The sequence below is a fragment of the Prionailurus bengalensis genome, chromosome D1, assembly GCF_016509475.1.
Source record: "Prionailurus bengalensis isolate Pbe53 chromosome D1, Fcat_Pben_1.1_paternal_pri, whole genome shotgun sequence".
NCBI classification, from domain to species: domain Eukaryota; kingdom Metazoa; phylum Chordata; class Mammalia; order Carnivora; family Felidae; genus Prionailurus; species Prionailurus bengalensis.
In genome coordinates this window covers 60,789,104-60,861,192 of record NC_057346.1, presented here as the reverse complement: position 1 = coordinate 60,861,192, position 72,089 = coordinate 60,789,104, and the positions used below count along the sequence as shown (strand labels likewise).

General features: G+C 38.0%; 3 protein-coding genes and 2 pseudogenes across 3 annotated transcripts; 4 read left to right on the top strand and 1 right to left on the bottom strand.

Annotated features, from left to right (window-relative positions):
- The first annotated feature begins 9,301 nt into the window (after positions 1-9,301).
- On the top strand, positions 9,302-10,351 carry LOC122483429 (olfactory receptor 52R1-like). The gene has a single exon (XM_043580434.1). The coding sequence runs from the start codon at positions 9,407-9,409 to the stop codon at positions 10,349-10,351; it is 945 nt and encodes a 314-aa protein (XP_043436369.1). The 5' UTR covers positions 9,302-9,406.
- An 18,334-nt stretch (positions 10,352-28,685) lies between these two features.
- On the top strand, positions 28,686-29,703 carry LOC122484244 (olfactory receptor 51F1-like). The gene is given in 2 exon segments (XM_043582237.1): positions 28,686-29,617; positions 29,619-29,703. Coding segments are annotated over 2 exon segments (1,017 nt in total).
- An 11,379-nt stretch (positions 29,704-41,082) lies between these two features.
- Positions 41,083-42,067, top strand: LOC122483428 (olfactory receptor 51F2-like). The gene has a single exon (XM_043580433.1). It carries the CDS (start codon positions 41,083-41,085, stop codon positions 42,025-42,027), a length of 945 nt encoding a protein of 314 aa, XP_043436368.1. The 3' UTR covers positions 42,028-42,067.
- An 8,744-nt stretch (positions 42,068-50,811) lies between these two features.
- On the top strand, positions 50,812-51,755 carry LOC122484243 (annotated as a pseudogene).
- Positions 51,756-68,366: 16,611 nt separating this feature from the next.
- LOC122483427 lies at positions 68,367-69,500 on the bottom strand (annotated as a pseudogene).
- Between the last annotated feature and the right edge of the window lie 2,589 nt (positions 69,501-72,089).

Sequence of the window (72,089 nt, the reverse complement as noted above, 5' to 3'; positions counted from 1 at the left end):
GTTTCCCTTGGCCTGCGTCTTGTGCACAATTAATTTGCTAGGGCAACTCATAGCACTCAGAGAAACATATTACTTACTAGATTACCAGTGTATTATAAGAACATAACTCAGGAGCAACCAGAGGGAGGAGATGCATAGCGCAAAGGATGGGGAAAGGGCACTGAACCTATATGCCTTTGCCAGGGGTACTATTGTGAGAAGTAAGGGAGATGATTCATTTTCAGAAATACCAAATAAAAACTGTGCTGTATAGTTAACAGTAGGTTTACAACCTATTGGAAATATGTTCAATCTCCCTCCACAGTGGAGTCTGAAACTCTTGGACACTCTACTTCCTGGTTCTTCTTCCCCTCTCCTTTTCAAGGGCTTATTTTTGTAGGCTTTGCAATGAGCATGCACCAAAAAACACAAGGAGGAGTGACTAAAAGTCTCTGCCTCACTTCAGGGAATGTACATTTGTTCCAATCACACTAGTTTTTGCCTTACATGGGCATAGGCAACACCTGGGTAGGGCTGAAACCTTTGTAGTACTTAACCAATGAGGAACTAGGGGAGGGACTTGCACACTAGGAAATAAATTGTTTGCTATAACTGTCCCTAGTGTGCCTGTCCATCAGACACCTGCTCTTGCAAGAATGTTGATTAAAGCCTGGCTTCACTGTGTTCTGAGTCTCCACATCCCTCCTTTGTTTGGGTCGGTGGGCTTTTTCTCACACAATTCTCTCCACTCTTCAAGTATTCACCAACATTGAAGCTCTCAGAACCTTGTCCTTCTGGGTTTTTATGGAGGCTCCATTACATAGGCATGATTGACTGATGCAATCATTGGCCATTGGCAATTGGTTCAAACTCCAGCCCCTCTCTCCTCCCTGGAGGTCTATTGGAACTGAAAGTTCCCACTCTCCAATCACGTGGCTGGTTCCTCTGGCAAGTGGGCCCTATCCTTGTGTGGGGTCAGAATGTCATGTCATTGACATAATAAAAGACACCTTAATGGCTCTTATCACTTAGGAAAGTCCAAGAGTTTTAGGAGCTCTCTGCCAGAAAAGTAAACAAAGACCAAATATATATTTATTATTAATCATAACTGTCACACCCTCCTTTCTTCTATCCATTTTTTTGATTTTTCAAATTTATCTTAAGTAATGTTTCTAAAACAGAAGAGTATTCAGATATGCCCATAGGCATCATGAAAACATAGTATCTTTCTTTAGATGCAATTGACTTTTATGAGCAGAAAAGGACAGGGATTAACATAGCATTTACTGTGATTCATTTCCATTTGGAGATTTAATATTTGAAGTGTTTATTATTCATTCTATATCTGGGCATGTGATTTATAAACACAGCCATCAGGAGAAACAGGATAACTCAATTTTTCTTTAATTTAGTTTAGGAAAAATATGTGTATTTATAACATATAATTAGTGTTTCTTGTTCAGACAATTTTCTGGTCACTCAGCTCTCATAGTTCCCAGCCTTCTCAAAAACAGCATGTTTATTACTTGCTTAGTCTCTTTAGAGGATAGTTTCCTTCCCCATCAGCAGTGATCCTCTGATGCCACCACCAGGGACTGGCGCCAACCCACTTCCTGTGTCTTTCCAAGATGGGAGGATTCTCAATTCTGGATCTGCTTCCTGTTCTAGATCAACTATGCTATGGTTGTGGTGAAACAACTCCCTTCTTTGATGTGGCCTGCACTGGCTACCTCTATGAACTATGTATTTCTTCCTAGCCCTTACAGCTTTCATAATAGAGGTCCTCTTGATGTGGTTTTGGAGTTGGGGGGGGGGGGGAAATGGGGTGAGCAGGGATCTGGAGTGGAGGCCAGGAAAGAATTCTTGAGATGTCTTTGGTTCAAAACATTGAGTTTTTAAAAAATTATTTATTTAAGTTCAAGTTACTTACTATACAGTGTAGTACTGGTTTTAGGAGCAGAACCCAGTGATTCACCACTCACATATAACACCCAGTGCTCATCCCAACAAGTGTCTTCCTTAATGCCCATCACCCATTAGCCCATCCCCCCCACCTACCTCCCCTCCAGCAACCCTCAGTTTGTTCTCTGTATTTTAGAATCTCTTATGAAATTTGCCTCCCTCTCTGTTTTTATCTTATTGTTCCTTCCCTTCCCCTATGTCCATCTGCTTTGTTTCTTAAATTCCACATATGAGTGAAATCATATGATATTCGTCTTTCTCTGATTGACTTATTTTTGCTTAGCATAATACATTACTTCCATCCACGTTGTTGCAAATGACAAGATTTCATTCTTTTTAATCACCAAATATTATTCCATTAAATATATATACCACATCTCTTTTTCCATTCATGAGTGGATGGACATTTGGGTTCTTTCCCTAATTTGGCTATTGTTGATAGAGCTGCTATAAACATTGGGTGCACGTGCTCCTTCGAATCAGTATTTTTGTAGCCTCTGGATAAATGCCTACTTGTGCAATTGTTGGGTCATAGGGTAAATTCTATGCAAAATGGTGATTTTCTTCAAGCACATGAATAGGACCCATGGACTGAAAGAGCTGCACTGGGATTGTGATTTTATGTTTGGGAGTTGAGGGAGTTAAGGAAAAAGAAAGGCTTCCAAAAGGACTTTCATGTGCCAATTTGGACTCATAAGATCCTGGAGGCCTTACTATTGTTGAGCTAAAGTTATTTTTCTCTCTTGTAAGGCATTAACATTAAGACAAGACAGTTGGGAGTTTTTTGGAGGAATGTTATACTCTATCTCAAGTATTTGTCAAAGGGCCGCAGGTTATAAATAAATTTAATTTCGTCTACATTTTCTCCTTGCCTATGTTCCCCACATCATTATGGAGGAGAGGGTGATGTTAGGGCTCTAAGAAATTGAGTCTATGGGGTTCTGGAGATTTCTCTTTTCCTTGTAAATTATTAAGACAGTCATTTCTGTCTTAATTCCTCTGTCCTGAGGAATGTCACACATAACCCACCCTGGAAGGGTCACAGGTGGGGGGAGCAGCTCTTTCTGCTCATGGGTCCTGTCAACAGGCTATAATAAAAACACCCTTTTGCACGAAAAACATCTCAAGAATTCTTTCTTGACCATTCACTCTCAGACCCCACTCCAACTCACTTCATTTTGGCATCCAGCATGGGGCCTGAGTCTTCTCATCTGGACTCCAAGGCTCAATGAAAATTGGTGAGTAATCCCTCCTCTCTTCCTTTATGTTCATTTCAGAGGCTTTTGAAAGGAGTTGGTCTTCTTTGTTCTCACTTCTCTTCTCTCTGATAGAGTCCTGTGAGGGCAAAGTCATATCTTCCTCCCACGAACAGCAGGTAAAGATACAAATAAAGGAGCAGAAGAGGTGAAGAAGAACCAAGGAGGCAGAGAGGTGGAGAAACTGGAGTAGAAATTTGAAAGAGGAAATACTATCTCTTTTCTTCCTCTCTAGGCTTTGCAGAGTAAAGGGAGGGAGATGGAAATGAGAATGAATGAAGGGACAAAATATCCTGCAAAAACTCTCTAGAAGTTTGAAACACATATGAGTGTTCAAACTTTCCCCTGAAACTCAGAATCATGAAAGTGCTCATGGCCTTATTCATATTAAGATGGAGATACACCAAGGACAATTGCTAATAGCCAACAATACTTTGAGGAGAGTAAAATTACAGGGATTCAATAATTCAGTAACTAGGGGTGCCTGGGTGGTTAACTCAGTTAAGTGTCAACCTCGATTTCATTTCAGGTCATGATCTCAGGGTCATGAGATCAAGCCCCACATCAGAATCTTAGATGGACATTGAGCCTGCTTGGGATCCTCTCTCTCCATCTTCCTGTGTGTCTCCCCCGGGACTTGCGCGCGTGCTCTCTCTCTCTCTCTCTTAAAAAGAAATTATGTTTAAAAAATTTTAATGCAATATTTTTATAAAATAAATTATTTGGGGGGTGGGCTAGTGGTGCCTGAATGGCTCAGTTGGTAAGCTACAGACTCAAGATTTTGGCTCAGGTCATGATCTCATGGTTTGTGAGTTCAAATCCCATGTGGTCTCTGCACTGACAGAACAGAGCCTCTTGGGATTCTCTGTCCTCCCCTCTCTCTCTCTCCCTCTCTCTCTCAAAATAAATAAATCAAGTTTAAAAAACATAAATAAAATAAAATAATTTGTATTCCATGATTCATAAAATATCAAAATTTTAAATAAAAAACAGTGCCATGCCAAGCTGTATTAGAGCAAAAGGAAAAAAAAAATGTGCACTAGTACTTTTTATGGAAGATAAATTATTGTTACTATTTTAAATATGTACTTGGGGCCTGGCTGGCTCAGTTGGTTAAGTGACTGTCTACTCTTGGTTTCAGCTCAGGACATGATCTCACTGTTCATGAGTTCAAGCCCCACATTGGGCTCTGCAGTGGCAGTGTGGAGCCTGCTTGGTATTCTCTCTCTCTCCCTCTGTCTCTACCCCTACCCCACTCTCTCTCTCTCTCTCTCTCTCACTCAAAATAAATAATTAAACTTTAAAAATAAATAAATAAAGTAACTAAGTATGTAAGTACTTCTTTGCTTATGTCATTTCAAAAAGTTACCATGTTGGAAGTTTTCTTGTGAGTAAATGAGGATACTAAATAATTTTTATTTGACTTTAGATGAAATATAAATTTTAATTTATTCTATTTTGGTATTAATAAAATACTTAAATTGAAAATAATGGCGTGGTATTTAATATAATTACTTTTCAATGTCTCAAATATTTTAATGTGCAAGAAAACATTAAGTATCAAAAATACATAAAAATATGTACATAGGGGTGCATAGTTTGCATTTTGCTACAGGACACTGTTGCTTGGCACAGCTCTGGTCTTTAATGAGAATTTTGATATTCTGTTCATTACAGATTTTTGCATCAATTTTTATTTCTTAACACACTGCATAAAATGTTATTTATCTGATTGGTGGGTGAGTTTTTTATAGCACCCTTCTTTTATGCCCAAGAGAAATATGTTCCTTACCTCACCTTAGTTTCAGCCCTAATACTCATAACATGTGCAAAGTATGATATAGTAGGAAAAGTGACATCTTTGAGTCAGAAAGACTTGCCCTTTACTTGTATTTAATGAAGTAACTTAACCTAGCTAAACCTCTATTTATTTATATGTAAAATGCAGAAGATAGAACTACCTCTAAAGTAGCTGTTAAGACTACATGATGTAGAATAATTAAAACAAGTATTATGTCTCTGCCTGACAGAGAGTAGTTTTGACTCAGTGAAATGTATCATCGCAGGAACTTGCTGAAGTTGAGATGGAGACAAAGACAAAGGAGAAGGAGAAAGAGAGGACAATCAGAACAAGAATAAGAGCAGAAAAAGAACAAGAACAAGAACAAGAACAAAAGAAGGAAGAAGAAGAACCTGGCACTTCTTTCTCTTCCATTACACCAAGTGTTTAATCTCTGACAGCTAAAAGAAACAGACAAAGAGAAAAATCTGCAAACAGAGATAACTCCAAAATTACAATGTCAGCCTGATCCCCAGGATAATAAAACCTTGACTATTTCCTCTACACCTGGACTCTCTAACAAAAACAGTTGTAGTCAGATTTTTGTTATGCTAATGTATTAAAATAAACCATGACCTTTGTGAACATAATGATTGCAATTCACCATAAACAGATTGCTGTAAACTTGATACTCTTGGTGAATTTTTGTGTGATTTGTTTCCCTGTAAATGTATGTTGGATTTTGATTTGGTGAGGCATAGCTTCTGAAGTCTGACAGCTTTGAACTCTGCAAATAAAGCCTTACCCTCTGTTTTTAAATAATTGCTGTCAAGTCTTCATTTGACCTATCGTATACCAGGGAATGCTAAGAAATAATAAATAAGAGAATACCAGCAAGGCTCTACACAGGGAGTGAGAGGAAGTTCTGCATAGGCTTAACTGTTTGGGCTAAGTGAGAAGGACTTTCCAGCTTCACAAAGGGGAATTTACTAACAAAAAATACATGCATACTGATAAGCTCATACTCCTGTAATCTCAACAACACACACTTTTGTGCATCCATTCAAATACGCTGCCTTTGCTTATGTGTATACAGAGGAGAGAGGCAAGTTAGGGGTTAATGTTTCCAGTTTTATTCTCTAATCTCAGAGGAAGCCAGTATATGAGGCAGTGGGTTCCAAGAGGAGGGAAAGAATTAATGCTTGGGGAAGAGAGGGGCCATACTTTACAGGTCTTTAAACAGGTCTTAATCTACAGTCTCTGTGAAAAGCTGAGTCACAGAGGAGTCAGTTAAGCTGCTTATGGTCAGAGATAAAGCAGAGCTCAAGGTGAGTGGTCGGTCCCCTGTGCCTCAGTCATCTCTGCCCTTCCCAAAGAACAGTAGGACTCACAGAGGCTCTAAGAAGCTGAAAGATAAGGCAATACACTTTGAAGGATGGCATGACTCATGGAGGCTCCAGGTCAAGAGATCCATGACTGTTGGATTTCTTTCTGAGATGGGGAGATAATTCGCTGCTCACATTGTGTCCTCCAGGAAAATTCTAGAAAAGTAGGAAGCTTGCCTCATAGGACGCTGGATCTGAACTCTGCCTTCCTCTAGCATTCTTGTTCCATGCCTTAGTTTTAGATACCCCAAAGTGACAGAATAGTCTAAATTTCCCTGCAGCTATTCCTTAGCAAGATCTCAGCCCGTTTTTCCTCTACCCTTTCAGGCTTGAGCAACTTGGTTAAACTGATGGACATAACTATTTCCACATAATGAGTGGAGTAATGGAAGCTAACAGAGGTAATGGCATCAGCACTGGATTCAAACCTATACTCACAGATGAAAGCTGAGCTCCATTAGTGTCAGAACAGAATCCTTGAACCAAAAGCTATGCCAAGTTCTTACAAATTAGATTGTATTCTGGAGAAAAGAAAAATTGAATCTGAAGTTCATTGTATGATCATCTTAGGTATTATGTTGGAAAAGATGACTTTATTTCTTCTTTCAGTATGCACTATGCTCACAAGAGCTGTAGCACATAAGGGCAGGGACAGGGACATATTTAAAAGCAGGGAAAGGGGGAGAAATTTTGAGCAAGAAGGGAAATTACATTGCTCTTCCTTTTCCTACTCTTTAGGAAATGCAAATTTCCATCCCTCAACCCAGCAGCAAATTGATAACCTGTGTCTCCCCCACAGAATTACTATTGAAAACCTCATACACTGCACAAAATGATACAAGACTAGTTAACTCCCTGTCCACTCCATATGACTTGTAACCTTAACTCTGTACATGTTGGGTTCATAAGTCTGAGGGGGAAAAAAGACTAAGGAAATGCTGATAGTGAGGACACCAGATTCCATGGGAATGTAAGTGCAGAAAAGAACGAGAGACACCTGTCAAGAGGCCCCATCTGCTATCTCAGACTTGGGTCCCTGGTCACCACCAAGAAGAGTCACCACTCCAAATGGAGTATGTAAAATATGTATGTTCTCCATGAAGGCTGATGGGCAGAAGTGTGTGAGAGTTAAAAACAATAACATGTAAAGGCATATAGTGTTATATTTATAAAAACAGCAATGCCTATCATAATTAATTAGAATAGCATACCTTTTGTTAAAGTGTAGTTTTCGCCAGTATCTTTACCAGTGCCCAGTGCAGGAATGAAGATGGTCTAAGTGCTTTTCCAGGTGCCTATGAGCCTCGGTGACTTCATCCTCACAAATGGAGGCTGACTTACAGAGCACAGAAAAGAAGGAGAAAGGAAGACTCTGATTCAAACAGAATATTTCACTGGAAGACCAAGCCAGGCTGAAAGGGATGAAACAGAGCCTTAGACACTAGACAATGTGTGTGTTTCTTAATTTTTTACTGTGGCTTGGATAGGAGCATTTGGTTTGAGCAAACCTATAGCTATTGTCTAGGTAGAATAGTAAAGTTTCCAATTTAGAGTAAGATTTATAAGTTCTGAGTCCCATTTCTCTCATAATGTTATAAATCTAGTGAAAATCAGAGAGTTTAGTCTATTTGGGATCTCAAAGAAACCCTTGTTAGGAACCACTAAGTCTGGTTGAATGAAACATTTCTTAGTCCCCAGATATAAATGATTAAGGGAAATCTGAAAAGATATTCTTCATCTCTGGGTGTTACTGTTATGGAGAAGAAAGAATGAATGTGTTCAAGAAAAGGCTCAGGTCAAGTGAGATTAAAAAGTGGAAAGGTGTTAAGAACCAGGTAAGCTTTTGTGTCATTGACTCTCAGGTAGGTCATAGTCACCAGAGAGACCAGACAAGAACAACCATGTATGCAAGTATCAGCAGAAGATGACATTTACGTCTTTCAATGGACAGGAGGTCAGACTCTAGTGTGAGAAATAGATATAGCTGTCTTGTGACATGGCATCAAAGTAGTGTTTAGAAGGTTCTGTCAAGACATTTTAAGAAAGGCTAATTGGTTGAAAAGTCCATTGCCCTTGAACAATGACACATATTTCTTGTTTGCTTCAGCAAATATTTATTAAATCCCTGTTCTATGCCAAATACAGAGGTGCTCATGTTGGTGCACTCTTCAGGGCTGATATCATGAAAATTTATCATATAGGAGAAGAATTAGTAAACTACCACCTGAAGACCAAATCCAGCTTCTAGTCTGTTTTAAAAATGAAATTGTATTGGAATGTAGCCACACTCACAAATGTCTGTATTGACTGTGGCTGCTTTCATGCTACAATCGCTAAACTGACTAGTTGCAACAGAGAATGTATGGCTCATGAAGACTAAAATATGTGTGATCTATCTGACCTTTTACAGAAAACAGTTGCTGGCCCCTAATCTAGGAGGAGACATCCACTATAGATAACAGGTTTAATTTCAGGTGTACAGTCTGTCAGTCTGTCATCCTCCAGCCCAAATTCTCCTGGTAACTCCTAGAGTCAAAGATAACTCATCATCACTACATACATTGTTATGAGCCCTCAGCCAAAATGTTTTCCAAATTGGTTTCCAACCCTGAAAAGTTGCCTAACTGGCTTAAACAAAGGGCTGAAAAGGACCTTGGGAAAGGTAAAACATATCAGTTCATTCTAAAGAATAGAAGTGCAAGAATTACTATTAGTGACGTTATTTGTCAAGATAGTCTTCCCTTGGCAGATTCTACTTTCAAGAAAAATATTAATTCTTATACAGAAATTACAATTGCAGCTAGCATGTTCTGACCCCATTTGAATGACATAAACATGAATGAAGAATAAAGAGTAGCATTACTTTAAGTTGCAAAAATGTAGTTATTAAAATAGTTGAAATTATTCCAGCTTACCATTAAACATTATTGCCCTATTATTTAACTGCCTCTTCCAAAAGATTATAAATAATAATGATAATTTATTATTATCATCTATAGATAGTACCTTACCTTCTCAGGGGAGAACAAATTAACCATCCTGTGATGTTGGCTTCAGGGAACCACTCATCTTATCCTGTGTCCTTCATCCTACTTGGGATCCCAGGACTCGAGAATTCCCAATTTTGGATTGCCTTTCCTCTCTGTGCCATGTATGTTGTGGCTATAATTGGCAATACCACTGTCCTCCATATAATCCGAATTGACCACACTCTGCATGAGCCCATGTACCTCTTTCTAGCCATGCTGGCTATCACTGACCTGGTCCTCTCGTCTTCCACCCAACCTAAAATGCTGACTATACTCTGGTTTCATGCTCATGAGACTGAATACCATGCCTGCCTCATCCAGATGTTCTTCATCCATGCCTTTTCCTCTGTGGAGTCTGGGGTACTCATGGCTATGGCCTTGGACCGTTATGTGGCCATCTGCTTCCCACTCCGTCACTCAAGTGTCCTGACCCCAGCTGTAGTGGGTAAATTGGGAGCAGCTGTGATGATGAGAGCATTGCTGTTGGTGAGCCCCTTCTGCATTATGGTCTCCAGGATGCCCTTCTGCCCCAACCAGATCATTCCCCAGCCATACTGTGAACACATGGCTGTGCTAAAGCTGGTGTGTGCAGATACTAGAGTAAATCGTGCATATGGGCTCTTTGTGGCCTTCTCTGTGGTTGGCTTTGATATGATTGTCATCAGTGTATCCTATGTGATGATTTTGAGAACTGTTCTGGGGTTGCCTTCTGGTCAAGCCCAGCTCAAGGCTTTTGGCACATGTGCATCCCATATCTGTGTCATCTTGGCTTTATATATCCCTGCCCTCTTCACTTTTCTCACCCACCGCTTTGGACATCATGTGCCCCGAGCAGTACATATCATGTTTGCCAATCTCTATCTCCTGGTTCCTCCCATGCTCAACCCCATCATCTATGGAGTTAGAACCAAGCAGATCAGGAACAGGGTTATTCAAGGTTGTTGTGGAAAAGATCCCTGAGCCAAGGGTCATGGCAACATAGCCAACCCACGCCCCACCCCCCACACTGATCCAGGAACATATAGATGCAGATAGTTTGCCAGGCCAGCACAAAGTCTTTTCTGTGAACAAAAGGTCCAGAGGTTAGCAACCTTCTAGAGGAAAAGGACCATTTTTTAGAATGCCCATAAAAGCTCTCTGGGAAATGTGATTGATCATTAATCCTGAGTTGACCAATGCCCATCAACACAATAAAATATTAAAATAATAAAAAATATGTCCACCTATCAAATTAGTGAAGATTTAAAAAGAATGCCATCTTCCACAGATCACAAAGTTGAAAATACTTTTAAACTGTCAGTAGAAGTATAAGTTGGTATACCTTGTTTAAAAGGTGATTACAAACTTCCACCAAAACAGGGGCACATGCAGGTTCAGTCAGTTGAGCATTCACCTCTTGAATTTGGCTCAGGTCATAATTTCATGATTCCTAGGATCCAGTCCCACGTACGGCTCCATGCTGACAGTGCAGAGCCTGTTTGGAATTCTCTCTCTCCCTCTCTGTGCCCTTACCCCCCTCACACATGTGCTCTCTCTCTCTTTCTCTCTCTCTCAAAAATAAATAAATAAATAAATAAATAAATAAATAAATAAATAAATAAACAAACAAACTTAAAAATTGTTTTCCCACCAAAACAGTTAAAAAGTACATATTTTTCCTCACATGGATTCTCTTTTATAAAAATAGAATTTGAGGATCACCTGGGTGGCTCAGCTGGTTAAGCCTCCAGCTTTTGATTTCAGCTCAGGTCATGATCTCACAGTTCATGAGATAGAGCCCACATCAGGCTCTGCACTGACAGCACAGAGCCTGCTTGGGATTCTCTCTCTCCCTGCTCTTTCTCTGTCCCTCCCTGCTCTCTCTCTCTCCTTGTCAGAATAAATGAATAAACATTTTTTTTAAAAATAGGATTTTATTTTATAAGTAAAAAAAATGTATAGATTCATTATTTATAAAACAAAAAAAAGAGGAAAACATTCATATATTGATCTATAAGACCCAGACGAAGACAGAGCAATTGAATATCATATATCATTTAACTAATGTATTTGCAAAGAGTATGTAAAGATGTAAAAAAAAATGGACAAGATAGAATATTAAAGAAAAAATAAAAATAACATTTGCCCATAGGGGTGATACCAGTTCTGAAAAGAAATACATAAGCATAGAAAAATACTCTGGAAATTAATCCAAATACTAATAATAGCAACTCAGAGGAGTGAGAGATTTATGACATTCTAATTTTCTTTCTGCATTTTAATGTATTTAAAAAATTTTTTAATGTTTATTTATTTTTGAGAGACACAGAGACAGAGAGACAGAGTGTGAGCAGGGAAGGGGCAGACAGAAAGGGAGACACAGAATCTGAAGCAGGCTCCAGGTTCTGAGCTGTCAGCACAGAGCCCTACGTGGGGCTCGAATTCACCAACTGCGAGATCATGACCTGAGCCAAAGTCAGAGGCTTAACCAACTGAACCACCTAAGTGCCCCAAATTATTTTTTAAAATTATCCTTGGTTGATGAGATTTAATTTAGTATGAGAAAAAGGTAATTGAAACAACAACAAAAGTGTACAGAAAAGGTTAATTCAGTGCCAAACCCTAGGGGAATGGAGGGGACAATCTAAAAAGATGAAGGACTCCTGAATAGGATAACTTCCCGAAAAGCTTGAAAATCCAGATATGAAATTGGTGCCAGAACCACAACTTTCAGAGACCAGTAACCATGAGTATTAGGTATGCTGAGTGTTGGTCTTTCCTTACAAAAATTTCCTATTCCCAGATGACAATGGATTTTCAGAATGAAGAAGTTGTGGAAAAGAATGAAAAAGATTTTCTTCTGAGGATAACTATATTTATGGGAATGAGAAAGTCACAAAGAGTTTTAGTAATTGTAAATATTTAATCTCCTTTTAAACTGAAATTTCAAGTTATTTTAGAAAAATGTATTTTGCTTACTTTTTCTTAGTCTTTCAGCTTTATAGAGTATACTTATAAAATAGGTATACATATTTATTTATACATCAATATATACATTTATATGAGTTTGGATATATGCATGCATACATAATACCATCACACAAACAAGGTAAAAAACATCCAATACAATTGTCGCATTGGTCTTTTTATCATCCTGCACACTCTCCCATCAAAGCCAACAGTGAAGAGGGTCTAGGAACTCAGGCTTTTATGATACGAAAACCAACATCAGTTGAAAGTACTTTAAGAAGAATCAGAAACATGTTTGCTTCCCCCAGAAGAAACACTATTAGAGACTAAAAGTGTCCCCAGAAATGAATAGGTATTCTGAAGGAGCATTTTCATGATTCCCAAATTTTAGGGTTGTCAAGGGATTGTGATACTGTTATCAGCAAATCAGTTAGTGATTGTGAGTGCCTCTTCCTCTTTTTAAAATCAGCTTTGTTGTTGTATAACTTGTGACAATAAAATGTAAGTATTTTAACACACAGTTTGAAGAGTACTGACACATATAAATGCCTCTGTAGCTACCAGCCCAATTAACACATAGAACATTTCCATCACTTCAGAAAAGTTTCTCTTGCCTCTCTGGAGTCAATCACCACCTCTGTACCCAAACCAGGAAAACCCTGATCTGATTTCATTCACTATAGATTAATTTCTCTCTCACTAAAACTTTCATAAATGAAATAATAAATAATACATTCTTTCGAGTCTGGTATCTTTCATTCAGTATAAATATTTTCAGATTCAGTCATACTGTTGCATTTTTTATAAGTAATCCATTTCCTATTATTGTTAAGTAGTATATTCTGTTTTTTCAACATACCAGTTTTTACCTTTTTCCAATGCTTCTGTCCTTTCTATTCTTCCTCGAAATACATTCACTTCTTTTTTTTTAACTTTTTTTTTTACTTGTATTAAGTTTTCAGAGACAGAAAGAGCGCGTGAATGGGGGAAGGGCAGAGAGAGAGGGAGACACAGAATCGGAAGCAGGCTCCAGGCTCTGAGCTATCAGCACAGAGCCTGATGTGGGGCTTGAACTCATGAATCGTGAGATGATAACCTGAGTTGAAGTCGGACGCTTAACTGACTGAGCCACCCAGGTACCCCTCACTTCTTTTTTTTAATATTTTTAAATTTATTTTTTATACAAAAATATCTCGTTTTGAGAGAGGATCCAAAGCAGGCTCTGTGCAGACAGCAGAGACTGATGCAAGACTCGAACTCACTAACCGTGAGATCATGACCTGACCCAAAGTCGGATACTGAACCTCCTGAGCTACTCAGGCACTCCTCAAATATATTCACTTCTTATCTGTTTTAGTGCTTTGACCTAAATCTTCCCACTTCCTCCAGCTGTCATTTTCTAGAATATTCTATCTTCCTCTCAACACCGTTTAGATCTCAACTAATACCACTTTCTCAGTGAGGTATTTCTTAACTCACATACTTCAACATATCTTACGTATCAACTTACATATCATCAATTTTCTTTCAACACAAATATGTTATTTCCAACTTATTCACCATCTGTTCCTCTTACTTGAATATAAAATTATACATAATTATTCACTATTCTTTCCCAAACTTAGCTGACTATAAAAAAAAAAAACAACAACAACAACAACAACCAACCTACTTGCATGAATGAATGATTAAATTTTTACATGTGCCTGCTACCCTCGTCACAACAATTCCACTCCTGGCCAAAAGATGGCATTGGCAGGTCCATTTTTGCCTCCTTCCTCCAAAATGGGATACAAGACATTTCAGTCCTAAGGCCTCCTTTCATTATTCCCATGGAAACTTTGAAGGTTGTTATCTGTCTGATAAGATCCTTTGACAGATAAATAACAATTTGTCCCTCACTCACTTCTTTTTATTTACAAATATAAAATATGTGGAACATTTTACATTTCTCTTCAAGAAATACCTATGAAGTGATTATGTTACACCAAATATTATTCTATAAGAGGATGGGACTACCATAGAGACAGGAGAAAATGGCAATCAGAGAACCTAGTTAGTATGAAACGATCAAATGAAGCACACTGAATTCCAGCTCCAGTAGAGAACCTACTTACTTAAACTGTGCAGCTCTATCATGACTAGAAGTACCCTTAAGTATCATGAATCAGTGAAAATAGAAGATTGCCTTCATTACAACCTGAAGAACTAGTGGGTCCAGGATATCAAATCTGTAACTAACTCCAGGCACGTTTACTCATTTCCAAAAACTATCAAGTGAGTACTTTGAGCAAGAGACTTGATTTCCCATTTGTACATGGGCAGAGTCATCCCAGTGCCTTTCTTCTTTCAGCATACACCTCTAAGGTGACCTAATGGCTAAGAGAAGCCAGTCAGAACTTAATAAAAGCAGGTCAGCTTCTCCTGGTTTTTAAACATTATTCAGGGCTGAGATCTGCTGTCTGAGCTCAGTTCTACAGTAACTTCAAGAGGAGAATAATGCATCATCAGTATTGTCTACTCTGCACGGAGCCAAACACAGTGTTATTAGTATGATGTATTTAATGCTCAAAGTCAACAAGCATTTCTTCACCACTTACTATGTGCCAGTACTGTGTTTAGTGCTGGGGTTATGAACATAACAAGTTCATAGTTCATCCTAAAATCCCCTCCTCCAACCTCTTCCAGCACCTGCTACAATCTACAGTCATCACCCTCACTCACTTATACCCTGATGACCTGACTATGTATTTATTATTGATTCTCTGCTACATCTGTTATGCCTGAGGTCACTAACTAATCTTACTCTATCTTTGAGGCTAGAGCTCAGAAAGCAGAAGAAGAAAGGCCCAAGGAGGTACGATGCCTCACTTAGCAGAGCCTTGTCCTTATCCCCAATCCCAGGTAAACCTGGAGTCTCACTCAGTCTTTGATTTCCAGTTCTCAATGTGTGTATCTTAGATATGGACCATCATGGAAGAGTTTTGGGATTCACTAATCTCTAGAAGCCCTAGTTACCAGCCATGTTATTTCTTTTGGTTTTTTTTTTTAAGTTTATTTATTTATTTTGAGAGAGAGAGAGAGAGAGAACTTGAGAGGGGAAGAAAGAGAGGAAGAGAAATAATCCCAAGCAGGTTCTATGCTGCCAGTACAGAGCTCCATGTGGGACTAGATATTGACCTGAGCTGAAATCAAGAGTCAGTCTTTTCATGTGCCTGTTGGCCATCTGGATGTCTTCTTTAGAGAAGTGTCTATTCATATCTTCTGCCCATTTCTTCACTGGATTATTTGTTTTTCAGATGTGGAGTTTGGTGAGTTCTTTATAGAGTTTATATACTAGCCCTTCGTCCGATATGTCATTCGCAAATATCTTTTCCCATTCTGTCAGTTGCCTTTTCGTTTTGTTGATTGTTTCCTTTGCAGTGAAGAAGATTTTTACCTTCATGAGGTCCCAATAGTTTATTTTTACTTTTAATTCCCTTGCCTTTGGAGATGTGTCAAGTAACAAATTGCCGTGGCTGGGTCGGAGAGGTTTTTGCTGCTTTCTTCTCTAGGGTTTTCATGGTGTCCTGTCTCACATGCAGGTCCTTCATCCATTTTGAGTTTATTTTTGTGAATGGTGTAAGAAAGTGGTCTAGTTTCATTCTTCTGCATGTTGCCATCCAGTTCTCCCAGCACCATTTGTTAAAGAGACTGTCTTTTCCATTGGATACTCTTTCCTGCTTTGTCAAAGATTAGTTGGCCATACTTTTGTGGGTCCAATTCTGGAGTCTCTATTCTTTTCCATTGGTCTATGCGTCTGTTTTTGTGCCAATATCATGATGATTACAGTTTTGTAGTAGAGGATAAAGTCTATGACCCAGCAATAGCACTGCTAGGAATTTACCTACGGGATACAGGAGTGTTGATGCATAGGGGCACTTGTACCCTAATGTTTATAGCAGCACTTTCAACAATAGCCAAATTATGGAAAGAGCCTAAATGTCCATCAACTGATGAATGGATAAAGAAATTGTGGTTTATATACACAATGGAATACTGCATGGCAATGAGAAAGAATGAAATATGGCCTTTTGTAGCAACATGGATATAAGCAACATGGAAATAAGTCATACAGAGAAACACAGATACCATATGTTTTCACACTTATGTGGATCCTGAGAAACTTATCAGAAGACCATGGGGGAGAGGAAGAAAAAAGAAAAGAGGTTAGAGAGGGAGGGAGCCAAAACATAAGAGACTCTTAAAAACTGAGAACAAACTGAGGGTTGATGGGGGATGGGAGGGAGGAGAGGGTGTGTACTGGGTATTGAGGAGAGCACCTGTTGGGATGAGCACTGGGTGTTGTATGGAACCAATTTGATGGGGCGCCTGGGTGGCGCAGTCGGTTGGGCGTCCGACTTCAGCCAGGTCACGATCTCGCAGTCCGTGAGTTCGAGCCCCGCATCGGGCTCTGGGCTGATGGCTCAGAGCCTGGAGCCTGTTTCCAATTCTGTGTCTCCCTCTTTCTCTCTGCCCCTCCCCCGTTCATGCTCTCTCTCTGTCCCAAAAATAAATAAACGTTGGAACCAATTTGACAATAAATTTCATATTAAAAAAAAAACTGGAAATCTATTCATCACAGACATTTTCCAGAAAGTGAATATTAAAAAGAGAATTCCTGTCCTGTATATACATGGAATTCTATAACATTCAAAAGAAAAATCAAACAAGCCAATGAAAAATGGGGAAAAGTCTGGAACAGTCTTATAAGAAACTATATTCAAAGTGCCATTAGGGGCGCCTGGGTGGCGCAGTCGGTTAAGCATCCGACTTCAGCCAGGTCACGATCTCGTGGTCCGTGAGTTCGAGCCCCGCGTCAGGTTCTGGGCTGATGGCTCAGAGCCTGGAGCCTGCTTCCGATTCTGTGTCTCCCTCTCTCTCTGCCCCTCCCTCATTCATGCTCTGTCTCTCTCTGTCTCAAAAATAAATAAACGTTAAAAAAATTTTTTTAAAGAAATTAGAAAAAAATACAAAAAAGCAAAAAACATTGGAGAGTATCTCAAAGTTGACCCAGCAATTTAGTTCCTAGAATATTAACCAGCAGATATGTATACATGTGTGCTCTGAAAGGCATAATAATGTTTATAGAAGCATAATTATTTATAGCGAAATAAATAATTTATTTATTTATTTATTTATTTTATTTATTTATTTATAAATAAATAAATTATTTATAACGAAATAACAAAGAAAACAAAGAAAGTATCTAAGAAAGGAAAGAAAACAAAGAAAGTATCTAAGAAAGGAAAAATTGATTAACTTTTGCTATGTTCATATAATTAAAAGAATTAAAAACAATTAACAACTGTCATACACAATGTGAAAAAATCTCATATGATAATGTCAAAGGAGCCAAAAACAGAAGTATACATACTGTATTATTCAATTTATATATTTTATTATATTATAAATGCAAATTATAGGGAAAACCAATTTAGGATGTTGAAGGTCAGGATGGTAGTTACTTTGGTTGTAAGAGGAGAGGACAGTTATCAGGATGGGCTAGAAGAGAATATGTAGTAAGAATCAGAATTAACAAACTACAGCCTAAAAGCCAAATCTGGCCTACCACCTGTTTTTATAAATGAAGTTCAATTTGAAGAGAGTTACACCAAATAAGAATGGACTATAGATATTTCCATGCTACAGCATCAAAATTGCATAGTTGAGACAGAATACTATATGGCCTGAAAAAGCCTAAAATATTTACTATCCATTCCTTATAGAAAAGAAAAAAACCTGCTGGCCTCTATTCTATACCATTACCTGGCCTGCAATTACATGTGATGAATCAGTGAGCAGTACACTCACATGCATACCTTGCTGAATGCATGTTACTGTCTTTATAACAAGTTTATTTACAACTCAGAAAGCCATTATTTGCTTCCTATGATGTATCCAGATGTGTTCTGGGTGTTTTGTGTAATGCATAAATCATAAAAAGCACAATCATTTTCCTCAATAACCTCAAAACTTCCATAGTCATGACATATCACTCAGGGAATAAGTAAATGTCACTTGGTATGTTAGTGTTTTCATGCTCATTAGCAACCCCAAGATAGTAGAGCAGTGGAAAAACTGAAACAGATTGCTTTAGACCTTCAATAGAAATTACCTATTGCCACATAACAATTACCACAAATGTTGTGTCTTCAAAAAGCTCAAAACATTTATCTCACAACTTCAGTAAATCAGGAGTCTGGGTACAGCTTAGCTGAGTCTGCAAGACTGTAATCAAGGTATAATCAGAGCCATGATCTCACTTGATGCTCAAATGGGGAAGGATATGCATTCAAGATCACATGGGTGTTGGCAGGATTCCATTAGTTCCCTGTGGCCTATTAGATTGAGGGATTCAGTTTCTTGCTGGCTGTTGCTAAAGGAAGCCACATTTGGTTCCTAGCTGGTTGGTGGCTACAGATGGTCCTCAGTTCTTTGCCATGTGCCAAAGCACCATGCTGTCATTTCATCAGAGCCACATTTTAGGTAACATAACCATGAAAGTAATATCCTATCACCTCTGCTATTACTCCATTGGTTAGAAGCAAGTCACAGATCCTACCCATATTCAAGGGCAAAGGATTACACTAGAGTTCAAGGAGGCAGGGATAATCAGGGTTGATTTTATTATTTTATAGTCTGGCCACCACAGAAAGATTTGGATGGAAACTGTAGTTATATTGTAACCTCTATGAAGGCAACAATGGTAAAACTTTGAATTTTTTCTCACTGACTCATAAAATTTTGTGCTATGATTTGCTCATATTTCATTTTTTGTGTTTGAAGTATCAGTCCAGACACTTGAGGGGTTCCACACAGAGTTATAGCACTTGAATTGAACCCCTCAGACTTCCTGGCATTAAGAGTTCTTAAACAAGGAAGCATAGAAATAATAGCCAAATGGAATTTAAAGAAAAATAGCTAAATATAGAAGAGATTACTGATTTTATTGATGTCTAGGTAAACGTAAGACTGTTCTTGCCTGTGTGGGACTTCTCTATAAAGGAGAAACATACTGTTCATATCTGGGTCTTCTTTTTTCCCAGGAATCTAGAATTGCTGGGCCTACAGGTACCTGGATGGCTCACGGGTTAAGCATCTGACTTTGGCTCAGTTCATGATCTCACAGTTCGTGAGTTCAAGCCTCGCATCAGGCTCTGTATTGACAGCTCAGAGCCTGGAGCCTGCTTCAGATTCTGTGTCTCCTTTCTCTGCCCCTCCCTGCTCTCTCTCTCTCTCAAAAATAAATAAACATGAAAAAAAAATTTAATGAATTAGAATTGATAGGACTAAAAAGTAACCTGCTTCCGGTTGTGAGATTAAGATGGCGGCTTAGGAGGACGCTGGGCTCACCGCACGTCCTGCTGATCACTTAGATTCCATCTACACCTGCCTAAATAACCCAGAAAAACACCAGAGGATTAGCAGAACAGAGTCGCCAGAGCCAAACTGAGACGAGAGGCCCACGGAAGAGGGTAGGAAGGGCGGCGAGGCGGCGCGCGCTCCACGGACTGGTGGGAGGGAGCCGGGGCGGAGGGGCGGCTCGCCGGCCAAGCAGAGTCCCCGAGTCTGGCTTGCAAAAGCGGAGGGGCCGGGCGGACTGTGTTCCGACAGCAAGCGCTACTTAGCGTCTGGGAGGTCATAAGTTAACAGCTCTGCTCGGAAAGCGGGAAGGCTGGAGGACAAAGGGAGGGAGAGCTGCTGAGCCCCCTGACAACAGAGCTCAGTTTGGTGGGGAACAAAGGCGCTCGCCAGCGCCATCCCCCCGCCCATCCCCCAGCCGAAATCCCAAAGGGAACCGGTTCCTGCCAGGGAACTTGCTCGCTCTGCACAAACACCCAACTCTGCGCTTCTGCGGAGCCAAACCTCCGGCAGCGGATCTGACTCCCTCCCGCTGCCACAGGGCCCCTCCTGAAGTGGATCACCTAAGGAGAAGCGATCTAAGCCTGCCCCTCCTGCCCCCGAGCACCTTGCCTACCCACCCCAGCTAATACGCCAGATCCCCAGCATCACAAGCCTGGCAGGGTGCAAGTAGCCCAGACGAGCCACACCACCCCACAGTGAATCCCACCCCTAGGAGAGGGGAAGAGAAGGCACACACCAGTCTGACTGTGGCCCCAGCGGTGGGCTGGGGGCAGACATCAGGTCTGACTGCGGCCCCACCCACCAACTCCAGTTATACACCACAGCACAGGGGAAGTGCCCTGCAGGTCCTCACCACGCCAGGGACTATCCAAAATGACCAAGCGGAAGAACTCCCCTCAGAAGAATCTCCAGGAAATAACAACAGCTAATGAGCTGATCAAAAAGGATTTAAATAATATAACAGAAAGTGAATTTAGAATAATAGTCATAAAATTAATCGCTGGGCTTGAAAACAGTATACAGGACAGCAGAGAATCTCTTGCTACAGAGATCAAGGGACTAAGGAACAGTCACGAGGAGCTGAAAAACGCTTTAAACGAAATGCATAACAAAATGGAAACCACCACAGCTCGGCTTGAAGAGGCAGAGGAGAGAATAGGTGAACTAGAAGATAAAGTTATGGAAAAAGAGGAAGCTGAGAAAAAGAGAGATAAAAAAATCCAGGAGTATGAGGGGAAAATTAGAGAATTAAGTGATACACTAAAAAGAAATAATATACGCATAATTGGTATCCCAGAGGAGGAAGAGAGAGGGAAAGGTGCTGAAGGGGTACTTGAAGAAATCATAGCTGAGAACTTCCCTGAACTGGGGAAGGAAAAAGGCATTGAAATCCAAGAGGCACAGAGAACTCCCTTCAGACGTAACTTGAATCGATCTTCTGCACGACATATCATAGTGAAACTGGCAAAATACAAGGATAAAGAGAAAATTCTGAAAGCAGCAAGGGGTAAACGTGCCCTCACATATAAAGGGAGACCTATAAGACTCGTGACTGATCTCTCTTTTGAAACTTGGCAGGCCAGAAAGAATTGGCACGAGATTTTCAGGGTGCTAGACAGAAAAAATATGCAGCCAAGAATCCTTTATCCAGCAAGTCTGTCATTTAGAATAGAAGGAGAGATAAAGGTCTTCCCAAACAAACAAAAACTGAAGGAATTTGTCACCACTAAACCAGCCCTACAAGAGATCCTAAGGGGGACCCTGTGAGACAAAGTCCCAGAGACATCACTACAAGCATAAAACATACAGACATCACAATGACTCTAAACCCGTATCTTTCTATAATAACACTGAATGTAAATGGATTAAATGCTCCAACCAAAAGACATAGGGTATCAGAATGGATCTCCAAGAGATCCTAAGGGGGACCCTGTGAGACAAAGTCCCAGAGACATCACTATAAGCATAAAACATACAGACATCACAATGACTCTAAACCCGTATCTTTCTATAATAACACTGAATGTAAATGGATTAAATGCGCCAACCAAAAGACATAGGGTATCAGAATGGACAAAAAAACAAGACCCATCTATTTGCTGTCTACAAGAGACTCATTTTAGACCTGAGGACACCTTTAGATTGAGAGTGAGGGGATGGAGAACTATTTATCATGCGACTGGAAGCCAAAAGAAAGCTGGAGTAGCCATACTTATATCAGACAAACTAGACTTTAAATTAAAGGCTGTAACAAGAGATGAAGAAGGACATTATATAATAGTTACAGGGTCTATCCATCAGGAAGAGCTAACAATTATAAATGTCTATGCACCGAATACCGGAGCCCCCAAATATATAAAACAATTACTCATAAACATAAGCAACCTTATTGATAAGAATGTGGTAATTGCAGGGGACTTTAATACACCACTTACAGAAATGGATAGATCATCTAGACACACGGTCAATAAAGAAACAAGGGCCCTGAATGAGACATTGGATCAGATGGACTTGACAGATATATTTAGAACTCTGCATCCCAAAGCAACAGAATATACTTTCTTCTCGAGTGCACATGGAACATTCTCCAAGATAGATCATATACTGGGTCACAAAACAGCCCTTCATAAGTTTACAAGAATTGAAATTATACCATGCTTACTTTCAGACCACAATGCTATGAAGCTTGAAATCAACCACAGAAAAAAGTCTGGAAAACCTCCAAAAGCATGGAGGTTAAAGAACACCCTACTAACGAATGAGTGGGTCAACCAGGCAATTAGAGAAGAAATTAAAAAATATATGGAAACAAACGAAAATGAAAATACAACAATCCAAACGCTTTGGGACGCAGCAAAGGCAGTCCTGAGAGGAAAATACATTGCAATCCAGGCCTATCTCAAGAAACAAGAAAAATCCCAAATACAAAATCTAACAGCACACCTAAAGGAACTAGAAGCAGAACAGCAAAGGCAGCCTAAGCCCAGCAGAAGAAGAGAAATAATAAAGATCAGAGCAGAAATAAACAATATAGAAACTAAAAAAACTGTAGAGCAGATCAACGAAACCAAGAGTTGGTTTTTTGAAAAAATAAACAAAATTGACAAACCTCTAGCCAGGCTTCTCAAAAAGAAAAGGGAGATGACCCAAATAGATAAAATCATGAATGAAAATGGAATTATTACAACCAATCCCTCAGAGATACAAACAATTATCAGGGAATACTATGAAAACTTATATGCCAACAAATTGGACAACCTGGAAGAAATGGACAAATTCCTGAACACCCACACTCTTCCAAAACTCAATCAGGAGGAAATAGAAAGCTTGAACAGACCCATAACCAGCGAAGAAATTGAATCGGTTATCAAAAATCTCCCAACAAATAAGAGTCCAGGACCAGATGGCTTCCCAGGGGAGTTCTACCAGACGTTTAAAGCAGAGATAATACCTATCCTTCTCAAGCTATTCCAAGAAATAGAAAGGGAAGGAAAACTTCCAGACTCATTCTATGAAGCCAGTATTACTTTGATTCCTAAACCAGACAGAGACCCAGTAAAAAAAGAGAACTACAGGCCAATATCCCTGATGAATATGGATGCAAAAATTCTCAATAAGATACTAGCAAATCGAATTCAACGGCATATAAAAAGAATTATTCACCATGATCAAGTGGGATTCATTCCTGGGATGCAGGGCTGGTTCAACATTCGCAAATCAATCAACGTGATACATCACATTAACAAAAAAAGAGAGAAGAACCATATGATCCTGTCAATCGATGCAGAAAAGGCCTTCGACAAAATCCAGCACCCTTTCTTAATAAAAACCCTTGAGAAAGTCGGGATAGAAGGAACATACTTAAAGATCATAAAAGCCATTTATGAAAAGCCCACAGCTAACATCATCCTCAACGGGGAAAAACTGAAAGCTTTTTCCCTGAGATCAGGAACACGACAAGGATGCCCACTCTCACCGCTGCTGTTTAACATAGTGCTGGAAGTTCTAGCATCAGCAATCAGACAACAAAAGGAAATCAAAGGCATCCAAAATTGGCAAAGATGAAGTCAAGCTTTCGCTTTTTGCAGATGACATGATATTATACATGGAAAATCCGATAGACTCCACCAAAAGTCTGCTAGAACTGATACAGGAATTCAGCAAAGTTGCAGGATACAAAATCAATGTACAGAAATCAGTTGCATTCTTATACACTAACAATGAAGCAACAGAAAGACAAATAAAGAAACTGATCCCATTCACAATTGCACCAAGAAGCATAAAATACCTAGGAATAAATCTAACCAAAGATGTAAAGGATCTGTATGCTGAAAACTATAGAAAGCTTATGAAGGAAATTGAAGAAGATTTAAAGAAATGGAAAGACATTCCCTGCTCATGGATTGGAAAAATAAATATTGTCAAAATGTCAATACTACCCAAAGCTATCTACACATTCAATGCAATCCCAATCAAAATTGCACCAGCATTCTTCTCGAAACTAGAACAAGCAATCCTAAAATTCATATGGAACCACAAAAGGCCCCGAATAGCCAAAGGAATTTTGAAGAAGAAGACCAAAGCAGGAGGCATCACAATCCCAGACTTTAGCCTCTACTACAAAGCTGTCATCATCAAGACAGCATGGTATTGGCACCAAAACAGACACATAGACCAATGGAATAGAATAGAAACCCCAGAACTAGACCCACAAACGTATGGCCAACTCATCTTTGACAAAGCAGGAAAGAACATCCAATGGAAAAAAGACAGCCTCTTTAACAAATGGTGCTGGGAGAACTGGACAGCAACATGCAGAAGGTTGAAACTAGACCACTTTCTCACACCATTCACAAAAATAAACTCAAAATGGATAAAGGACCTAAATGTGAGACAGGAAACCATCAAAACCTTAGAGGAGAAAGCAGGAAAAGACCTCTCTGACCTCAGCCGTAGCAATCTCTTACTCGACACATCCCCAAAGGCAAGGGAATTAAAAGCAAAAGTGAATTACTGGGACCTTATGAAGATAAAAAGCTTCTGCACAGCAAAGGAAACAACCAACAAAACTAAAAGGCAACCAACGGAATGGGAAAAGATATTCGCAAATGACATATCGGACAAAGGGCTAGTATCCAAAATCTATAAAGAGCTCACCAAACTCCACACCCAAAAAACAAATAACCCAGTGAAGAAATGGGCAGAAAACATGAATAGACACTTCTCTAAAGAAGACATCCGGATGGCCAACAGGCACATGAAAAGATGTTCAGCGTCGCTCCTTATCAGGGAAATACAAATCAAAACCACACTCAGGTATCACCTCACGCCAGTCAGAGTGGCCAAAATGAACAAATCAGGAGACTATAGATGCTGGAGAGGATGTGGAGAAACGGGAACCCTCTTGCACTGTTGGTGGGAATGCAAATTGGTGCAGCCGCTCTGGAAAGCAGTGTGGAGGTTCCTCAGAAAATTAAAAATAGACCTACCCTATGACCCAGCAATAGCACTGCTAGGAATTTATCCAAGGGATACAGGAGCACTGATGCATAGGGCCACTTGTACCCCAATGTTCATAGCAGCACTCTCAACAATAGCCAAATTATGGAAAGAGCCTAAATGTCCATCAACTGATGAATGGATAAAGAAATTGTGGTTTATATACACAATGGAATATTACGTGGCAATGAGAAAAAATGAAATATGGCCTTTTGTAGCAACGTGGATGGAACTGGAGAGTGTGATGCTAAGTGAAATAAGCCATACAGAGAAAGACAGATACCATATGGTTTCACTCTTATGTGGATCCTGAGAAACTTAACAGGAACCCATGGGGGAGGGGAAGGAAAAAAAAAAAAAAAGAGGTTAGAATGGGAGAGAGCCAAAGCATAAGAGACTGTTAAAAACTGAGAACAAACTGAGGGTTGATGGGGGGTGGGAGGGAGGAGAGGGTGGGTGATGGGTATTGAGGAGGGCACCTTTTGGGATGAGCACTGGGTGTTGTATGGAAACCAATTTGTCAATAAATTTCAGAAAAAAAAAAAAAAAAAGTAACCTGCTTCCATAATGCAACTGTCCACATTGACAACAATGGTCACACTCCCCGAGGAGTCTTAGGCCCCTGAACTTAATACCACAGGAAAACAGCAAGTATGAGAGCAAGAACACATGCACATGAGAACTCATTCACCCACAGTGACTCAACTACTAGCTTAAAGAAGTCCCAATCTATATGTGAAGAGCTGACCCATTTCTTGGGGAAAAGCTAGTGAGTGTCTGGGCAGAGAAGGTTTGGGAGTGGATATATCATCCTCCCGATGTGTCAATGCAAAAATGTAAGGATAGGGGCCTGGAAACTGGGGGGATATGTTCTCTCCTAATTGTCACTATAATTGTTATTCCAATGAACACTGGTTTGCTGTACTGTCTTCCCAGCATACTGATAATCCTTAATCCATAACATGCATCCCTCTATTCCACAGGGCCTAGAACACTGTCTAAACTCTCCATTTATATGGATAATTACATGTTTTGCATTTAATCCCTGTGGATTACTAGTCACTTGAGTTAGTGGCTAAAATCCTTCTGAGATTATACAGCATTGTCCTGTATTTACAGATGGAGACAGAAGATTTCAGTTTTCCTCTGAATATGGCCTCAGGGAGATGCACATTTCACCAATGGCCCCACAGATCAAACCCACTTTGGTATAAAGTCCATGGCTCCAGAACTGTATCTCGTTCTCTCTCTGAGAGTGAAGACAAAGAAGGCTCCTCTTTCCACGTTGAGCTGGTAAGAAGGTAGAAAAAGGTGTCCATTGTGTTGAATTTACACTTTGTTGCCTATTCACAAATATTCATATGAACTTTCAGAAAAGTCAGGTAACACTAGGATTCATCTTGTCTTAAGGGATCCACATACCACACAGATATCTGATTCCTACTTGCTGATAGATAAAAATTACAATTTTTCACAGACTGAATGGAAACCTTGAGAACTAAGGTTTAACTAACCTTGAGTTTAAAAAGGAACCACAGAAAGTACCTAAAAGGAATTGTAACATATATGCTTATTATGGGGTATTTACTCTCAGATAATAAACTTTACCTAGTATTGTTAAAAGCTTGGTTGAAAAGTATTAACATTACAACAACTACCATTGGTATTATTTGATTTAAGTCTTCCTAGAATTGATTTTAACAATTCAACAATTAAATGTATTGCTTTCAAAATTATGTTAAACATTTTAATTGAACAAGATTTTATAATATTTATAACATTTCTGTGTGTATTGATTCAACTGTCTCCTCTATTCCCTGTAACATCTATTTAAATCCTCTATCATGTCCTCAAACTAGCCTCGATCACTCCACACGCTTTGAACAGCAGCAAATTTCCCCCTAATAATTCATTAGGAAAAAAAGTAGGCACTGGTTAGAAACAAAAGGAAATTCTGACATACTTTATAACACAGATGACTCTTCAGGTTATTACACTAAGTGAAATAAACCAGTCACTGAAGGACAAATACTGTGTGATTCCACTTATATGAGATGTTAAGAGTAGTGAGAACTCTACATAGATAATTGGGGAAAGAGGACTGTGTGTTTAATGGGTATACAGTTCAGTTTTACAAGAAGAAAAGAGTTATGGAGATGGATGGTGATAATGCTTGTACAATATTATGAATGTATTTAATACCACTGAAATGTACACTTAAAAATGCTAACAATGGTAAATTTTATATTAGATTTATTTGACCACAATTTTAAAAAAAGGAAAAAAAAAATCCCAAACAGGCACTGCCTCAAAATTCCCTCACATGACCCTCCATCAATCTACTCTTTTGCCACTTATTCTAGAGGGTCAATGGAAATGGTGATCCTTATCTTTCTGAGGGTTAATTACTGTTATGCTCTGTATTCAATCACCTACTACTTTCTTACTGAGTTTTCTATACCAATTAATCCCTATTGTTCTATGTTTTCAATCTCTCACTATCTTCTATATCTGTAGCCTCAGTTTATAAATATATATATTTCTCTAAGTTTGTCTAATCTTGTAGAAATCTTCCATCCACCTCTGGTCTTCTTTAGTGATGGCCTATTTCTCCACTTGCCTTCACTGATGACTTCCCGAAATAATTTACCTGTGCCTCTACTACTCATTTTTCCATTCATTCAAGACACTGTAGCAGCTTCTCAGCTGTCATCCCTAGACTCAACTGTTTTTTCTAGGGTCACTATGCTCCTTGGGTGCATTTGAAATTTTTAATCCTTAGAAGATTTGACCACTTAAGCACTTTGACATTGTTGTTCATGTAACACCCAGTCATATCATCATCTCTCTTGGTTTGAATGGTTCCTGTAAAGCGTCTAGCCTTGCTTTAGTATATATAGTCCTTTCCAGTAACTTCTATGGAGTTGGTCTTCATTGGTTTTCTTTTGTAAATCTACCCTCTGAGGTTGTTCACCCACACTGTTGGATTGAAATGGCACTTATATAATGATAACTTCCAACTGGATATTATCAGCAAAAATCTGGAGACTTTTGCCTGGAAATTGATACCCATGTGGGTACTGGAGAGCCACGGATATCTTTAGGTGGGCTTCTCTTAGTCATTTAATATACAACCTATTCAAAATGGAATGCATTGAATTATATTATCTATTATATAGTAATTATCCATCCATAGAATCTTATGAACTAAAATTCTGTCAGGATAGCAAATAATTATCATCATAAATTAGACATATTTTCTTTGAATTTAAGAGTATATATACTTAAAATAGAGTTTGATTTAGAGTTTTCTCAATGATAGAGTATTTATCTATGACCTATATATAGCTCTCCTTAAGCAGAAGAAAATTTATCTAGAAATTTTTGTGTGACAATGTAATTTATTATTCCTATAGGATGTGAGCATTGTGAGGACAGCATGCTACTAATCCAGGAAAACATGCAGATCTTAAGTAACTTGACATCTAAATTTCCAACCTTCTTATTGACTGGAATTCCTGGCCTAGAGTCTGTCCATGCGTGGATTTCTATCCCCTTCTGCTGTCTCTATGCCATTGCCCTCTCTGGGAACAGCATGATCCTGTTTGTCATCATTACCCAGCAGAGTCTCCATGAACCCATGTACTATTTCCTCTCTATGCTTTCAGCTGCTGACTTGGGGTTGGCCATTTCTACAATGTCAACAACATTAGGTATCCTCTGGTTTGATGCAACAGAAGTCAATCTAGATACCTGCATTATCCAGATGTTTTTTCTTCATGGATTTACATTCATAGAATCTGGGGTACTGGTGGCTATGGCTTTTGACCGCTATGTGGCCATCTGTGATCCTCTGAGGTATACTACTATTCTCACTAATTCCAGAATAATTCAGATGAGCTTGTTAATGATTATACGTAGTGTAGTGTTAATAGTACCACTACTTTTGCTCCTTAAGCCTCTCTATTTCTGTAGAGAAAATGTCCTTTCCCACTCCTACTGCTACCACCCAGATGTGATTAAATTAGCATGTTCAGATACTCAGGCCAACAGCATCTGTGGATTAATTGATCTCATCCTGACCACAGGAGTAGATACACCATGCATTATCCTGTCATATATCTTGATCATTCGCTGTGTGCTCAGTATTGCCTCCCCTGAAGAACGCCATAAGGTCTTCAGCACTTGTGTGTCCCACATTGGAGCAGTCGCTATTTTCTACATCCCCATGATGAGCCTATCCTTGGTGCATCGCTATGGTCCATCAGCCCCCAAAGTGGTCCATTCGATGATGGCTAATATATACCTGCTTTTTCCTCCAGTGCTCAACCCCATCATCTATAGTGTAAAAACAAAACAGATTCGCAAAGCTGTACTCAGTCTTCTCCTTGCAAAACAAACAGAGCTGTTTGTTTGAGAAAAACCTGAAAAAAGTGACTTTCACTGTAGAAAAGTAGTCCTGGTAAGTTACTGTCTATCAGATTTTTTTTGTCATTTTATTCCTTAATCAACAAATATTTAGAGAGTGGCTTTGTGTTTTCAGTCATAAATATGTCACATCCCAAGAATTTTATAGTCCAAAAGGGAAACATGAAAATCATTGATAATGAAATAAGAAAATACTCAGAGTAATTAACATTTAGTGACTACTTTATACTATGTGTTCTACTAACAGCTTTTAAGACATATTCCATTTACTCTTCAAAGAGCTCAGTGAACTATACAATATTAATTACATTTTAGAGATGAAGAAAGTGAGGCCTAAAGACATTTAGGCCATCAAAGGCCAGACATCTGACATGGCTGAGGGTTGAGATTTGAATCCAGGCTTTCTGTGTCTTAGATGCCATGCTCTTCACTAGTGTATTAACACTCTGCCAAAAGCATCTAGGAAAAATATTATAAGATCAAAAGTAAGAACTGAAAAAGTAAGAATCTTCATGTTTATATATCATCCCTTAAAAGAAAGTTGTGTTGTCTTTCTTAGACTATAGTTTGTTTTCTTCATTCATAGTTAATAGTTCAAAAGATTAGAATAGATATGTCATGCCATGTAAGCCAGAGATCAATATTCAGTATTGGACAGCCAATAGCACAGCTTCAAGGATTAGGGGCATTTGCTAATTCATTACAGGAATGGGAACTTTGGAGAACTAGAAATAGTTTGAGGCAGAACTTCTTAACCTTTTAAAACATAACAGTCCCTTTGGAGTCTAATGAAATGGATGAAGACTTCTCCACAGAAAAATCACATATAAACACATTCAGATTTTCCATAAAATTTCAGAGGCTTCACAAATGCCACAAAGGACCTACTATGGCTATCTTAACCAACCAAAGAATCGAGATAAATAATTTATGATGTTCAGCCTATAAACAGCTATACATGGCCGTACCTAAAATATTTTGTTCCTAAAAAAGAACTTATGGTAACCATATCAATTTAAGAGACAGGCAGAAGCTTAAAAGTCAGTTGTATAAAATGGTACAAAAATGAAGAGGAAAGTGGAGTCACATCAATTTTATTGCAGTTGTAAAAGTAATCAATAGGAGGGATGTTTCATGTCGCCCACAAACACTTGGATACAGCTGTATTGTTAAGCTGTATTATTTAGACTTGTATTTAGAACTTGTCACTTTCTCTGAACTGTTACGGCCTGTATGGAGTCACGGACAACATCAGATAACTTTTCCTCTGGAGAATACAAGCCTGAAAAAAAAAAAAAAGAAAAAAAAAAGGCCAGCACACGTGGAGCCAGCGCACATCAGCTTACAGGCAGCCATGCTGTGCATCTCATCTCAACTCTGTGTTCCACCATGTCCTGGCAGCTTGAAAAAACCATTTATACCTGGGAACTGAAAAACACTACAAATGAGGACTTCTTAGTTTTCAGAGATTCAATTTGCCAGCACACAAGCAACTGGGATCCTACTTTATGTTTGGCTTTGTGAGAAGCAATAGAAATCAAAAATTCAAAAGAACATATTCTCTGCACTCAAGAAGCTTAAAGTCTAGTGTGTGAAGCAGTGACATAAACAAATATAAAGTAATGTACTAACTTGATAAGGCAAAATTATACCTCTTGTTTGTGTTGCCATCTAAGTTGAAAACGTTTCTAAAGGTAAATAGAGGAGACGTATATTTTGGAAGAAACTAGAAGAATGTGAGAAGTACTGCATCACCATTTTACTCCTCATGGAAGAATACTCTTCTGAGTTTTAAATTCATAGGTCCTATCTGGACACAGCATTGAAGAATATACAAAACTTTACCTCTTTTTTTGTTCTGTTTTCTCTACCCATTGGATTCTATTAAGTGACTTTAGATTGTAGGATTTGTATTAGTTGCTTAAAGAACATCTTTTGCTTGAACAATACTATTCTATAAAGGAATTGATTTGTAGGTTTAGTTTAGAAATTTGGGTGTGCTTCCTGAATGTATGGGGGACTTTTGCTCTGGTAATTCTATATGTCTGTTAGCTGACTGGAGCTTCAGAAAGATAGAACACCTGGGAATATTAGAGTTGAGGGACTTATATGTGAGATGCTCAAAGGGCCACAGTATTGCCAAGTTTGCTGTGATTGAGCCTATCTCTGGAGGCTATCTAGAGTTAAGAAAGTGAACAAGATAATGGAAGAGGGAAATGCTTTTGATATATTTAGGGAACTTTATAAGGTGCAAGAAAATATTTGCATAATTTAATTTAGGTTGAGTTATATTGTTGATCTACAAAATGTCTGGCATACTACATATGCATGTTACTTAGTATAATTCATTAAAGGGAATAAACTAGTACTTGGCTTAGTATATTGAGTGGGATTGAGGTAAATTCACTAAATTAACATTCTAATAGTTTGTAGCTCAAGGGGAAACCACTGAAAAAAGATTATCATGGGGAGTCTTAAGGATCTGAATAGTTCATCCTATAGGTCACAAGAGAAAATACAAGAGGATGGCAAGAAAAAAAAAAGCTCTGTGTGTGTGAAGGCATGATTTTTTTCATTATGTTTTCCATACACTGTATATGTCCTGATTCTTTCATTCATGCACATCTGTCGTGTCCCTTGCCTTTTTTTCTCTCTTTAATTTATCCATCCAGGAAACTGTCATCTGATCAATCATGGAAAAAATGGAATCAAAATGTTTCCTTCAGAAGGATGGATAAAGTCTCTTAGACTTGTGGTAAAACATGCTTGCTTATCTACTTCATTAGCCAGGTTTTCCTTTTTTTTTTAAAGTTTATTTATTTATTTTGAGGGAGAGAGAGAGAGAGAGAGAGAGAGAGAGAGAGAGAATGAGTGGGGGAGGTGCAGAGAGAGAGGGAGAGAGAGAATCCCAAGCAGAATCCATGCTGTCAGTGTGGAGCCTGATGTGGGGCTCAATCTCATGGCCCACAAGATCATGACCTGAGCTGAAACCAAGAGTTGGACGCTTAACTGACTGAGCCACCCAGACACCCCAATTAGCCAGGTTTTCTAACTAGACTTGTATTCTTACCATTCCTCAAATGCAACAGGTTAACTTCAAGTTGAATTCTGCTACTTCCCACCCCAAAATACCATATTCCTTCCTCTTTTTCTTTTAATCTATGTTGATTTCCTGATTCTACTTCTTTTATGAACAATTCTTTAAGCAATAGAATAGTGGCTGAGAAAAGTGAGCACACCAGGATGGATAGATTATATAAGGTCAGAAGATCTGCCCTAGGGTGTGTTCCATGAGAGGCCTAGAGGACACACCATTCACTAAGTTCATTAGGAATGAGCTGTGAAAATTAAACCAGCATCACTAAGAAGTTGAGAAGTAGCTCTTTTCTGCTGACCAGGAACAACAGGAGATAAGGTCACTGAGACAGGCTCATTAATATCCATGTATATGATGAGGTCTGGACATAACAGAGGCCAGATAATCACCAAAAACCAGAGGGCTGCAATTATCATAAAAACCAACAAGATCCAAAGAACACGCAATAGAGTTCAAAGTGAAAGCAGTTGTGGAGATGGTTAATAGAGCATGACATCCCTGGAGCAAAATAGACAAACAGCCAACAAGGGGCTAGGGAACATTTCAAGAAGAAGTCAAGAATGGACAAGAAGGAAGCTGGAAGAACTGTCATACTTTAATGTAAGCTTCACCTTGAGTTAAACAGAAAAATAAGGAAAAAAAGTTTTGGTGGAAAGAATCATCCCAGACTGCCATGCAGTTCTAAACAGAGTTAGTCAAGGCCATTAGGTATCCTCAAGTCAAAGTCATCTGTCAGAGGAACCCTGTGCCTTCTAGGAATGGGCCTGTCTTAGTTTCCCTGCCATATTCAATCATCAGCTGAAAACAGCTCATGGAAATACAACCTCCATAGAATGTGAAGATGGATTAAAAGCTCAGAACTAGGACTACTGAGATAATCAGAGACGTGAAGGGCACACTTAATAATAAGCACATCTATCAAATTAAGAAAGTATGTAGGGCAATACAAGGAGGAGCCAAACAACCAAACCCAAGACAAAGAAGCCAGAGAAGCTATGGGCTGCTCAGAAGTTTAAAAGCCTGCCATTTCTCAGTCTTCACAGGCTTCCCTTGAAGTTACAAATACTCAGGAAATGAAGTATCAGGGTGAAGGACATATGAAAATTTTACTATTGTTTTTGCAGCTTTTCTATAACACAGAAATTATTCTGAAATACAATGTTAAAAATGCTTATGAGAAAAACATCTGATTGACCCTTCTTAGGTCAGGTATCTAAGTCTCTAGTAGTGATCAATCAGGTTCACATCTACAGGACCAGCAGATTGGGCCCACTTCTATGTTTGGGTCTATCAGAAAAGGGGAAATATTTCACCAAAAAATTGCTCAACACCACTCATATACCTGTTTTTTATCCAATAGATTACATTAAGAACATTTGATTAAAGACAAGTGTCTTTAAGGCAGTGGTCAGAATCCTAAGAATTAAATGATTGATTAAACAGAAGAAAACTTCAATTTGAAAATTTCCCATTAGCAAAACTCCTCAAGGCAAAAGTACCAGGGATTACAAAATCACTGATTAGATGAATAGCAAGAGAGTTACGTAAATTTATAAAGTATAAACACATATATTATTAGCATGTCATATCTTTCCTGCAGGCCAGCAGAGACAGATTCAGATATTCTGAAGCAATGATTAAAAAATAATCAAGATTAAAAATCTGTGTTAGACATAGAAACAATAAAATGTCTCTCATGTCTACATTTAGATTCTCTATAAAATTTTCATATTTATTATATTAAAGAATTACTTATTCTGACAATTACTGTTTTATGAATTCAATATAATACTAGATGCTTTGTTACTAATAACAAATAATGCTATATACCATTAAACCTTAAAAAAACGTAATTTCTAGCCTGGGACAATTTATAAGAATTGAAGAAAATATGCAAAACAACCACAAAATGTCTGTAGCAACTTAACTCTATGTTTCTTTTTTGTTGTTGTTTTTGTTTTTTTGTTTTATTGTTTTATTTATTTTTAATTCATTATCATTTTTTAAATTACATCCAAGTTAGTTAACATATAGTGTAATAATGATTTCAGGAATAGAATTTAGTGATTCATCCCTTACATATAACACCCAGTGCTCTTTTTTTTTTAATGTTTATTTATTTATTTTGAGCATGAGAATGTGTGCTCCTGTGCAAGCATGTGCAAATGGGGGAGCAAAGGGAGAGAATCCCAAGCAGGCTCAGCACAGAGACCAACATGGGGCTGGATCCCAGGAACTGTGAGATTATGACCTGAGCCAAAATCAAGTCAGATGCTTAATCAACTGAGCCACCTAGGTGCCCCATTAACTGTATGTTTTATGATTAAAAGTTTTACTTTGAAAATACTTGACCAAGCTCTTCTCCAGGGGCATCTAATGCTTCCTTTAAATTTTTTGAGAAACCTTCATACTGTTTCCTTTTTCATATATATATATATATATATATATATATATATATATATATATATAATGTTTATTTATTTGAGAGAGAGAAAGAGAGCAAGAGTGTGAGCAGAGGAGAAGCAGAGAGAGAGAGAGAGAGAGAGAATCCCAAGCAGGCTCCATGCTGTCCTCACAGACCCAACAAGGGGCTTGATCCCATGACCCTGGGATCATGACCTGAACTGAAATCAAGAGTCGGACACTCAACCTACTGAGCTATCCAGGCACCCCAAGAAACCTCCATACTGTTTTCTATAAGACTGTACCAATTTAAATTCCCATCAATGCTGTGTTCCCTTCTCTCCATATATTCACCAGTATTTGTTTTTTGTTGCTGTTCTTTTTTTTTCAATGATAGGCATCCTGAGAAATGTGAGGTGATATCTCATTGTGGTTTTGATTTCCATTTCCGTGATGATTATTAATGTTGAGCATCTTTTCACATACCTGTTGGTCTGTATATCATAATATTGTATTGTATACTGAAAACTTGCTAAGAGGATAGGTATTATGATAAGTGTTTTACCACACACACACATAAAATAATATGAAAGGGGGTGGGAGGAATACATTTATGGCCTTTCACAGTTGTATATGTATTCCCAAATTCATCAAATTGTATACAGTAAATATATACAGCTCTTTATATACCCATAAAACTTAATTTAAAAAAGATTCCCATGCAAGTTCTACTGAATAAACTTGCCATATGTATTCCCTCTGTAAAACATACTGACTAATGCTAGCAGTCAATTGAACACTCATAGATCACTCTCTAGTTAGCAAATCCTAATTGCCCCCAGTAAGTACACTGTAGGCTACTTGCTTTTCCTTCAGTCATCATAATTATTATAATGGAAATTGTATACAGCTTATTAAAAATATGGTTTACAAAGGAAGATAATATAAAATTGCAATTTGCAGAACTACATTGAAAGACCCTAACTCTATATCAAACAATGATGAATAAATTACATATATGTCTCAAGTTAAAATAAAATGATCAGTGTAGGTTAAAATTACTTTTATGACTCCTACATTTAACCAACTTTATTAGCTAATTAGCCTAATCATCAACCAAATAGACTTTAATAAAATGGCTTCTATTTTGCTTATTTATATGGTTCTCTTTTCTAGACTTGAAATAGATCTGCAAGAGTGAGCGATAAATTAATTTGACAAACATTACTGACTACTGATTTTGTGTTAAGTACTGTTTATCAGTATATGTTAGGTAAATTAAAAATGTTTGTTTTAGCCTGGGTGACTAATACAAAATAAGATAACTTACCTAAAATTACTTGGAAAAATTAATCACTATACGAATGTTAACTAACATAATCCCTGAAGAAGAACCAATCTATTTTTTTCTAGGAGTTGCTTCCATTTGAATGGCTATGCTGACAAATCTTTCTTCTTCTATTGAAAGTGTAACCTGCATGGAATCCCTTAACATTGTAATTCTATTTTACTGTTTGCTTCTGAATTGTAGGAATCCATTTTCTCATTTCGACAAATATTTCATTTATATGTACTATGTACTTGGCACTATGCTATTACCTGGAAATACTTTCAAAATATTTGTTATTCCACTTAGTTGTACAAAAAAATCTGTGTAATTCATTATTTACAAGAAAAAAATAGAATAAAAATCAAGAAGAAATATTGGATCCTCATCTTAAATGCTGTATTCATGTTCAATATCATTTTTAATTAAAACACATAAACACAGAGTTATTGTGTCAATATGTTTTATTTTTTTTTTTTTTGGTCCTTTTTCTCTTGTCAGAGCATCAGTATTTCCTGGTGCTAGCTAAATAACTTGGGGCAGAGAGGTGAAGCACAGTAAACTAGCACAGAAATCCCCCAAGGGTGTATTTATCCCAGTTGGGTAAATGGCTACACCATCAAAGTCCTTTGTAAAAATTTTCCATACGGAGAGGTAAATAGGTGACCTTCATATACCCCACTCTAAGTAAGGATAAAAGAAGCTCTCCTCCCTATCTAAAGGCCAAGTCAAGCAGCTGGTCTCAGATCAGCACCACTACTTAGTTGTCTCTATAATAAAATGTATCTGATGACTTTAAGCTCCATCATGAGTAATTTAGCTTAAACCCAAGGAAGAGTTTCTTGGAAGGGAAGTTAAAGACAACAATTCATTTAGTCTCTGGTATTGTATCCTCTGTAATTCTCCACATCTTGAAAGGTAAGACTCTCTCCACCTCCCAGAGGTCTCTGGTCTCCAAACCCTTGGAGCCACCGATTATACTTGCTCTCCATTCTTTAGTTCACTTCCATGAACCTGATACCTATTCAGAAATTCCAAATTCCATAAAGACATTTTGTTTTCAACTATTTAGCTAATCATAGCAAAGCTGTGCTTCTTCTATGTATATATTTCCTGACACATATAATAACCAAAATCACTGGCACATCCTTACCATTGTTTTACTTCTGTTTCTAATTGGTTTATGCCTACTATAGCACATTTATTCCATTCAGTCTTCAGCAATCTGATTTGTTTCTTTTTCATTTTGTCTGAACACCAGAAGCAGTATGGCACAGTGAAATGAGCATATCTAGAGAGCCAGACAGACCTGGATTCACACACTGGTCCTGTTATGTCTGTCTAGGGGAACCTTCACTCCAAAACCAAAATCTTCTCACAAAAAATCTAGGAATGTTAGTCACAGCCTATTCATGGTGCTATTCAATTAAAGCAATGACACGTAGAGCTATGTGGGGCAAAGAATCTGGCTCAATATTAATTTCTCTTCTCACTAAGAATATTAGGACTATTCTCTCATTAATCTTCCAACCTTTCACCTAGTACATGTTTCAGCCCAGGCCCCGGACATGAAGACCAGCGTGCCTCTCAGGTCAGCATGTTCATAGCATGCAGGCACTTCTTCCTCTCCATGTAGGTGGTTAACTTTGTAACATTCCACAGACACTGCTTCTAAATTCAGTAAGATACAATGAAGGACTCTTTTAAATAGTTTTCTGTGAATGAATACATAAATTAATTTAATTAATTGAATCTACAACATTTTCAATCATAGGAACAGCATTTTGTCTTTCCAGGGAGATTATGTTGCTATTCATTGTTTTGGCAGACCATCGTGTGATGGTAACTGATTTTCCTCTGCAGCAGGATATAACTCCAGACCTTTCTTTATATGCAATGACTACTAATCTAGAAGATCAGACTTCAATTCTTCTTCCTAAAAGAACAGAGGAATTTTGCCCTTTCTTTGATTACTCAAGTGCTATCCTATATTTTGACTTAACTGATCTCATATTCCTTAGTTAGGAGTTAATCACCCTCAAAATATCTCAGATGTAGGATATCAGTTTTAGCATTAGTACTTCTTTGGTCTGTTCCTTTCATCCTTTATCTTCCTTGAAAATGTAATAGAAAACTGGGAGAGACTGTTTCAGACAGTACTAGCTAAAATTATTTTATAATTAAAGTCTATTGTAATTCTTAGGAACAAAATTGTGAGAGCAATATGCTGTATGAATTACAAACAGTTGCAGTACCGACAGAAATTGATGATCAACAGATGGGAGGTGGAAATACATTCAGATTTCTGGATCAGGCAGCCTGGCACATCAAGCTACCACGAGCTATTATCAAACTGAGGAAAATAGAACATACAAGTTGTAGGGGTTCTGGGGACTAATTCAGATGCAGTCATCTTGTGCTCAAGTGGACTTTGAGATACTGAAGCAGAAAAATTACAGAGTAAGATACATGGATCTAATATTTAGGAAATTAGCCTAGGATAAAGATAAGTATGCAATTAGGAAAATAAATGAATAAAAACATTGTTCATAGATTGCCTATGGAATTCAAAGTATGTAGAAGTAGGTAACATGTTTATTAAAAGAGTCAAACTAATTTTTATCTATATCCATAAGTAAATTATATAGTCACTTAAATGATAAAATTGCATTGGGGCGCCTGGGTGGCTCAGTTGATTAAACATCTGACTTTGGCTCAGGTCAGGATCTCATGGTATATGGGTTTTGTGCTGACAGCTCCAAGCCTGGAGCCTGCTTCAGATTCTGTGTCTCTCTCTCTCTGCCCCTCCCCGACTCACGCTCAGTCCCTCTCTCTCTCTCCCTCTCTCTCTCTCTCTTTCTCTCTCTCTCAAAAATAAATAAACATTAAAAAAATGTTAATGATAAAATTGTATAAAAATGGGCATTCTTAACGGAAATTATCATGGATGGATTCTAAAGGAATAATAGATACCCTAAAGAGATTTAAAATATATTTTGAGCAATAAATTCATTTTTATAATATATACACCATGGGTTAATTTAACTTATAGTATCCAGTGGATTAATTTAAATTATAGCATCCAACAATATGCTTAAGAAATTACAATCTGCTAAAATCAAGTCTCATTAGTTTATTTACAATCATATAATACTTAAGCAATCCTGAAATAATTGTTTCAACTCTGAACCATAAAGATGATAAATAATTAGGAGATTTGCAGACATAGATATCTCTAACACATTTGCCTTATACCATTATTATTGGTACCATTATTATTATCGTTGGAAAATGTAGTGCAGTTGTTAATAGCACAATTTCTAAAATCTTATTTTCTATGATTCCCAACATTTATTCTTTCAGATTTTGTGACCTTCAGCTATTTGTCCAAACTTCTAAATTTCACTTTATGCATCTGTAATAAATAAAAAATACTTCTCTCTTAGGCTTTTCAAAGGCTCAAATGAAGTAATCTATGTAAAATACTTAGAACATCATCTGGAATATGGTCTTATCAGTCATATAATCTATATCCAAATAACCCTATAAGAAATCAAAGGCCAGGTGAAACAGCAGGGTATAAATGCTACAAAAGAAGATTATCAATTTCCTTCTTGATTTTTACCACAATAGAGGCAGGTTCCATAATGGTAAACAAGGCAGTATTTTAGTTTACAAAGTAAAAAGAGTATCACACTTCAGATCCACGGGACCTGAAGCATCTTCCCTCTAGTTCCCTCTGATAAACATACGTCATGAGATAGGATGAACTGGCCTTATCTAAAGTAGATTCCTGGGTTGTCCCTGATGTTCTCTGCTAAGTCAAAATAAATTTTCACTTGGAATCTGAATTTAATAATTCTAAAATTCCAAGGCAAAAAGGAACCAATTATTTTCTTAGGCCAGGATCTACTCATGGTTAGCATATTTCAGAAAGGGCAAATAAAACAGAAATTAGCAAAAAACATATTGAATATCTCCTATGAGCAAAGAATTCTACTAAGCAAAGATTAGCTAAAAATAACCTCTTATTTTCATGAGACCATATTAATAAGTATAAGCTTATAATCCAGTTGAAGGATAAAAAATGTAACAAAAAAAATATTGATCAGAGTCCAGGGTAGTAAGTGATACACACCAAACACCAATTTCATAGCTAGGTATGAAATTAAATTGAACTTAATTAACAATCTCATTCCACTGACAAATCTCACAGATATAATATTGAGTGAAAGAAGCCAGAGGCAAGTAGTATATACTGTATGATTCTATTTATATAAAGATCAAGAAGAGGGAAAATTAATTATGGTAAGAGAAGTCAGAATAATGGTTACAATAGGAGAAGAGATTGATTAGGATGAGGCATTAGGAAGACTTCTGGGTTGCTGGTAATAGTCTATCAGTTGATCTTGAAAGGATTTATATGAGTCCATATAGATGCCAAACTTTATTGAGCTGTACTCTAAAGTTTTGTGCACTTTACTAAGTTTTTGTGTATTAAACTTTAACAAAAAGTAATTTTTAAATTCTAAATTTAGAAAATCAAGATATTACAAGATAATTCAGCTCCTGCAGACCATAATGCCAATTTTCCGTAATTCTACTTTCCCTACTTTCCTCTTGACTGGGGTGCCTGGACTTGAATGGGCCCATGCCTGGATTTCCATCCCCTTCTGCTGCCTCTATTTAACTGCTCTTTCTGGGAATACCCTGATCCTGTTTGTAGTCCTCACTGAGCCAAGCCTCCATGAGCCCATGTACTATTTCCTCTCCATGTTGTCCACCACTGACATTGGCTTATGCATCTCTACACTGGTGACAGTACTAGGAATATTCTGGCTCAATGCCAGGGAGATCAGCTTTAATGCCTGCTTATCACAGATGTTCTTCATTCACCTCTTCACTTTCATGGAATCTTCAGTGCTCCTGGCTATGGCTTTTGATCGTTTTGTGGCCATTTCCAACCCCTTGAGATACGCTACCATTCTAACTCATGAAAGGATTGCACAGATTGGTTTGGCAGTCGTTACCAGGGGAACTGTCATTCTGATACCACTAGTCCTTCTTCTCAAGCGTCTATCATTCTGCCACAGTCATGTGCTCCATCATTCCTACTGTTTCCACCCTGATGTAATGAAGCTCTCATGTTCAGACACAAATATCAACAGTGCATTTGGACTCACTGCAATTATCTCTACTGCTGGAGTGGACTCTATTTTTATCCTGATTTCCTATGCCCTGATAATTCGCTCAGTTCTCAACATTGCATCCCCAGAGGAGAGGAAAAAGGCCTTCAGCACCTGCATTTCTCATATCACGGCTGTGGTCATATTCTACATCCCTTTAATCAGCCTGTCTTTTGTTCACAGATTTGGAAAACATTCTCCACCATATGTGCCCACACTGATTGCTAATATTTACTTGCTCATTCCCCCTGTAATGAATCCCATCATTTATAGTGTGAAAACAAAGCAGATACAAAAATCTGTGCTCAAACTGGTATGTTCCAAGGGAACTCATATTTAACAATTACTGGCCCATAAAGACCCATTTCAAAGTCAGTGAAAATTGATCATAAATTGGAGTTATAACTCATGAAATTTTAGAGATGGGTGGAACTAGATGCCATCCAATTCAAATATCTCCACAATGCTGTTAGTTCTACCTAAGGCAATCTTATCTTTTCTACCACCAAAATACTGATTCAGATTCTCACTACCTCTCAGTTACCCTATTCCTATAGATAACTAACTGACTTCCATATCTCTGATGTTTCCACCTAAAACCACACATCATTCACTTTGAATTAATATTCTAAATATACAGCACAAGTAAAATTTAATAACAAAACAATAAGTATCTCTTTCATGTTCACTTCTCATACACCAACTAAATGAAGCAACTGCTCCTATCTCTAATATAGTCCTCCAAAATTTGGATTCAACTTTCCTTTAAAATTTAATCTATCTCTCTCTCTTTTCACATACTCACAGTCTAAGAAAAGCAGTCAGCTAACTGTTTCTTCATGTACATGCAACTTTCCTAAAGCTGTTTACTGTTGACTTGAGCTTCACTGTTGACTCTACTTCAATCTTGACACCCACCCTCCACTTTGAAATTCTACTTGTATGTCAAGGCTCATCTTTAAATAGCTTCGTCATTAAATTTTTCATGATTGCCCAATGGTACTTGATCTTACCTTCCTATATTTCACCTTTTATAGTACTTTGCCAGTATCTTTTTTGCCTTTATGTACTTTTGGCATAGAAATGGAAATAATAGAAATATAAATATATATTAATATTAATATAAAATGGCTGCCACAAGTCTATAAATTCCCTAAATAAAAAAAGCCTTGAAGCTTCTATAATACCTAGCAGAATACCTTTCACATAGCAGATACTCAGTGATAGTTGTTGAATTGAACTGAACATATTGGACTATCAAATAGTCCATCTGAACAATTCAAATTGCATAGGCAAAGGGCTATTTTGGAACCTGAGATCACAGTCTCTGGAATTTATCCCAGTTTGCATAAGGCCCAACTTGACTAAGAATAATTTTAGCCACTTTTTTTCTCCATGAATGGCTTCCCAGAACCAACTACTATATATAACTAAAAAAAATTTTCCCAGGTGCCAAAGACAAAAACTAGTAAACCGTCCTTAATTCCTCACTTACCATTTGCTCTTGCATCCAATGAATCTGTATTTCTTCTATTCTAACATGAAAACATCTCTTCATCTCCACTTTTAGACTTTGTTCAGGACACTAAAGTTCTTTTTAAAAAATATGTATTTATTTTTGAGAGAGAGAGTACCGGAGAGGGTCAGAGAGAGAGAGGGAGAAAAAGCATCCCAAGTAGACTCCATGCTGTCAGCACACAGCCCAACGCAGGGCTCAATCCCACAAACCATGAGATCATGACCTGAACTGAAATCGAGAGTCAGACATTTAACTGACTGAGCCACCCAGGCACCCATAGGACACTAAAATTCTTAAATTAAACCACATTTTCCTTTTAGGTTTCAGGTGTCCAATCTTATCCCTTTCTCCTCCCTCTGTTTTCCATAAGAAAATCAGAAGAAGAAAAAAACTTTTTAAAAGCCTTTTAAATTATATAGTTATACAAGAAATAATAAATATGCTCTTATTAATAAAAGATTTTACAGAAAAGGTGAAAGTCCTCCTTGATATGTTTCCTCAAGTTCAGTCTTTCTGTCTTCTCTATAGGAAACCACTGTATAAATTTGATTTTTTTTCCTTCCTTTTTCTATGCATTAATGTCCACAGATATGGAGAAAATAAAATTTTCAATTTTTTTTATGTTTTTTAATTTATTTTTGAGAGAAACAGAGAGCTAGAAGAGGAAGGGCAGAAAGAGAGGGAGACACAGAATCCGAAGCAGGCTCCAGGCTCTGTGCTATCAGCACAGAGCCCCATGCAGGGCTTAAACTCATGAACCATGAGATCATGACCTAAGCCTAAGTCTGATGTTTAACCGACCACAAGGTACAACTATATATCTCTCTGTTGTTTATTATCTTCAATATAACATTCATTTGTTTTGATCCCTGTAGGAGGTGGTGGGGGGAGAAAATAATCTTTAAATCTTCTCAATGTGGAATAACTGGGTCTACAATACCAGAGTATATCAAATGATTTCAGTGGTCTCCTTCCTAAAGCAGGTGTGAAAACTATGTTCATACACTTTCCATGTTTCTTCGATATTTATATTTTCTTGGCATATATTTCAATATTAATCATAGCAAGTCAAAAAAGAAAACAACCTCAGCAATTGCAGTACATTAAACCACAAGGGAGAGCAAGTAGATTTAGGCATGCAGAGTGTCTCTGAAGCAAAAACAATTAGCCAGAAAGATCCCTTAGGAATAAATAGATTTTTCTGAGGGGTAAACAACTCTCCTGAGAATGGGTTTCTCACAGATACCCTTCCTTCAGAGGTGAATGAGACCTCAGAGCCTTGTCTCTTCCTCATTGCCTTCACTTGATGTAAGTACAGATGCATCAGAGAGACTGTGGATATGTATTAATGTTAGATGATTTATGTGGGCTCATTCTGCAATAAGAAATTTGGCTTCATTAAAGGAAGTATTCCTAAAATGAAATTATAAGAACAACCATGTAAACATAAGATGCTGGGAATTGCTTTTGATTTAAGAATCTACTACTGGAAAGGTCCTATTCTCATAGAGTTTTCAGCAAAGGTTAGAAATAAAAATTAGAAATTCTTCACAATTTACTGAATCTCAATTCTTTTTTTTTTCAAGTTTATTTATTTATTTTGAGAGAGAGAAAGTTTCAAGCAGACTCTGCGCTGTAAGCACCAAAACCAACCTGAGCCAAAACCAAGAGTTGGATGCTGAACTGACTGAGCCACCCAGGTACCCCTTGAAACTCAATTCTGAAAAAATTCATAAACAGCAAAATTTTGAAAATACAAAAATCCAGAGCATGTGTCAGTTTAAAATCTGGCTGGGATTCCTTAGATAAGATAAAATATCTAAAATGTATTGTTCATAGTGCTAGACATAGGGAGTCTGAATAGCCCCCAAACTGAATGAGTCATCAATGTAGAATTCTGCCATAAAAAGTAAGTACAGTATAATTTCTTTAAGCAAAAACACAGAATATGGCATATCTAGAGTCATATGCCCAAATCCAATGTTGAATTTCAAAGAAGTAAATACTTTGTCCAAAAATAATACAGATTCGTTATTAGTAAGGCTTGAAATTTTAGTTCTTTTTCCTACAGTAGGGATGATGCTGGTCCATTCAGAATAACATACTGTAATATTCTTAAAGAGATTAAGACATTCAAGCCAGATTGAAAATGAAGAGATGCATTTGAAGTCAATTAACTTAGGTTAAATAGGTCAGCAGTGGCTATGAAAATGAGCAGCACTAATAGAAGTATCCATAGCTCAAATCCATGATTCCAGGAGGCATCATTATCCAACATGCATGATTCATTTTACCAGTGGTCTTAATAATTTAGCATGTAAGAAAATAATAGCTTTCCATTTCCCCTCGCTGTTGATAAGGAAATAAGTTTTAAATAAAGCAACAAAAATCAGGAAGTGAAAAAACAAATTTATCAAATATCAAGTGTTTGATGCCCTAATACATATGCATTTATAGTAGTGTTTAGAACCAAGGAACAATGACAGTGCACGTCTATGGAAAGAGGAAAAAACCCATGAATATTTGAAATTTTAGTAATTTACATGCATATGTAACAAAAGTTTATTTTTTAATGTTATTCTATAAATTTCACCACATCAAGAAGAATTGATATGTAGCATAGTAGAATTGTAACCAATTTTAAATTTACATACATGGAATTCAAATCCTAGCTTTTCCACTGTGTGAAATATTATAATTTGTTTATCTCTCTAATTTTTACATTCCTGGGATGAAAAATTAGGATATTATAAGCAAATTGATTTTTAAATTAATTAAGATAATCTACATAAAGCACAAAATTCATGCAAAGCCTGACACATTTTGGGATTTTATAAATGATAGATCTTAACTACTTTCAAAGTAACTATGTTACCTCCAATTTACCAATGAGAAAATAGCATCAAACATTCTAAATTAAGGATTCAGATAAAGGGGAACCCTCTTAAAAGGTTGGTGGGGATGCAAACTGGTGCAGCCACTCTGGAAAACAGTATGGAGGTGCCTCAAAAAGTTAAAAATAGAACTACCAACAATCCAGCAATTGCACTACTAGATATTTACCCAAGGGATACAAAAATACTGATTCGAAGGGATATATGCACCCTGATGTTTATAGCACATTATCAACAAAAGCCAAATTATGGAAAGAGTCCAAAGGTCCATCAACTGATGAATGGCTAAAGATGTGGAATGTATATACAATGGAATATTACACAGCCATAAAAAAGAATGAAATCTTGACATTTGCAATAAAATGAATGGAGCTAGAAGGTATTATGCTAAGTGAAATAAGTCAGTCAGAGAAAGACAAATACCATATGATTTCACTCATATGTGGAATTTAAAAAACAAAACAAACAGACATAGGGAACAAAATAAAGGAAAACCAAGAAACAGACTCTTAACTGTAGATAACAAAATAATGATTACCAGAGGGGTAGAGGCTCGGGGGATGAGTTAAATAGGTGATGGGGATTAAGGAGTGCCTTTGTTGTGAGAAGCACTGTGTGATGTGTGGAAGTGTTGAATCACTATACACCTGAAACTAATAGTACACTGTATGTTTACTAACTGTAATTTAAACAAAAACTTGAGGGGTGCCTGAGTGGCTCAGTCAGTTAAGCATCCCATTAGGCTCAGGTTCATGATCTCGCAGTCTGTGAGTTCAAGCCTCACATCGGGCTCTGTGCTGACAGCTCAGAGACTGGAGCCTTCTTCAGATTCTGTCTCTGTCTCATGCTCTGCCTCTCTCATGCTCTGCCTTGCTCGTGCTTGCTCTCTTGCACTCTCTCTCAAAAATAAATAAACATTAAAAAAATTTTAATGAAAACTTGAAAAAAACATTCTAAGTCCTATGATTCCAGAATTTTTCTTCCATTATCATTTCCCTCCTCTTTCATACTCTAGAGAAACAGAACAAATAGGAGATGGTAGGTAGGTAGGTAGGGATTTATTATGAAGAATTGGTTCACACAATTATGGAGGCTAAGAAATCCCACAGTCTGCCATTTGTAAGATGGAGATCCTGGAAAGCCAATGGTGTAGTACCAATCCAAGTCTGAAGGCTCCTGAAAACTAGAAGCACCGATGGTGTAAATCCCAGCCCAAGGGCAGAAGACCCATGTCCCAGCTCGGCAGTCAGGCAGAGAGAAAGAACTCCTCCTTCCTCTGCTTTTTCATTCTATTCAGGCCTTCAACTAACTGAATGAGGCCCACCCACAGTGGGAAGGGTAATCTGCTATACTCAATCTACTGACTGACTCAAACATTATCCCTTCACAGACATACCCAGAAATAACGTTTAATCAGATATATGGGGTGGCCCAGTCAAGTTGACACATAAAATCAACCATCACACACCACACACACACCTGAATCCATTTCTTGATACCTCTACTTAGAATTCAGATCTCGATCTAGACATCATTATTTACTGGAAACAATTCCTTATTCCTCACAATGAGTTTGTTGTCTTTATGTGCTCTCATAGCATTCTAGATTTACTCTTTATACTCTAATTCCATGTTACTTGTCTGTGTTCCCTTGTCAACTAAGTGTTTTCATGATCAGAGACATCATTACACTTAGCATTTAATTTCCTGTTTCTCATCCAAGGTACATGGGAAATATATTTTTTTCTGAATGACTGAATCTTCAGTATTTTTGCTTAGTAAAGTTACTGTTTTGACAAGTAGTACTGGAAGCTCATTCCTGCACTGTTTCTGGATCATTCCATGCTTCTTAAAGGAGCATCTTATAAATTCCCTCTAGTTTTCAGAAGATATAAGTGTATCTTATGTATGGCACACAGATCAAATGTAGTTCTCAAATATAATAACATTTCAACCATTTGAACACAACCATGTGTTTGCTCTTAGTTTTCTCTTCTCCTGGCTGATTCTAAACTTTATAATTTCTGACTATTCTTTTTTTTTTTAAACAGCCATCTCTTCAATTCATCTTAACAGGAATAAGACTAATAAAATTAAGCAGTTGCTTTTAGGCAAGTAGAAGAACAGAAATTAAAATATCTCTAAGGTACATTCCAATTCAATAATTCTAGGATTCTACATTACTCTAAAATGTTATAAATGAAGGCATTTCATTTATAAGTCTCTTCTTAGAAGAGACTTTGAAAATAAAAATAATATGTCTTCTTGAACCCTACTGCTGCTACTTTCCTGACAATGGAAATATTAACCTTCTTGAGTATTTATTTTATTTAAATTAAATCTGCTAAAATTTGTATTGATGATTCCAGCCATCAGGGAATCTTTTTTATTTTTCTCTTTTTAGGCTTATTTATTTATTTTGAGAGAGAGAGAGAGAGAGAGAGAGAGAGAGAGAGAGAGAGAGAATTCCAAGCAAGCTCTATTGTCAGTGTGGAGCCCGACAGGGGCCTTGAACCCATGAACCATGAGATCATGACCTGAGCAGTGAGCAAGAGTCGGACGCTTAACCAATTGAGCCACCCAGGCGCTCCAGGAGATTGTTTTTCTAGTAATTTCTCTATCTTCTATATAGACCTTTAAAATGTTTGTCATAAATTATCTGATAAAAGGATTTTTTTTTGAATGATGCCAGAGAACTGAGAAATTTATTTCATTTCGCTTAATACACTTTTGGGTCAAATTATTATGAAACATGAATCATCTTATAATCAGGATAGTAACTATTCCATAATGCCTATATTACATACTTAAAATTTCTGCATAGGGCCCTTTCCATAATATCTCAAATATTTAGGATATTAAGTAATGCCCACAAGCTTATTTCTGTGATTTTTTTTAAAGCTGCAATTGCGTGGAATAAGAAAACAATAGGGGCGCCTGGGTCGCTTAGTCGGTTGGGCATCCGAATTCGGCTCAGGTCATGATCTCACAGTTCGTGAGTTCGAGCCCTGCGTCAGGCTCTGTGCTGACAGCTCAGAGCCTGGAGCCTGCTTTGGATTCTGTGTCTCCCTCTCTCTCTGCCCCTCCCCCGCTCATGCTCGCTCTCTCTCTCTCTCTCTCTCTCAAAAATAAACATTAAAAAAATTTAAAAAAAACAATAATGGAAATTATCTAATTCCATTAACCTTAATATTAACATTAAATGACAAGACCAAAGACATGTGCCTATTTTGTGAATTAACCCAAACTGAGCAGCCTCAGATGTAATATGTGTTGGAATCTCAGTAACTTGTGAGAGCAGGAATAAAAGTTGAGACTAGATAGTAATAGTAGCTAGAGATTTAAAAATGAGTAGCCAGAGATTTATTTATTTAAAATTTATTTATTTAAAAATAAATAGCCACGGATAAGATCCACTGACCAAGAAATACAACAGGTATTAACAAGAGGTGTCACAAACTAAGATTTGGAGCCAGAATGTTTCAATAACTAAGGAGGTAAAATTGTGTAGGTATAACACAGCTGTAGGAGTATATTCTCCAAATCAGGTAGTTGGAGACTTCATGGTTCCAAATGTTCATGAAGGACCAACAGGATTCCAGCCAACGACTAGGACTAAGAGGAAAGTCACCAGTTTCTGAGAAGCCAAAGAGAAGAAAATTTAGGGTATTCAGAGCACCACCATACTGGCTTAGTGAAGCTCTTAGCAAGACTTTCCAGTACATTAAGGGGACTAGATCACAAGAGTTAAGTCAATACAGGAAAGAAGAAAGGAAGGAGAAGAAAACTTACCCAGGACCTCATCTACAAAATAGTAAGTTTCATTTCAGATGCTACCTATTGGTGGAGCTGAAAGCTCAAATGTGTGTTTGCTTTCATGAAGACACCCTCTGTAAATATACTCTTCTGAGGCTATATGTAAGTAACAGATGGCAATGATCGCAACAACACTAAGCTGGCCTCTGTACATGCAGTTCAATCTTAGCTTTGAAATTGAATACAGTTGTCTTTGAAAGAGACTAACTGCTGACAATGATGCTACAGAAAATTTTCTTTAACAATTATGTGTCAACACTACAGTAATAACAGATAAGAAAATAAAAAATCAATATTAGAAATCTAACCTCAGATTAGAAGCAACCTTAACAAGCCAGGGATAAGATCCATTGATGAAGAAATAATGAATAGGTTATTTTGACGTATAAAATTATTTCCTGAAAAGACTATATGTCTTTAAACTGTATGACAAATTCCATGATAATGCACTAAAATAAAAACACTCAAAGATATGTATATTTTATTAAGTAATAAATCTTACTTTTAAAAACTAATATTACTTTGAGAAATCCATTAAATCCTTGACATTTTCAGATTATCTTGCTACAATTCTCTATGCAGGAAGTACAGAGAAGGGGGAAAGAAAATGCTTAGAGTTAAAGAAGAAGACAAGAAAAAGTACTTCTGAGATTAAAAAAAAATTCCTATTCTCTTTTGTGAATTAGGAAATATGAATCATGGAGGGGAAGCTCAATAAAGCAAAAAGAAAAGAAATAACTGAGAAGCAAAAAGGAGGGGATGAAGTCCTAGGAGTAATCTGCAATTTGATTTCTCAACTACAGTTAATAGAAATCACAATTAAATTGCTGAATGGTGTTTTCATTTCTCCTTCTAGGGTATTTTATTTCAAAAGAATTATTCTTCCATAGTAATGATGTCATCCTTTCCTAACATCACTTCAACTTCTCTATTCTTTTTCCTGACGGGAAAACATCTCCAGGTCTTGAAGCTACCCACACCTGGACCTTCATCCTCTTCTGCTATCTGTACATGACTTCCCTCTCTGGGAATGCTTTAATCCTGTTTTTCACCATCACCAAGTCAAGTCTCCATGCACCTATGTACCATTTCCTCTCTATGCTCTCAACCACTGACTTGGGCTTGTATATTTCAACGCTGGTCACTATGTTGGGTATATTCTGGTTCAGTGCAAGACAAATCAGTTTCCATGCCTGTGTTGCCCAGACATTCTTCATTCAACTCTTTACCGTCATGGAGTCCTCAGTGCTCCTGGCAATGGCCTTTGACCACTTCGTTGCCATTTGTAACCCACTGAGCTATGCTGCCATCTTAACTGATTCCAGAATTGTCAAAGTATGGTTTGCCATCCTTGTCAGGGTAACAGTGATCCTAGTGCCTCTGGTCCTACTTCTTAAACGTTTATCCTTCTGCCAAAGCCATGTGCTTCCTCATTCTTATTGTTTCCATCCTGAAATAATCTGGCTTCATGTTCTGACAATAAGATCAACAGTGTTTTAGGACTTACCCCCCTTGTAGTTACTGTGGGAGTGGACTCCACCTTTATTTTTCTCTCCTATATTCTGATTATTAAGACTATCCTAAACATTGCTTCCCTAGAGGACTGGCATAAAGCCTTTAGCACTTGTATTTCCCACATAGGTGCTGTGGCCATCTTCTACATTCCTCTCATTAGCTTGTGTTTTGTCCATAGGTTTGGGAAAAAGGCGCCTCCTTATGTTACACATTCTTATGGTTAATGTGTGTTTGCTTCTTCCACCAGTGATGAATCCTATTATTTACAGTGTAAAAAACAAGCAGATCCGTAGGGCCATTAAAAAAGTCCTCTTTCCCAAGTGATTTGAGGTTTGACTCTAATACCTTTTTAATAAAATCTACTCCTTAGCTATCATTTCCAAGACCTAGTGTTTAATCAGTATGCTTTCATTAGTGACCTGAAACCAAAAAAACTAGAAAGTTGGGTAGGATGGGTAGGAGATGCAATTTGAAAGAAATTTATTTTTTATCTTCAATAGAACTATTACTAATCTACTCTTTAAAAATAAGCAATAAAATGTCTTAATATTATGGGTACAATATAATATCCCAATAATATCCTAATATTATGGGATATATATATATATGTATATGTTTATTTATTTATTCTGGGGGGGGAGGGAGAGGGAGAGAGAGACAGAGAGAGAGAGAGAGAGAGAGAGAGAGAGAGAGAGAATCCCAAGCACGCTCCACACTGTCAGCACCGAGCCTGATATGGGGCTCAAACTCATGAACCATGAGATCATGACCTGAGCCAAAATGAAGAGTCAGATGCTCAACCGACTGAGCCATCCAGGTGCACCTGGGTATTATATATATTAATATAAATTTCTGAAAGCATGAATGAAAATAGGTAACATGAATGCTTTGCCCATTATTTGCCTCCAAAATTATACTTAAAACTGTAACATATCTTTCTGTCTCATTTTGTTTTTTTAAAGTATACATAATAAAAAGTTATTAAGTTTTGCTTAATCTTCAATTAAACCCTGCTATTATCCTTTTTTTATATTTTTAAAAAATGTTTATCTATTTATTTTGTGAGAGAGAGAGAGAGAGAGAGAGAAAGAGAACGAGCAGGGGAGGGGCAGAGAGAGAGAGAGAGAGAGAGAGAATTTCAAGCAGGCTCCACACCATCAGCACAGAGCCCAACACGGGGCTTGATCTCACAAACCATGAGATCATGACCTCAGCTGAAATCAAGAGTCCAACGCTTAACTGACTGAGCCACCATGCACCCCTATCTATTATTCTTATATATAATTTAACCACCATTGATTCATTCTTTCATTTACTGGTGTCTCCTATTGCCAGACACTGCACAATATGATAGGGTGGCAGAGACAAACAACAAGATATTATCATAATTAGTGAAATATGTAGATATAAAGCAACCAATCAAAATCTGATGTACTATGTGATATGTGACAATATGTAAGCAAAATGATTAATAGAATGTGTAAGAATAATATATTCTTAGCAATGTTGTTGCTATTTTCCAAGCGGGGAAGATCAAGATACCATCAAAATGTGCTCTTCAAACTGTAAAGTCAAGGGGTACCTGGGTAGCTCAGTCAGTTAAGCCTCTGACTCTTGACTTTGGCTCAAGTCATGATCTCACAGTGGTGGGATCAAGCCCCCTGTGGGGTTCCACACAGAGCTTGGAGCCTGCTTGGGTCTCTCTCTCTCTCCCTTTCTCTCTGCCCCCCCCCAACTCATGTTTCCTCTCAATAAATAAATACATAAACAAACAAACAAACATTTTTTTTTTAATTTTTTTTTTCAACGTTTATTTATTTTTGGGACAGAGAGAGACAGAGCATGAACGGGGGAGGGGCAGAGAGAGAGGGAGACACAGAATCGGAAACAGGCTCCAGGCTCTGAGCCATCAGCCCAGAGCCCAACGCGGGGCTCGAACTCCCGGACTGCGAGATCCTGACCTGGCTGAAGTCGGACGCTTAACCGACTGCGCCACCCAGGCGCCCCCAAACAAACATTTTTTAAAAAAACTATAAACTAAAGAACTGGAAAGATCCAAGCCCAGCACTGGGCTGCACACTGGGCAGGAAGCCTATTACAAAAAAAAAAAAAAAAAAAGGAAAGAATGGTAACATGAGGAAATCTGTGGATAGTTTCCCCAGGGAAACAATCATAAATCATGAAAATTATATATAGACATGGGTATAAACATTTAAATTCTCTGAAAATTGCCCTAAGTGCATACAGCTGAAGAACTGTTCAAGAAAATCTATTAAATTACTGTAAGAACAGTGGGAGTCTGTGGCCCTTGAATAGGAGCCAGCATTTGCCCCTCCCTTCCCCCACAGTACAGCATATTGATAGCTCCACTCCGTGTAGCTAAGGACATAGGGCTTCCTTCCCCAGCCCCAGCCCCACCCCCATCTTCACCAGTTGTCAGTCTAAGGCTACGATATCTCCTGGAAAGGGCAGACCACCATATTCCTCATTCTTTTCACCTCAGCTCCAACTGTGGAAGCTAAATTCCAGGTGAATGCAGTCAAGAGGTCAGTGGCTGTCTTCATGCACTCAGCCATAGTCATACTGCAGAAGCTCTATCCCAGGCATGGCAGCCAGAGAATACTGGGGCCTCAATCACTCTTTCCCTAGCTCTATTATAAGGAACAGGATTCACGACAAGAGAGGCAAACTGAATAGGCCATATTCTATCCTGCCTATCTATGCATGTAAATCAGGGGATTAACTCCAAGAGAAATGGGCCACAATGGAATTAAATTATAAATGAGTAACAAAAATTTGTAAATTCACAAATACTAGAAAATTAAACAATATACTCCTAAAAATAATGGGCCAAAAAAGAAATCACGAAAGGATTTAGAAAGTACTTTGAGATGAATGAAAATAAAGACATGACATACCAAAATTGTGAGGTGAAGCTAAAGATTGCTTAGAGGAAAATTTATAGCCATAATGCCTACATTGAAAAAGAAAGTATCTCAAATCAATTACCTAGCCATACACTTTAAAATGCTGGGGGAAAAGAGCAAACTGACTTTAAATCAAGCAAAAAGAAGATGGGTGCCTGGGTGGCCCGGTCAGTTAAGCGTCTGACTTTGGCTCAGGCAATGATCTCGTGGTTTGTAAGCTCAAACCCTGCATCTGGCTCTGTTCTGACAGCTCAGAGCCTGGAGCCTGCTTCAGATTCTGTGTCTACCTCACTCTCTGCCCCTCCCTGCTTGCACTTTGTCTATCTCTCTAAAAAATAAATAAACGTTAAAAAATTAAAAGCAAAAAGAAGAAAATAATAATGATTAAGCTAGTGGAAATTAATTAAATAGAGAATTAAAAAACAATATATAAAATCAACAAAACCAAAAGTTGGTTCTTTGATAATCATGAGTCAGTAATTTTTAAATTTCCAAAGAAGAAAAACCCAGATCTAGATGAATTCACCGGTTAATTAACCAAACACCTAAAGAAAAATTAATGTTAATTTTTCAAAAATTCTTTCAGAAAATGGAAGAGGAGAGAACACATCCAACTCATTCTATTGGTGCCATTTTACCCTGATGTCAAAATCAAAGACATCACAGGAAAGAATATTAAAAACCAACATATCTTGTGAATAGAGATGCAAATATCCTCAATAAAATATTATCAAACCAAATTCAGCAACATATAGAAAAGATTATATACTATAACCAAGGGGGATTCATCCCAGAAATGCAAGGTTTATTTAAAGTTGGGGGGAAAAAAAGAAAAAAATATACATATACTTACACTAAAACAATAGAATAACAGACAAAAACAAAATGATCATCTCAATATATGAATAGATGCAGGAAAAACTTTTGACAAAATTGAACATCATTTATGGTAAAAGAACTCAAAAATTAGGAAGAAAAGTTACTTTCTCATTTGATAAACAGATATCTGTGAAAAGTTCAAGTAACATTATACTTAATGGTGACAGACTGAATGCTTTACCCTAAAATGATGAACAAAACAAGGATGTCCATTCTTACCAATTTATTCAACATTCTATTGGAAATTCTAGCCAGGTCAGTTTGAAAAGGCAATAAAATAAAAGCTATCTGGATTATAAAGGAGGAATTAAAACTATTTCTATTTGTAGATGATCTGATTTTTTTGTATAGAAGATCCTAAGAAACCTATTAAAAACTATTAAAACTAATAATAAATGACTTACGCAAAGTTACAGAATACAAGATCAAAATATAAAAAATTAATTGTATTTTTATACACTAGCAATGAACAAATCCAAAACTGAAATTAAGAAAAAGTTCCATTTACAATATCATCAAAAACAATAAATATACATGGAAATAAATTTACTCAAGGAGGGGTAAGACTTGCACACTGAGAACATTGTACACAGAAACACTGCTCAAAGAAGTAAAAGAAGTCCTAAATAAATGGAAAGATATGCTATGTTTATGGATTGACTACTTAATATGGTTACTAAGGCTATACTCTCAAATTAATATATAATGTAATATAATCCCTATCAAAATTCAAATTTCTTTGCTTAAACTGACAAGCTAGTCCCAAAATACATATGGAAATTTGAAGCACCAAATAGCCAAAACCATCTCGAAAAAGAACAAAATTGTGGGATTTACACTTAACAATTTCTAATTTCACTACATGACTATAATAATATACACAATGTAGTACTGACATAGGATAGACATATAGATCCACGGAATAGAATTGAGGATACAAAAATAAATCCTCACATTTCTTGACCATTGTTTTTTTTTTTAATTTTTTAATTTTATTTAAATACAAGTTAATTAACATATATTGTAATAATGATTTCAGGAAAATTTAGTGATTCATCACTTACATATAACATAGAGTGCTCATCACAACAAGTGGCCTCCTTAATGCCCATCACCCATTTAGCCCATCCTCCCACCCAACACCCCTCCAGCAACCCTGTTTGTTTTCTTTATTTAAGAGTCTCTTATGGTTTGCCTCTCTCTCTCTTTTTATTTTATTTTCCCTTCCCTTCCCCTATGATCCACTTTGTTTCTTAAATTCCACGTGAATGAAATCATATATTTGTCTTTCTCTGAGTGACTTATTTTGCTTAACATAGTACACCTTAGGTCCATCCACATTGTTGCAAATGGTAAGATTTCATTCTTTTTGATGGCTGAGTAATATTCCATTGTATATATATCACCTCTTCTTTATCCATTCATCAGTCTATGGACATTTGGGCTCTTTCCATAATTTGGCTATTGCTTTTTTTTTTAAATATATTTTTTTGTCAAGTTAGCTTAGCTAACATACAGTCTATATAGTGTGAACTAACTAGAGTTTAAATAAAAACTTGAAATAAAAAAATATTATGCTAATTGAAAAGAGTCAGTAACAAAGGCTACACATCATATGATTCAGTATATATGAAAGGTCTCAAACAGGCAAATTTACAGAGACAGAAGTAGATTAGTGGTTGCATTAGGCTGGGTGGGATGGAAGGTACTGAGATAAGACTGTAGGTAGGGTGTTCCATTTGTGAATTATAAAAATGATCTAAAATTTACTGTGATGATAATGGCAAAACTCTGAGAATGCACTAAAAATCATTAAACCTTTACATATTAAATGAATAGGTTGTACTGTATGTGAATTTTTATCAGTAAAACTGTTATGTTTAAAAAAAAAGAAAGAAAATGGGGTGCCTGGGTGACTCAGTCAGTTAAGTGTCCGACTTCAGCTCAGGTCACGATCTCGCGGTCCGTGAGTTCAAGCCCCACGTTGGGCTCTGGGCTGATGGCTCAGAGCCTGGAGCCTGATTCCTATTCTGTGTCCCTCTCTCTCTGCCTCTCCCCCGTTCATGCTCTGTCCCTCTCTCTGTCTCAAAAATAAATAAACGTTAAAAAAAATTTAAAAAAAAGAAAGAAAGGAAGAAGATTGGAGATTGCATAAGGAAGCTGGAGAGAGCACACGTGTCCAAACTACTCTCACCTAGAAAAAGGAGAAAATATGTTTGAATAAAGATGAAATTAATAGAAACACTGGTATATAAATAGAAGTATAATCAGTGATCTAAGTGATCTGTAAATTTCAGGAATCCATGAAAGATAGAACAAAGATAAAATGACACTGAAAGATGAAACCACAGCTCAAAATATGTGTAAGAGAATACAGGAAGTCTATACTAAAGAATGCCCCAATCTCTGGGGTGTTTGATTGAAGAATTACATTGAAATATTCAGTCATTTTACTACTGTCCCACTAGCCCCAATCTGGCCCTCATTGTGCCATATTTTAGGAGACAGACTAATTTGCCTAAGGGTAGAAAAAATAAATATGATTAGTTCTGCCACTGAGGCAGGTCTGTACTTTTTAACTCTGAGGCAACGTCCAGGAGAAACAGAGAATCCATATGTTCAGATGAAGAGGTAGTCATGTATTATCCCTCCCTGCCCATGACAGGATATATCATCCCTTCCTCTTAATACTGGAGGCGATCAGCCTATAGTAGATAAACTATACCCATGAAAATACGAACAGAAAATATTCAATTCATAGAAGACTACACAGTGAAGAATCCTTAAAGGCATTATTTCAGATGGCTATGAGTTGACAGAAAATAGTCACATGTATACACAAACTACACTACACACACACGCACACACACACACACATTAGATTTAGTAATAGAATATTAAATCCAGAATATTTTTTTGAAATGTCCTCACATAAGGGGTGCCTGGGTGGCTCAGTTGGTTGAGCGCCTGACTCCGGCTCAGGTCATGATCTCGCAGTTCTTGCGTTCAAGCCCCACATCGGGATCTGTGCTGACAGCTCAGAGCCTGGAGCCTGCTTCAGATTCTGTGTCTCCCTCTCTCTCTGCCCTTTCCCCATTCATGCTCTGTCTCTCTCTGTCTCTCAAAAATGAATAAACATTTAAAAAAAACACAAATGTCCTCACATTAGAGTTATACACATAACATATCTTCTCTTATGCCCTAGACACATAAATGTGTGGGGTGGGGAAGAGAGAGCAAAGCTACTGACATCTGTCTGCATATGTTAGGGTAAGGCCGGACCACAGCCTCATTTCTTAACCAGCCATAGTCCTTAGGCCCATGAATACTTACATATTTCATCTCCATTCAGAAGGAATATACACAAATAAGCTAACGCTCTAATAGAAAATACATAGAAATGTCTGAGGATCTTCTTGATGGTCAAGAAAAGTTCAGTGTCAGCTAGGCTGCACCTAATTATATGTGGAAAGAGATGGAGAGAGAAGCAGAGTCAGGGTGCATGCCTCTAGAACCCAAAGTGGACATTGTGTATTCTTCTTATGCTTGGGGAGCAAGACACAATGCTCTCCTTTGTGGTGAAGGAAACATCATAGCATATCCCAGAACACTGGACCACTAAAGTTGTACTGATGTGGTGGGCCTCTGCATCTTTGTAGGCTTGCCGGCCACCCTCTGGAATGTACGTCTTGTCCATCCCACATGACTAGCACAGTTTCATCATTTCATCGCTATAATGGACAATGTGATGCTCTATGGGATATCCTACTGCTCCAGGTCTCTTCAGACTATTATGAGAGTGGTCTGGAGAGACATCATATCCCTGGATTAAGACAATGAATGTGAGCACAATAGTGGATTCTACCACCTTCTCTCCAAAGAACATAGATATTGATAATCATCCACAGACATGAGTAACTTTGTAGGAGTCCAGGAGTCCAGTGGAGAAGTTCCTGCACATCATTGGAGCCAAAAATCTGGAAACAGATTCATTGGAGAAGATAGAAACAATTTCATCTTACCTGCATCACACTACCCCATGATGGCACAACTCAGTGCCAAGAGAGATGCCATCTTCCACAGGGGAAAGTAAAAGGATAGTGAGGGAGCACCCAGCTTCTCCATCTTTGTAGGATACTGCCAAAGAGGCCCATGTATTTCTCAACCCACACAGAACAGTGATGTGATCTGCATGACTTAGGGACAGGGAGAGGCTGGGAGCACTGCAGCCAAGGTTTGGAACTCCTAGAAGGGATACAGATCCTATTAACCACTTTGTGGACTCCATCATGAGACCTTCCCACAAATCAGTGGGGATGTCTCACCTCAGACCCCTTACTGACCTATGGGCACTCTCAATACTTCACACACCTCACCAAACACCCTATGTGACTAGCTCCCTGTATGCATCCCCATGGGTAGAGAGTATGAGTTTTTGCAGATGGCCAGTAAGCACATGCAGAAAGCTGGATGATCTCTGTGGGATTGGGAGAAAGCACAAAAAATTGAACTAGGAGCACCATCCTAGAGAAAGCAAATGAGAGGCTTGCAGTACCCAGCCTACCTCTGCAGGATCAAGAGAAGTCATACAATCTTGGGGCTCTTGGATGTTTCATTTGGTGGAACATGAAACAGTTGGTCTCAGGGTTGTAAGGTCTAGCCCCATGTTGAACAAGGAGTCTACTTAAAAATTAAAGAAGGCAAAAAGACAAATGTTGAGAAAATAGAGAAGGCATACAATCTTTTTTTATGTTTATTTATTTGTTTTTTGAGAGAGAGAGGGAGAGAGCACATGCAAGTGAGGGAGGGCAGAAAGGGAGGGAGAAAGCAAATCCCAAGCAGGCTCTGAGTTGCCAGACTCAGAAAGACATGAGGTTTGACCTCAGGAATGGTGAGATCATGATCTGAGCCAAAATCACTAGTCAGAGGCTTAACCAACTAAGCCACCCAGGCACCCCAAGAAAGCATACAATCTTAAGAATCACTTCCCTCCCAAAGGAAACAAAATATTTGAGCAGAAGCATCCATGCAAAAGATCTGAGTTGCCTCAGAATCCCTAACAAGGCTGACAGGTAATTGTGTTAAGATTTGTTTTGTGACCTAACATATGATTGATCTCAGAAAATGTTCCCTGTCTTTCAGAAGAAAATGTATTTTGATGCTGTTGGAAAAAAAAAATTCTTTATACGTCAGATAGGTCCATTTGGTCTAATAAATAGTTCAAGTCCAATGTTTCCTGTATGCCAGCTAGCTACATTTCAGATTATATGCAAAAGTATGTGGTGAACCATGGAAGCACTTACTATAGTTACTAGATACTGTTGTCATGACCAACAGTCCAGATTACAGCAACTAAGAAAACCCCTGTAATGGCTATATCAAACCTAACTATATGCGTATTAATTATATGCGTATTAATTATATGCGTATTAATTAATTATATGCATATTGATATAATTATATATTTAATTAATATATAATATATACAATTAATATAATTATATGCATATTACCTCACTGTGCTGGCTATGAATAATACTGTATCTTAGCTCTAAAACCACAATTCTTGAGGAGATCCTGGGAAGATGGCGGTGTAGGAGGACACTGGGCTCACCATGCGCCCTGCTGATCGCTAAGATTCCACCTACACCTGCCTAAATAACCCAGAAAACCGCCAGAAGACTAGCAGAACAGAGTCTCCGGAGCCAAGCGCAGATGAGAGGCCCACAGAAGAGGGTAGGAAGGGCGGCGAGGCAGTGCATGCTACACGAACTGGCAGGAGGGAGCCGGGGTGGAGGGGCGGCCTGCCGGCCAAGCATAGCCTCCGAGTCTCGCTTACAAAAGCGGAGCCGGCCAGATGGAGTGTGTTCCGACAGCAAGCGGAACTTGACATCTGGAAGGTTATAAGCTAACAGCTCTGCTCAGAAAACAGGAGGGCTGGAGGACAACGGGAGGGAGAATTGTTGAGCCCTGGACAACAGAGCTCAGCTTGGTGGGGAACAAAGGTGCTCGCCAGCGCCATCTCCCTCGCCCATCCCCCAGCCAAAATCCCAAAGGGAACCATGTCCTGCCAGGGAATTTGCTTGCACTGCCAAACACCCAAGGCTGTGCTTCTGCGGATCCATCCCTCTCGCAGTGGGTCTGACTCCCTCCTGGTGCCACAGGGCCCCTCCGGAAGCGGATCTCCGAAGGAAAAGCGAGCTGAGCCTGCCCCTCCTCCCCGCCCCCCTCCGCACCTTGCCGATCCACACCAGCTAATACGCCAGATCCCCAGCACCACAAGCCTGGCAGTGTGCAAGTAGCCCAGATGCCCCACGCCACCCCACAGTGAATCCAGGACTTAGGAGAGGAGAAGAGAAGACACACACGGGTCTGACTGTGGCCCCAGTGGTGGGCTTGGGGCAGACATCAGGTCTGACTGCGGCCCCACCCAAGGTATTCAAGACAGCACAGGGAAAGTGCCCCGAGTCCTGCACCACTCCAGGGACTATCCAAAATGACGAAATGGAAGAATTCCCCTCAAAAGAATCTCCAGGAAATAACAGCTAAAGAACTGATTAAAAAGGATTTAAACAATATAACAGAAAGTGAATTTAGAATAATAGTCATGAAATTAATCGCTGGGCTTGAAAACAGTATACAGGACAGCAGAGAATCTATTGCTACAGAGATCAAGAGACTAAGGAACAGTCAGGAGGAGATTTAAAAATGCTATAAACGAGCTGCAAAATAAAATGGAAACAACCATGGCTTGGACTGAAGAGGCAGAGGAGAGAATAGGTGAACTAGAAGATAAAATTATGGAAAAAGAGGAAGCTGAGAAAAAAAGAGATAAAAAAATGCAGGAGTATGAGGGGAAAATTAGAGAACTAAGTGATGCACTCAAGAGAAATAATCTATGCATAATTGGTATTCCAGAGGAGGAAGAGAGAGGGAAAGGTGCTAAAGATATACTTGACGAAATCATAGCTGAGAACTTCCCAGACCTGGGGAAGGAAAAAGGCATTGAAATCCCTGAGGCACAGAGAACTCCCTTCAGATGTAACTTGAATCGACCTTCTGCACGACATATCATAGTGAAACTGGCAATATACAAGGATAAAGAGAAAATTCTGAAAGCAGCTAGGGATAAACACGCTCTAATATATAAAGGGAGACCTATAAGACTCATGACTGATCTTTCTACTGAAACTAGGCAGGCCAGAGAGGAATGGCAGGAGATCTTCAATGTGATGAACAGAAAAATATGCAGCCAGAATCCTTTATCCAGCAAGTCTGTCATTGAGAAGAGAGGGAGAGATAAAGGTCTTCCCAAACAAACAAAAACTGAAGGAATTTGTCACCACTAAGCCAGCCCTACAAGAGATCCTAAGGGGGACCCTGTGAGACAGAGTACCAGAGACATCGCTACGAGAATAAAACCTACAGACATCACAATGACTCTAAACTCATATCTTTCTATAATAATACTGAATGTAAATGGACTAAATGCACCAACCAAAAGACATAGGGTATCAGAATGGATAAAAAAACAAGACCCATCTATTTGCTGTCTACAAGAGACTCATTTTAGACCTGAGGACACCTTCAGATTGAAAGTGAGGGGATGGAGAACTATTTATCATGCCACTGGAAGTCAAAAGAAAGCTGGAGTAGTCATACTTAGATCAACTAGACTTTATATTAAAGGCTGTAAAAAGAGATGAAGAAGGGCATTATATAATAATTACAGGGTCTATCCATCAGGAAGAGCTAACAATTATAAATTTCTATGTGCCGAATACAGGAGCCCCCAAATATATAAAACAATTACTCACAAACACAAGCAACCTTATTGATAAGAATGTGGTAATTGCAGGGGACTTTAATACCACCCTTACAACAATGGATAGATCATCTAGACACAGGATCAATAAAGAAACAAGGGCCCTGAATGAGACATTGGATCAGATGGACTTGACAGATATATTTAGAACTCTGCATCCCAAAGCAACAGAATATACTTTCTTCTCCAGTACGCACAGAACATTCTCCAGCATAGGTCACATACTGGGTCACAAAACAGCCCTTTATAAGTATACAAGAATTGAGATCATACCATGCACACTTTCAGACCACAATGCTATGAAGCTTGAAATCAACCACAGGAAAAAGTCTGGAAAACCTGCAAAAGCATGGAGGTTTAAGAACACCCTATTAAAGAATGAATTGGTCAACCAGGCAATTAGAGAAGAAATTTAAAAAAATATGGAAACAAATGAAAATGAAAATACAACAATCCAAACGCTTTGGGATGCAGTGAAGGCAGTCCTGAGAGGAAAATACATTGCAATCCAGGCCTATCTCAAGAAACAAGAAAAATCCTAAATACAAAATCTAACAAAACACCTAAAGGAAATAGAATCAGAAAAACAAAGACACCCCAAACCCAGAAGAAGAAGAGAAATAATAAAGATTAGAGCAGAAATAGACAATATAGATTCTAAAAAAAAACTGTAGAGCCAATCAACAAAACCAAGACTTGGTTTTTTGAAAAAATAAACAAAATTGATAAACCTCTAGCCAGGCTTCTCAAAAAGAAAAGGGAGATGACCCAAATAGATAAAATCATGAATTAAAATGGAATTATTACAACCAATCCCTCAGAGATACAAACAACTATCAGGGAATACTATGAAAAATTATATGCCAACAAACTGGACAACCTGGAAAAAATGGACAAACTCCTAAACACCCACACTCTTCCAAAACTCAATCAGGAGGAAATAGAAAGCTTGAACAGACCCATAACCAGCAAAGAAATTGAATCAGTCATCAAAAATCTCCCAACAAATAAGAGTCCAGGACCAGATGGCTTCCCAGGGGAGTTCTACCAGATGTTTAAAGCAGAGATAATACCTATCCTTCTCAAGCTATTCCAAGAAATAGAAAGGGAAGGAAAACTTCTAGACTCATTCTATGAAGCCAGTATTACTTTGATTCCTAAACCAGACAGAGACCCAGTAAAAAAAGAGAACTACAGGCCAATATCCCTGATGAATATGGATGCAAAAGTTCTCAATAAGATACTAGCAAATCGAATTCAACGGCATATAAAAAGAATTATTCACCATGATCAAGTGGGATTCATTCCTGGGATGCAGGGCTGGTTCAACATTCACAAATCAATCAGCGTGATACATCACATTAATAAAAGAAAAGATAAGAACCATATGATCCTGTCAATCGATGCAGAAAAGGCCTTTGACAAAATTCAGCACCCTTTCTTAATAAAAACCCTTGAGAAAGTCGGGATAGAAGGAACATACTTAAACACCATAAAAGCCATTTAGGAAAAGCCCACAGCTAACATCATCCTCAATGGGGAAAAAGTGAGAGCTTTTTCCCTGAGATCAGGAACACGACAGGGATGTCCACTCTCACTGCTGTTGTTTAACATAGTGTTGGAAGTTCTAGCATCAGCAATCAGACAACAAAAGGAAATCAAAGGCATCAAAATTGGCAAAGATGAAGTTAAGCTTCACTTTTTGCAGAAGACATGATATTATACATGGAAAATCCGATAGACTCCACCAAAAGTCTGCTAGAACTGATACATGAATTCAGCAAAGTTTCAGGATACAAAATCAATGTACAGAAATCAGTTGCATTCTTATACACTAATAATCAAGCAACAGAAAGACAAATAAATAAACTGATCCATTCACAATTGCATCAAGAAGCATAAAATACCTAGGAATAAATCTAACCAAAGATGTAAAGGATCTGTATGCTGAAAACTATAGAAAGTTTATGAAGGAAATTGAAGAAGGTATAAAGGAATGGAAAAACATTCCGTGCTCATGGGTTGGAAGAATAAATATTGTCAAAATGTCAATACTACCCAAAGCTATCTACACATTCAACGCAATCCCAATCAAAATTGTACCAGCATTCTTCTCGAAACTAGAACAAGCAATCCTAAAATTCGTATGGAACCACAAAAGGCCCTGAATAGCCAAAGTAATTTTGAAGAAGAAGACCAAAGCAGGAGGCATCACAATCCCAGACTTTAGCCTCTACTACAAAGCTGTCATCATCAAGACAGCATGGTATTGGCACAAAAACAGACACATAGACCAATGGGATAGAATAGAAACCCCAGAATTAGACCCACAAACGTATGGCCAACTAATCTTTGACAAAGCAGGAAAGAACATCCAATGGAAAAAACACAGTCTCTTTAACAAATGGTGCTGGGAGAACTGGACAGCAACATGCAGAAGGTTGAAACTAGACCACTTTGTCACACCATTCACAAAAATAAACTCAAAATGGACAAAGGACCTGAATGTGAGACAGGAAACCATCAAAACCCTAGAGGAGAAAGCAGGAAAAGACCTCTCTGACCTCAGCCACAGCAATTTCTTACTTGACACATCCCAAATGCAAGGGAATTAAAAGCAAAAATGAACTACTGGGACCTAATGAAGATAAAAAGCTTCTGCACAGCAAAGGAAACAACCAACAAAACTAAAAGGCAACCAACAGAATGGGAAAAGATATTTGCAAATGACATATCAGACAAAGGGCTAGTGTCCAAAATCTATAAAGAGCTCACCAAACTCCACACCCGAAAAACAAATAACCCAGTGAAGAAATGGGCAGAAGACATGAATAGACACTTCTCTGAAGAAGACATCTGGATGGCCAACAGGCACATGAAAAGATGCTCAACGTCACTCCTCATCAGGAGAAAACAAATCAAAACCAACTCAGACACCACCTTACACCAGTCAGAGAGGCCAAAATGAACAAATCAGGAGACTATAGATGCTGGCGAGGATGTGGAGAAATGGGAACCCTCTTGCACTGTGGTGGGAATGGAAATTGGTACAGCCACTCTGGAAAATAGTGTGGAGGTTCCTCAGAAAATTAAAAATAGACCTACCCTATGACACAGCAATAGCACTGCTAGGAATTTACCCAAGGGATACAGGAGTACTGATGCATAGGGGCACTTGTACCCCAATGTTTATAGCAGCACTCTCAACAATAGCCAATTTGTGGAAAGAGCCTAAATGTCCATCAACTGATGAATGGATAAAGAAATTGTGGTTTATATACACAATGGAGTACTACATGGCAATGAGAAAGAATGAAATATGGCCTTTTGTAGCAACATGGATGGAACTGGAGAGTGTTATGCTAAGTGAAATAAGCCACACAGAGAAAGACAGATACCCTATGTTTTCACTCTTATGTGGATCTTGAGAAACTTAACAGAAACCCATGGGGGAGGGGAAGAAAAAAAAAGAGGTTAGAGTGGGAGAGATCCAAAGCATGAGAGACTCTTAAAAACTGAAAACAAACTGAGGGTTGATGGGGGATGGGAGGGAGGGAAGGGTGGGTGATGGGTATTGAGGAGGGCACCTTTTGGGATGAGCACTGGGTGTTGTATGGAAACCAATTTGACAATATGCTTTATATATTGAAAAAAATAAAAATTAAATAAATAAATAGAAATTTAAAAAATAAATATAACTACAATTCTTTATACTCTGCTTTGATAATAAGGGTGGGAATCATGAAACACAATTATCATTTGCCAGCTGGTTCCCTGCTATGTTCTGTTAATTGGAATATGATAGAAGGAAACTGGAAGCTTAAAAGGATGAGTACCCCGGAATGTTTGCTTGTGATTCCTGTCAATGCCACACAACAACGCCGATATCACTGGTTCTTCCTTCTAGTTTTATTTCTTCCCAATACTCCAGCAATATCTCATCACGCTTCCTCAGAAGAAACAGAACCAGACATCAGTGGGGTGCGTCTCAGGGGTCTGAGTCTCAGGTCCATGAGGGGTCCTCCTCTGTGCTCCTGAAGCATGAGCTACAGCTATGAAGTGCCTCTTCACAGGGGTGTGAGTCTTGGATCTATGTGGTCTGTTCTCTTGGCTCCTGATGTACTACAATCAACAGGACAGCGCCTTTTCATAAGGGGTCTGAGTGTCAGTTCGGGGAAGACCTTCACCATGCTTCTAAGTTTTCAATACTTCAAACTCCTATCTTTGTTCTCACAGACATAAAGGTGGAAGTGATACCCTGCAGTTAGTATCTCTATTATTTTTGTATTCCCTTTGTGCCTTCAGTCCACCTATACTTGTTTATCTTGGATTAAATACTCCCAGTGTTAACCACTGGTATAACTTCTGTCTTCCTATCCAGAACATGATTATCATACCCACTTTAATCTTCCCTGAAGAGAAAGCCCAAACACAGCATCACAAATCCAAACAGATTAAAATATCTCTGCATCTGGTTCCTGGTACTCTTGAGATTATATTTGCCAAAAACAAAAACAGATTTATTAAGCATTAAGCATGACATTAGTACTTCTGAAAAAACCATACAGACTGAAGTTGAAGTAAGAAGAGTTATTTTTCATAGGATGTTTGTGCTATAAATATTTCCTGAAGATCTAGGAGAAAGTAAGAATATCTGACCAAAAAGTTCAGGTTACTGACAAAGCAATAAAACATGTATTGATGATAATACTAGCTATTATATTAAAGGTTATGGAAGTCAGAGGCAGAGAAAAAGTAAAATATTTGGAATGATTCCATAACCATGGGCAATGCCAATTTTATGCGCCAGATTTAGATAAAATTCAGTAACAAGCTATTGTTAACACACTTTTTATTCCCACCTTCTTATTTTTTTTTTAATGTTTATTTATTTTTGAGACAGAGAGAGACAGAGCATGAGCGGGGGAAGGTCACAGAGATGGAGACACAGAATCTGAAATAGGCTCCAGGCTCTGAGCTGTCAGCACAGAGCCCGACGTGGGGCTCGAACTCACCGACCGCAAGATCACGACCTGAGCTGAAGTCAGACACTTAACCGACTGAACCACCCAGGTGCCCCTCCCACCTTCTTCTTTAAAGCAAACAAAAAAAACAACTCCACATTTGAAATCCAAACTGGGTCATTCTGATTATCTCAGTAATTGAACATCTTTCATCTTAAATGAACAAATTTTAATATCATTGTGGCTGAGGAAATAATAGGTAGATAATTTTAGCCTAAATTTCTCTCTTAGCCCATGGTCTTCTTATTTAAAACTAAAGTGATCTTTTGGGATGTTGTTATCCCAAGCATGAGTCTCAGCATTTTAACTTCTATCAGTGGCATTTTACTCATCTATACAATAACAAAGAATAGAAAACATTGAAAAACCCATCTATTCTTTTGTTGCACTGGGATGGAGAACTTTCAGCACAGCTCTGCGTATCTGTTTGGTCTTCACACTGTAGATGATGGGGTTCAGCACAGGGGGATTAACAGGTAGGTATTGGCAACCAGGATATGTACATAAGGTGGGGCCCATTTCCAAATCTGTGAACAAAGGACAGACTAATCAATGGAATGTAGAATACAGCAACAGCCCCAATATGGGAGATACATGTGCTGAAGGCTTTCTTCCTCTCTTTCAAAGATGCAATGCTGAAGACAGTCTTAACGATTAACAAGTTAGAAAAAATAATGAAGACCGAGTCTACCCCAGCAGTGGTGATCAGGGCTGTGAACCCCACTGCGCTATTGATCCTGGTGTCTGTGCACGAGAGCTTCATCACGTCAGGGCAGAAGCAGTATGAGTGGTGGAGCACATGGCTGTGGCAAAAGGGCAATCGTTTAAGAAGCAACACCATAGGAGTCTGGATTAGTGCCCCCTGGTGATGATTGCTATTCCAATCTGTGCTATTTTAAGCTCAGTTAAGATAGAAGCATATCTAAGAGGATTAGAGATGGCCACAAAACGATCAAAGGCCATGGCCAACAGCACTGAGGACTCCATGACAATGTAAAGTTGAATGAAAAACATCTGTGACAGGCAGGCATTAAAGCTGATCTCCCTGGCATCAACCAGAATATACCCAACATGGTGACCAGGGTAGATATGGACAGGCCGAGGTCAGTGGTGGGCAGCATGGAGAGGAAATAATACATGGGTTCGTGGAGGCTGGGCTGAGTGACAATGGCAAAGAGAATCAGGCTGTTTCCAGAGAGGGTGGTTATGTAGAGAAAGCAGAAGGGAATGGAGATCCAGGTGTGGAAGACTTCCAGCCCAGAAACATCAGTTAGTAGGAAAATGATGGACATAGCTGTGGTATTCTGGAAAGTTGACATGTTGAACTCAAATTGACATGTTGACATGTTGAACTCGAATCTTATCATGAATAGCCTGCAATGATCAATTGCATTTCTTTATAATGAATTCAACCTGAAATTAATTATTTCACCAGGTAAACATTTATAAGAGATAGTATCTATATTATAGAAAGAGCTTATGAAGATTGGTTAAAAAATAAAGAAAACGAAGGCCACATCTAATAGAGAAGCAGAAAACAGGAAATGAACAATTATGTGAGGATATAGAATTTGTATATAAACAAATCTAGCAATGATCCATCTTATTTAAATTCAGTGCCTTTTAAGTGGATTGCACCCATCACTTACTTTATGTGGTAGGCAGTCAAGAAATATTTTTTGAGAGGCGCCTGGGTGGGTCATTTGGTTAAGTGGCCGACTTCAGCTCAGGTCATGATCTCACGGTCCGTGAGTTCAATCACATGTCAGGCTCTGTGCTGACAGCTCAGAGCCTAGAGCCTGCTTCAGATTGTGTCTCCCTCTCTCTGCCCCTCCCCCACTCACACTCAATCTCTCTCAAAAATATACATTAAAAAAAGTTTTTAAAAAAAGAAATATTTTTTGAAATGTATATGTTGTGTTGTATGAAATCTTAGATAAACAACAAACAGTATATACAGGGATTCTGATATAATAAATAAAGTAAGTTGGCTTCTGGGGACCAAAAAAAGGAATGCTCTCATCTCCTGGATACTTTCTTTCAATCAAGTTGAATATCTCCAAACATAAAAATAGCCAACATTTTTTGGGGGTGCCTGGGTGGCTCTGTCAGTTAAGCGGCCGACTTTGGCTCAGGTCATGATCTCATGGTCCATGAATTCAAGCCCTGTGTCGGGCTCTGTGCTGACAGTTCAGAGCCTAGAGCCTGCTTCGGATTCTGTGTCTCCCTCTCTCTGACCCTCCCCCATTCATGTTCTGTCTTTGTCTCAAAAATAAATAAACCCTAAAAAAAACTTAAAAAAAATAGCCTACATTTTTTGAGCCCCTACTATCTGTTAGTAATTGTGAAAATATTCTGTATGAACCTACAGTTTCTTTGCAATACCATAACTTGAACTGTACCTAATTAACTTTTGTACTACATACCTAGTGTAAGCCATCAAGACAATTACAAACAGAACTGTTTGAATATAGAGGGTCTCAAAGTAAGTACTGTGGACATTTTGATGTTACAAATTTTTATTTGGCATCCCAAATCAATTTTTTGGGCTGCATATTCTATTTTTTGATGCATTCAAGCATTGACTGATATATTTATTGGCTAAGATACCCACACGATAAGATATTAAATATGTGTGCCTGAACTTTCCATCCCTAAACTAATAATGATATGCATACTCCATAGAATTATTACAGGATTAAATTAGTTAATATATATGAAAAACTAAGGAGGGTACTTCACTGTGATGTAAAAGTTCAACAAATATTAGCTGTTATATTTTTTTAATTAAATTTAAAATATTATATAATCATTTCTTTTCCTTCCTTTCCCACATCTATTTGCATACCCCTCCCACTTATTCACAGGTCTTGTTTTCTGAGCTGAGACAAAAGGTGAAAATATTATCTGTCTGACTTGGGCAATGCCTACTGCTTAATATCTTCTTTATGTGGTCCCTTCTTCCTCCACAGCTATGATTTTTCTTCTACATTCTTTCCTGATTCAGAAGAAAAACTATTGCTCACTTCCAAAGACAACCCTACCATGTAAGCCCCTAAATGAATTCTGGATATTAGTATAGTTTAACATTAAATTACTGAGTGCATGTGGGGTCCCTGGGTGGCTCAGTGTGTTAAGTGACCGACTCTTGATTTTGGTTCAGGTCATGATCTCAGGGTCATGAGCCCAGCATGGAGCCTGTGTAAGATTTTCTCTCTCTCCTTCTATTGCTCCTGTGCTCACTCTCTCGAAAGAAAGAAAGAAAGAAAGAAAGAAAGAAAGAAAGAAAGAAAGAGAGAAAGAAAGAATGAACTGAGTGCAGGCTGTAATCCACTAGATGGATACAGAACCAAATTAAACATGGTACCAGCCCTCAAGGATATTTAGGAAAGGATAAGATACTCATGAAAACAAACATGTAAACGGACAAATAAAATGCAGTGTGATATATAAAATAATGGGTTTGTGTTTAAAACACACTGGTTGAATGTATTAGAAAGTCTTATGGGGGAAGGATCAAGAGAGGCTACTTTGAGAATATAAAGAACACTTGTGCAGGGGATGCTAGGTAAAAATCACCATGAAGATACTCTAAGCATGTCCAAGGTATGTTGTATTATATAATTTACAAATGTCACTAAGACATGAGATATAAGGTGCTAAAAGTGTTTAAAGGTAGCAGGAGTCCAGTATGGAATTATTTTATCACCGTCAAAGGGTAAGGAATTTGGATGTTTTCTAAACACTGAAAACATAAAGAATACATAGATGTCTTTCTGCACTGTGAAATAGCCCCACCAATTTTCCTTCTTTATTTTTATTAAAATTTGGACACTTTCATTTGTACCATTACCACCGTCTATAAATATTTCAACTTCTTTCCCAACCTAAACATAACTCTGCCTCCTTCCTGTTGCATGTATGTCCTTCCCTTCACTAACAACTTACTGAATATTTGTCTTTCCTCATCTCCCTCTTAAATATTTCACACCTATTCTTGAAA

What these genes read in the sequence shown, in the direction of transcription:
- LOC122483429 (XM_043580434.1), top strand. Translation starts at nt 9,407, where the DNA reads ATGTTGGCTTCAGGGAACCACTCATCTTATCCTGTGTCCTTCATCCTA.
- LOC122483428 (XM_043580433.1), top strand. Translation starts at nt 41,083, where the DNA reads ATGCCAATTTTCCGTAATTCTACTTTCCCTACTTTCCTCTTGACTGGG.